Here is a 72,089-nt window from a genome sequence, read left to right on the forward strand (position 1 = left end):
TAAACTCCACCCATTTAAATGTGACATTTTTAGAGAAAATGCATAAATTTCATGAAAAATAGAAACGATTACAACTCCCCCAAAAAGAAATAGGTAATTTTGAATGGTCCTACATCTATTGAGGAAATTTAATTCAGAATATTAAAAACATCTGAAAAAAAACATTTAGCACCAAATAGTTGCACTGAAAAATTTTACCTAATATTTAAAGAAATAACAACAGTCTACATAGTCTCTTTAGAAAATAAATAGGAAAGAAAAATCTGAATTAATTTCATAAAACTAGTGTTTCCCTGGTGTCAAAAAGAGTATTCAAAAAAATTGATAGTCCAATAACTCTCATGGACACAGATGTACTAATTGTTAACAAACATTGGCACTCAGAATTCAGAAAAAAAAATAATAAAAGAACTATATACCATGTCCAAATGGGTTTTTTCTAGTAATTTCACTCCTGGGCATTAATCTCAGTGATACTAAAATTTAATCCATGCAACAATTTGCACATGGTTGTTCACAGCAATTTTATTTGTAATAGCCTCAAAAAGGCAATAACCAAAATATTTCTGAATAAGTGAATATATAAACTAAGGTACATCAATACCATAGAATACTACTTAGTCTTAAAAAGGGATGAACTATTGATACATGTAAATATTTTAATGGACCTCAAAGAAATTATGCTGAGTAACAAACAACAACCTCAAAGTTGTCACAAACTATGCCTTTACACGATCATGTGCCACAGGACAACTTTTTAGTCAATAATCGACTGCATATATGATGATGGCCACCTTCTAAAACCCACAATCCAGTTGGGCTAGGGAAGTGGGACAGGTTTCCAAGTGTTCAAAAAAGATACCTCAGGGTGGGAAATGAGATATAAGGTTTGTTGAGAGATACTTATAGGGAAGCTCCAGGGGTAACATCTGACTCTTGAGATGCTTTGCCAACTAACACCTCAGATCCTCCCGATGTAATTCCAGAAAAAAAGCATCTCAGTCCCTCTTGAGTCTTTGTTCAATGGCAGCTGGCTGACCTAGTGGACTTTCCTCTCCACAGAGCCCTCAGTTCTGCATCACTTACCACATGGAGAGGGGTTTTGTAAGCCTGGCTACAGAAGCAGTGAGAGTACTAGTTTGTCTTGTGCAGTTGGGACAGGCATCACAAAGAGCATGGCATATACACAAGAAAGCAGCTTTCCACAGGTAACACTAAAGTGAGCACATTCTTGGGAAACCAAAGTAGAAATAAGCATTCTTTAATATAATGTGTACCCATGCTTACTCCCATTGTTTCCTTAACTTGGCCAAGATTTGGGGAATAGGGAAGGGTACTTCAGGAAATTGATGTTCTACCATCCTCCTTCTCTTCAAGAATAATACAAGTTGATGAAGGAAACATGAAGTTGGACACCGAGGAATTAGCAGGAAGAAAGTTAATTGGCTGCAGCCGGTCCAGAGCAGGACTTTCACGTAAATCAATTCATCCCTCTGAACCCCGAGTCCAGACATATTTAGAACTTTATACCCAGTGTGTAGAGGAATGGGGGTTCAGAGGCTCCCAATTTGCAGAAGTCTACATAATAGTAGTTTTTTTGTTTGTTTGTTTGTTTTCTTTTACAGTAGTGGGCAACAAACCCAGTCCTGAATACAAAAACAAACCAAGGACATTCTCTGAGAAAATTAGTGCTTGGGAAAGGGAGAGTCCTAGGTTCCCCCAGCCCTGGTTTTCAAGGAACCTAATTATCACCATTCACTCTTAACTTTTGGATTGTAAAGGACTTTCCCCAGGATCTAACTATTTTCCTTTAAATTTAAACACCCCTGTTAAGGCTTGGCCCAAGGCTAGAAGCCAATATCCCTTATTACACTCTGCTTTTGTAAACACACCTTCAGCCTGAAAATTCATACAAACAATCACATATCATTTTATGACTCTGTAGAACCTATAAATACTGTAAAAAACTAGAAAGGGGTGCTCGGAATCTGGAATGCTGGTCTCCTTCAGGCCCACTGTCAAATTAAGTTATTGCAACAGAGCAATAGGAAATAGAAAGCCTACTCACATTTGAATTCTTTTGCAGAAATCCTTGCTAATAGTCTAAAAACAATTATGATGAAAGTCTCTGGAGTAGCTTAATTAAGATTGTGTAGAGCGGCTGGAGATTTGGCTCAAGTGGTAGCGCGCTTGCCTGGCATGTGTGTGGCCCGGGTTTGATCCTCAGCACCACATACAAACAAAGATGTTGTGTCTGCCGAAAAACTAAAAAATAAATATTAAAATTCTCTCTTTCTTTAAAAAAAAAAAAAAAAAGATTGTGTAGAGGGGGTGCCTCTATATAGCCTAACTGTGGAGTTGTCTATAGCAGGTAGGTTTGAATTTACCCTGTGATGTTAGGGCAACAAATTTGCCTAATAAAGCATTTCTCAGAATGACCCATTTTATTAGGAAATACATGACTACATTACATTCTATTAATTAATTAATTGATTAATTAAAATTCTGATTTGTTATATATGACAGCAGAATGCATTACAACTCATATTACACATATAAAGCACAATTTTTCATATCTCTGGTTGTATCAAAGTATACAAAGTGAACAAATCCTAATAAATATTAATGCTAATATTGCTGAGTAAAAAATTAGCCAGATGACATTCATTATTACAACTTTCATAGAATCAAGAACAAACTAAATAAAATAATAATACAAATATTTTTTATGAAGAAAAACACAATTGGTTTTAATTCATGAATTCTAGGGTAGCTTAACAGCATTTCATTAATTATGTTACTTTGTATTATAATATTAGTTTAATATCTGTATTTTAAATATGATAATAAAATGTTAATATTTTCGTTATAGTACTATTTGTATTATAATACTTTAGCTTTTTGTAATGCATGCCAGATAAGGACTTTCCTACACCCCGCAATTTTATATATATATATATATATATATATATATATATATATGTATAATTTTTTTCAAATGCAAAATTTCTTTATTCTTAAAATGTGCACATTATAATTTCACTTAAATACAAAATGTTCACTTCTCTTGCAGGTAAGGAGTTTCACTGATATTTCCATGTCAACTGGCTTCTTTTAATTGAAATCCTTCCATTAAAAATAAATAAACATTTAAATTACTGAACTGTTACATTCATTAGTCTCAATACCTCTTACAATACTTAGAACTTTATAAAAGCATCTCACAACTTGCTGCACTGTCTGAGCTGGCCCCTCAGGGGTGAGGCTGCTAATGACAATAGACAGCATGGGAAAGGGTAAAGGAGGGTGCTTTGAACTGCAGTCCTGCTCTTCACTCTTCCTAGCTGCCTGCTTTCAGCTGTGCCTGTGACACAAAGAATGAGCAGAATGAGTTGTTTTATTCATTTGCTATTTCATTTTTACAGCAAACAAGACAATTGGGAATGTTTCACCGAAAAAAATATTAGAAGAGCTACAAATACCTTTAAGAAGTTTCCTTTGGGAATTTAAACTCAGGAAAAACAGTAGTGCTTATCAACTTGATAGGTAACAAACAGACTTAAGAGGTGGGTACATAAGGTTAAAGGGATAATTCTATAAGCAGGACCTCCTGTGTTAAACCCCATATGGTTTATTGCAGATAAAAAGCAATTTACCTGCAGATCTGTCTGGCTTAAGTGAATAGGACATGTTACAGTCTGGGGCAAACAACTGGTTACCTACTAGAGAAATGTAGGCCCAAAGAGAAGCTTCTTCTTGCCCAAAAGGTGAACACAAGTTACCCTGTGGTGGGATGGATATGAACTTCACACATACCAGATTCCACAGTTCAGGGAAATATGATAATTAGAACCAGTCAGGGTAGGTCAGAATGACCCAGATTTGCCTTGAATTGATTAGAAATCTCCCTTCCATGTACTGGTAAAACTATGTACAGTGGGGACTTGAAAGTCTGGTGTCATCCTGCATCATTCAAAAGTTAAGAGGTAGACCTAGCAGAACTCTCTGACAAATTCCCTGGGAACTCCAATGATACAGGAAGGTAGGAGGTACATACTGTCTGTCTCTTGTCTGAGAGGACCCACTCTCTCCTTTGAGAGTGCTGCCTTCCTTCCTTTTTCTTAGCTCTTCTAATAAACTCATGTCTGCTACTCTGACATTTCTGAAACCTTTTTGGGGTGATCACAAGAACCAGTAACCTAAGATAGCCTTGGCTGCCCTGTCTCCACAGTGGGCCCTTGGTCTATAACAACCTAATATTTTCACATTTTTGAAAATTTCCATAATACTGGTATCTAACTCAGTGCCTTCTACAGGCTGAGAAGGCTTTCTACCCCTGAGACACATCATGACCCTTCATTTTTTTTCTGTTGTTACGGTAACAAATTTATTTTCTAATAGATTTGTTTAGATGTAATTTACTAGCAATAAATTACATATTTTACAAGTGTATAATTCGAAAAATTTTTAAATAAATAGAATTGTTTGGGCACCCAAACCAGGGAACCTGCCTGGATCACTGCTGGTTGGATGTGGACCTCCTGCCCATATAAGAAATAAGCAAACAATATAAAAGGAAAGATGAATTCTATGCAGTTAGATGAATTCAGGGAAGCAGCTAGATTGTTTTTCTGCTGTTCACACAGAAGCTGTTACATTTTATAAGATCTAAAGCCAGGCAAGTGATGTATATGTGTAGACTGAGTGAGCTTTGTTTAGCCCACCCCTTGGTGCCTAGCCAGCACAGGGGTCAGGTAGTTTTGTTTTTTTTTTTTTTTTTTTTTTTTTTTTTTTCATTTTTATTCTCAGCATGAGCAAATTCGAGATGCAGAAAAGCAGTTTGCAGGAAGTTGCTATTAATTTTAAATGGGATCCGGTTCAGAATCACACAGTATGTATTATTATTTTAGTTAGATTTTCTTCATCCTGCATGATAATTCTGTGATTTTTCCCTGTTCTTGCACTCAATTCTAGTCCCCTGTATAGTAGTTAACAATTTTTAAATTTTAATTTAACTTTGCTAAGTTGCCCAGGCTGACCTCTTTTACTTGTTTCCAGTTCAGGGTTATTGCCAATAAACTCTTGCAATCATCACTCCTTTAAACCTCAGCAATTCTAGTAGGTGTGTAGTTGTATCCATTGTGCATTTTGTTTGCATTTTCCCCGTTGACTATGAAGCCAAGAATCTTTTTGATGTTGATAGGCATTTTCTTTTATTTTCTACTGTGAAGTGACTATTCAAATCCTAGTAGCTTTTTAAAATGTTTGTTTGATTCCTATTATTGGATTCTAAGAGTTCTTCGTATATTATTTTGTTATTGGCAAGTATTTTCTCTAATCATATCTACTATTTTTATTCTCTTAATCATAAATGCTCTGTGAAAGAGTAGAAATGTTAATTTTGGTAAATTCTAGTTTATGGATTTCCTTTCTTCTGTGTTTTATTATCTTGGAGTTCTATGCAAGAAATATTTGCTTACTTTAAGATCTCAAAAATTTTTCCTTGTTTCTTCTGGAAATAATATTATTTTATCTTTAATATTTAGACATATGATTCATTTCGAACCAATCTGGCAAACTCGTCCATCATGTTGACCGTGAAAAGCTCTTGGTACATATCCTGGATCTCTGCCCTCATCTGCGACTCCTGCTCTGCATCCTTCCGCAGCACTCTGGACTTCAAGGACAGAAGCAGGATCCAAAGGACACTGCAACCAAATAGGAAACAGAGCACTGGCAGCGACGCCCAGCGGTGGGCCTCAGTCAAGCTCATCGATTCTTCCCAGAGCACCCTGCAGCCCACGCACTTTTAGGAAAGCTGCAAGGGGACCTCGTGGGTAGGCGCGCCTGCACCTGCGCTGTGAGTCCCACCTGCCGTCTTTCATTGAATGCTGTTTGTAAAATTTATTCCTACACATTTTATATTGTTGATGCTTTCTTGAATTGTTATAACTCAACCTAGATTATGACTCAGCTCAGTAAGCACCCTATAAAATGTAGGAGGTTAATAGCTACGGCAAGGTAAGATCACAGGATAAGTAATGTTAAGTTATCCTGGCTGTATTTAACAGAAGTTATCCTTGGGCTGGGGTTCTGGTTCTGTGGTGGAGCGCTTACCTAGCATGTGTGAGACATAGAAATAAAGTCTACTGACAACTAAAACAAACAACAACAACAACAACAACAACAACAAAACCCAACAACAAAAGCCTAGACTGAGTGACTCCATTTTGAAGTTCCACCATAGTGACCTAGATGTAACCCTAGTTATATAACTTATTTTTTTGTACAAGTTATTTTTGTACTAGATGTATTCGGAATAAGAATGTAGTTATATGCGTTGGCTGGTTGATTGCTAACTTTAGCTTCTGTGTGCACGTACATTTTAGAGGATGTGATTTTTTCCCCTTATGAACCCCATAGAACTTGGACCAGGCGCTGTTCCTGGCAGATACAGTTTGGGTCCTGCAGGGAGCAGTTGCCAGGTAGCTAAATAAAGACTCTCCAGTTTGGACAAAAATCGGACTGAGAGTGTTTTCTGAGCGATTGGGTCACAACAGAATGACATCACTTTAAAATTTCTATTTATGAACGTTCATGTCTACTATATAAACAATTGATTTTTTATATGTATGTTCTAGAAGTTTTTAAAAGATTCAGTCTGATTTTTAATATAAGTGATCATATTTACTCCAAATAAAGTTAATTTTATTTTTTTCTTTTTCGTTAGTATGCTTTTTAATATTTTTTTTCTCCCTTCACTGAGTACATCCACTGAATCTTTAGTAGCAAACGGAAAGAAATGTTATGGACAAAACGCCTTTTGTTCCTGAGGATGTGGTTAAGTATTGTCACTAAGTATTATGTTTCTGGTAAGTTTTTAATAGATTCCCTTTGTCAGACTGAGGAACTTTTTCTGTTCCTAGTTTGCCAAAACTTTTAAACAGAAGTTAATATTGGGTTATGGGAAAAAATACTTTTATACATTTATTGAGGTGGTTTTATGAATATATGTGTATATGCATATTACATATATGTGTAATTTTAGGTTATTAATATGGGAAATTATATTGATCAATTTTGGAATGTTAAGTCAACATTGCATCAGTATGTAAAACTTTTGTATTTCATATGTTGTTGAATTTTCTTTGTCAAGTTTTGCTTAGAATTTGTGCATCCAAGATCATGGTGCACTGCTGGGGGTAGGGGGATCATTAGGGAATTAGTGATCTTAGTTTGTACTATTCTCTTGCAATGCTCTTTCCTGTTTGTTTTTAAAAAAATTTTTTATAAGAATAATGCTGGACTTATTAAATGAGTTGAAAAGCACTCCCTCTTCATCTTTCTTTATAGTTTTGTGTAAAATTGCATTACTTCTATTATAATTGGAATTCAATATTGTTGCCACCTGAGATTGGATTCTTTTTGGTAGAAGGGTTTTTAACTACAATTTCAATTTCTTTTATAGATAGAAGACTATTGACTAAATCTATTTCTTCTTGAGTTAAGTTTTGGTTTATTCTTAACTTTGAAAAAATTTATTCATTTTATCATAGTTGTCAAATTTATTGGCATAAAGTAATTCATAATATTTTCTGAGGTTTTTTTTACCCTTCTTTTTCTTTCTTTCTTCCTCCCTCCCTCCCTCCCTCCCTCCCTCCCTTCCTTCCTTCCTTTCTTTCTTTTGGCACAGGGTTAGGTGCTTGCCATTGAACCCAGAGGTGCTTAACCACTGATCCACATCCCTAGCTCTTTTCATTTTTTATTTTGAAACAGAGTCTCACTAAGTTGCTTAGGGTCTTATTAAGTTGTTGAGGCTGGCCTCAAACTTGTGATTCCCCTGTCTCAATCTCCTGAGCCACTGGGATCACAAGAATTTGCCACCAGGACCAGATGACTTTTCTTTAATATCCTTAGAATATTTAGTGATATAATGCCTCTCATTCCTAATATTGGTAACTTGTGTCTATTCTTAAATTTCCTTGTCATTCTTCTAGAGATTTATCAAGGTTATTTTGTTTCTTCTAGGACCAGCTTTTGTTTTTATAGATTACCCCAATTTTTAGAAGTGTTTTATTTAATTGATTTCTAAGCTGATATTTCTTTTTTCTCCAACTTCATTCATTTCTTATTTATTTTTATTTTCTGCTGTGTTAAGGTGAATGTCTTATCCATACAAACTAATCGGGCAGATAATACATGCAGTGACATGTATCTACACCATACCCACCCTTCTACCTCACATACTTTCCCCTAATTTCAATTTCTTTTATAGATACAGGACTGTTGCATTAGTGCGGTACCTATTCATTCTTCCTCTCTCTCCTCCTAAATTCCTGGTAACCATTGATTTTTCTAACTGTCTGTACAGATTTACCTTTTCCAAAATGTCATATAGTTGGAACTTTCAAGTATAGCCTTTTCAGACTACCATCTTTCATTTACCAGTATACACTTATGATTCCTTCATGTCTTTTTATGGACTGATACCTCATTAATTTTTATTGCTGAATAATATTCTGTTGTATGGATGAATTACCTTGTGTTCATCTATTAACCAGGACAGAGACATCTAGGTTGCTTCCCATTTTGTGCGATTATGAACAAACCTTCCAGGCTTTTGTGTGAACATAAATTTTTGTCTCATTAAGAGAAATACTTAGGCATAAAATTGCTGGATTGTAAAGTAAAACTATGTTTGTATGTTTGTCTCTTTTTTATGAAAATAGAATCTTTATTAAACGAGGAAGGCCTAGCAGTCGTGCACTCGTGAAACGCGATGTTTACTAAGACAGCAGGAACATCCAAGTCAATTACTTGAGGCGAGACCGCTGCCCCTGGGGGCCTGTCTGGAGAGGGGCAGGTGGCGAGGCCAGCTGCTGTGTGTGGCGCCCCCTGGTGGAGCACATGCCCCTGCGAGGCCCCTCACAGGACAGTCCTGCTCCTCAGCCGGAGACCTTATGTGCTCACCAGGGAGAAGTGGCCGCCCACGGGCAGTCCTGGCTTTGCGCGGCTCTGGGCCTCGGCCACGGCCGCAGCCCCTCCCCAGCCCTTGCCGCATCCCCTCCCAGCCCCGTTCTTTTTCAGCCGTTTTCTATTTTGGGCAGTGAGCGCTGGCTGGCCATTACTGGCAGCAACCGGAAGACAAATTTAAATTTAAAAAGTGAGTCTGTCTAAAGGAGAATATTTGCAACTTAAAATACAGGAAAGGAAAAAAAAAAAAAGAAGAAAGAGAAACAGCCAGCAAGGACAGGGCTGAGGACCCCTCTCCACGCCTGCGGCCTGCGGCCTGCGGTTCCCGGGAGGCAGGAGGAGGGCGACACCCGGGCCTTCCTAGCCCTGCAGCCAGCACTGTGCCGCCATCTCTCCCCATTCTTTAACAATTACTGAAAGGAAAAAAAGGGAGAAAAGAAAAGTCGAGAAAAATTCTAAAGAGTGAAGCAAGAGCATTTAACCCCTGCTCCAGCGCCTGGGCCGCGGGAAGAGCCTCTTCTCCTGGAGCGGTTCCCATGACCTGCTCCAAGGAGGAGGGACCGGCCCTTCTTTGAAGGCAGGGGAGAACCCAGCCTCGGGGACAGCCCAGCCCAGCCTGAGGGACAGCCCGGCCCAGCCTGGGGAAAGTCGGCAGGTCCTCCCCGCGCACACGCCAGGCTGCAGCCCAGGCTGCAGCCGGGGAGCTCCGGGCTCTTCCGCTGGCCTCCTTCCTTCCTAGCAGCAGTGAGGCGGCAGCGAGGGTTGCCATGGAAACCGGCAGTCCTCCCACAGGAGGCTGCCGGCTCTGATTTCCTGCAGAGTTAAGAAGCAGGCGGCGGTGGGTCACCCAGGCGTGGAGATGGGTCTCCCCGGGGATATCCAGCCTCCTGCCAATCACACCGTCTGTCTGGGAATCCCGGGCTGCCTGGCGACAGAGGGCTGGGGAAGCCCCACACCCCGCACTGCTCCAGGAAGGGACGGACCCCCGGGGCCTCTCCTGTCCACCTAAAGCCAGAGGACTAGCTCTGTGTCTGTGTCTACGGCTCAGGGTATGAATGCACACTCAAGCCTCTGGCTCTGGGCACTCCAAGGCCAGACAGAATGGCACCCCACCAGCCCTGGACCCCGAGAAACATGAGTCCATCCACCATTTGCTCCTAGAACAAGAAGTGTGGTCCCAGTTCGACCAGTTGATGAGCTGTGTGACTCCCAGGAAACCCACTGCACCTCTCTGAGCCTACTTTCCCATGTACAAAGAGGGCATCACCGTCCTCTCTTCACAGAGACATTGTAAGGAATAGAAATCCATGTCTCCTCGCGCGTCACAGCACTCCAGGGGCATCCGATAAGCAGAACCTGCTTTCAATAACACCTGCGGCCACCATCAGGGTTCGCAGGCTGTTTTTCTGACGTCGTTTTTCCTTAAAACTGAGGCAAGTGTTGGTTTCTTCACCGACCTGCTTGTTCAAAGGCTAGTGCAGGCAGGTCTGTCGGCTGGTTCCCACCAGCTCCGTGACGTCACTTCTGCTCCTGTGACGTCACTTCTAAGAGCCAGATGGCCTCAGACTTGGATGCCCTCGGGGCCAGAAGATACCAAGAGGCAGAGCCAACTGAGCCCGACGCTGGGGGAGCAGAGCCCAGGACCGGCCAGGCAGAGGGCTCGGCTCCTGCGCGATGCCATGCAGAGCGCCCGTGTGGCAAGAGCGCCCGGTTGTCAGGAGAGCTGTACGTCAGACTGCCTCTCCTGCAGACGGAGGGATTCAGACTAAAACCAAGTCCAGGTTCTCTGAAGTGTCAGCCAGGGAAACCGCCTGCGGTGGACTGTGCAGCAGCAGGGGTCGGCTCAGGAGCTCAGCCCCTCCCGTGCGCTGGCTCCTCAGCCACCTGGGGCCTGTCTCCTGGTCCCCAAGGCAGGGAAGCCCACATCAGAGGACTCTCCCAGAGCCCAGCGCTCCGCGGGGCCTAGGGACCACACCCGGCTGTCCGCTCTTCGGAGATCCTTCTGTCTCTCAGGTGTCCCGTGGACGGTGGGGGGACTCTGTCCAGTGAGTGGGGCACCCAGGGAGGGAGGAGTCCTGAGGGACGCCTTAGCAATCAGGACAGAGCCTGCGCTGTGGACACACTGCTGGGTCCAAGGTGCCTCTCCAGGCCAGCATCTGCTTTGACAGGCTTCGCCTGGACCACACTAGTTGTCAAGGACTGGGACAGGGACCACCGTGGAGCTGGGGGCCTGGCAGCAGGACTCATGGCCCTGCCCTGTCTGGATTAGCTTCAGGGGACATCACCAGGTGACAGGAGCAAGGTGAGCCAGGGAGGAGGAGTCCGGCTGCGGCTTGAGGTCTGCAGCGGTCCGAGCCTCTGCGGTCTTTCCTGCTGTGTCCTTCGCAGCTCCCGCCCTCGTCCCCTCAGTGGACACAGCCTCTGGAGCAGCAGGAGAGGGCGATGCCCTGCAGCAAGGCAGAGCCGCGCAGGTCAGGGCCGGACGCGGAATCGCACAGGCACGTCAAGTTCTGGCTGCATCAGGCCGAAGCCGTACCTGCTGAGGTCGAACTCGAGGACCTCCACGTCTGCCCGGATCAGCTCCAGGTCGCAGTGCGTCAGCACCAGGACCAGGAACTGCTTGATGCTGCTGACGGCGTAGCCCCTGCCCAGGCACTGGCTGTGGCCCGCCCCCCAGGGCATGCTGGGGTGCTTCAGCCGCTTCCCGTCCTTGTAGAAGTCTCTCTTCTCCGACCCGTCGGCGTTCAGGAACAGGTCGTATTTAAACGTCTCAGGATCCGAGTAGATGTCAGGGTCTCTCTGGGGACTCAGGAAGGGGAAGAGGAGGAGGCGGTCACCATGTCGCAGAGAGAATTCCCGCCCATCGGCCATGGGCATAGCCATGTCCACCACCACCTCCCGGGTGATGAAGGGTGCAGCTGTGAGCATGAGGGTCTCATCCAGCACGCTGTCGAGCACGGGCATGTTGTCTAGGACCTTCTGCGGGAGGGTGGTCATCTGTGAGCCGGGCTGCTCTGCTCTCCAGAGGACGCCCTCGAGTTCCCCGCGGACAGCAGCCAGGGCCTCGGGATTCTTGAGGAGGAAGAGGAGGAGCCAGAAGGCAGCAGGCCCCATGTTTCCCTGTGTAGCCCACAGCTGCAGCACCAAGGCCCGCGCCTGCATCTCCTCCGAAGCCCCCAGCTCCTCCAGGTGCCGCAGGTAGCTCTCCAGCCAGCTGCTCCGCTGGGCTCGCGTGGCCAGCCTGACGGGGGACAGCAGCTTCCACAGGTGGGCTTTGACGCTGCACACACGGTCATTATCCCCCACTGACAGGGAGCCTCGCGCCAGCTTGGGGAGCATCAGGTCCAGCTGGCGGAAGGTGTGGTAGACGTTGGCCGAGTGGGCTCTGTCCTGGGCCTGGCTCTCCTAGGTGCGTGGGGACGCCTCCACTCCATACAGGGTCAGGTAGCCGGCTCTGAGCAGAGAGCCATAGCAGAGGTCCAGGAGGTCCACCTCCCGCCATCTGCTGGCCCCTTCCGTGGCGTCGCCCAGGAAGACGGAGCGGAGGTTGGTGAACATGGCTTCCGTGAGTGCCTGCAGGTCTCTGTGGACGAGTGTCGGTCTCATCCGGGCCTTCTCCTCCGTGGGGCTGTAGTGCGGGAGCTGCACGTCGAAGATCCTCTCCATGAGGAAGGCGGCGTACGAGTGGAAGTCCAGCCGGGAGCGCGGCTCCCACGCCACCCTCTCAGAGGAGTGGGGGTCCAGGAGCACGGTCACGTGCCGGCCCCCCACCAGCACGGTAAAGATGTCCCTGTGCTTCTCCTTCATCCTAGCGAGGAAGCTGGAGGCGTCTCTCCCAAACTCCAAGGCGTGGCCCAACCAGAGGATGCTGCCCAGGTCCAGGGGAGGCTCGCCAGGTCGCCGCGTGCGCCAGCGGGTCAGCAGCAGCAGCAGCAGCAGCACGGCCAGGAGGCCGAGGAGCTCGGCCCAGGACATGGCAGCCGCGGGCGCGGTCCCTCCAGGTAGGCAGCACACCGCGGCCCCGCGGTCCCTAGACCTCACCGCTGCCCCGCCCCAGCGCCGCAGCCCCGCGGACGGCCCCGGCCTCCGCCCCCGCCCAGGGCCAAGTGGAGCGGACGAGGATATTTCAAGAAACTTCAGAGTGGTCTTCCAAAGTGAATGTACCATTTTTCATTCTGACCAAACACACATGAAAGTTCCTTTTACTTAATACTTGTACTTGATATTGTAATTTTTCAAAAAAAAAAAAATAGCCATTTTAATTGTGGCATAGTGGTATCATGTTGAAAATCCCTAATGACACATGGTATTATGTAGTTTTTCATAAGCTTTTGTTCTATGTGTAGATTTCCTTTGGTAAAATTGGTTTTCAGATTTTTTAAAGTCCATTTACTAATTGTGTTTTTTTCTTATTATTGTATTTTTGGAGTTACTTTTATATTTTGGATGCAGGTTTTAATAAGATATTTGTTGTGAAAATATATTTTCCCATTTTATGGTTTGTTTCTTTATTCTTTCAACATTTTTTTCAGAGCATTAGTTATTGATTGATTGATTAGTTTATTGATTCATGCATTATTTGTGATGGTATCTCACTATGTTGCCCAGGCTTGTCTTAAACTACTGGACTCATGCACTCCTACCACCTCAGCCTTCCAGGTTCTTAAAGTTTTTCATTTTATCAAAGTTCCAATTTACCAGTATTTTCTTTCATGGATTATATTTTGCTATTAAATTTTAAAAACCACTGTCAAATTCAAGGTCACCTAGACACTTTCTGATGTTATTTTATAAATGTCTTATGTTTAAATTTAAGTCTTCAAGTTTAATTCATAGAAGTAGAGAGTAAACTGATGATTGTTACCAGGTACTGGTATCAAAACAGACAAGCCCTCCAGTGAAATACCATAGAAGACACAGAGATAAATTTCCATATGTACAGTCATCTGATCCTTGACAAGATATCAGAAACATACATTGGAGAAAACACAGCCTTTTTAACAAGTGGTTTTGAGAAAACTGGATAACATATGTAGAAGAATGAAATGAGAAACTCATTTTATATTTCAAATATAAGTGTTTTGTGGTAAAACATTTTAAACTTATTTTTAGTTATTTTGAAATATAAAATGAGGTTCTCATTTCATTCATTTAATTTCTTTATTCCAAATTTGTATACCTTTTATTTATTTATTTTTAAATTTTGTTGTTTTACTGCATTAGCTAAGAATCCAGGAACAATAAGATGAGGCATTCATGCCATCTTCCTGATAATAGGAGCAATCACTCAGTTGTTCACATTATGTATAACATTACTGTTGGGTTCCTTGTTTTGTTTTTGATAGATTTTTAAATCAGGTTGAGGATTTTCCATGGTGTTCCTAGTTTCCTGAAAGTTTTAGTCATGAATGAGCATTGAAGTCTGTCAGATGCATTTTCTGGACCTGTTTATATGATCAAATGATTTTTCTTCTTTAGTTTGATTGATGAGTTAATTATTTTAACTATATTTTGAATGTTGAGCTAGCCTTGCACACCTGGAGTAAATATCACTTGGTCTTAGTGTAGAATTGTTATTATGTATTGCTAGATTCTGTTTGCTAATACTTTTGTTGAGAATTTTTAAAAATCTTATGTTCCTGAAAGATATTGGTCAGCACATATTTTTTCTACTTATGACTTTATCTTGTTTTGGCATACAGCCCCATGAAATGATTTGGGAAATGTTCTGTTCTTCTATTTCTGAGAGAGAATATAAATCATTGTCTTCATTTTTTTCCTTGAATTTTTGGTATAATTAATCAGTGAAATTTTCTGTACCTGGTGTTTTCTTTATTAGAAGGCTGTTGATTATTCCCTTTTTTTTTCTTTTTAGGTATAAACCAAACCTACTTAACATTATCTATATCTGCTTTTGTGAATGTTGTAGACTGAGTTAGTATCCCTTTAAAATGTATTAGTTAAAACATTGTCTCCTATATGATGGTATTAGGAGGTAGGACCTTTGAGAGGCAGTTAATTTCTGAGGGTAGACTCTCATGAATGGGATTAGTGCTTTGATAAAAGAGGCCTAGGGGTCCTCACCCCTTCTGCCATGTGAGAACACATTTGTACATATTCCAGGAGGTGGATACTTATCAGACAATGAAACTGCTGATGGCTTGCATTGATTTTTAACCCACTCATCCTCCAGTAAGATGAGAAATAAGTTTCTGCGTCAATTCAAAAGAATATCAATCCACCCAGTTTGTGCTTTTCTGTTATATAGCATCGTGAATATATGAAGACCCTGAGTTTTGGTATTGTGTGTCTTTCAAGAATCAGTGCATTTTAAAATTCATAAACATATATAATTTTCATAATATTCTTTTAACCTTTTAATGTCTATGACATCAGTGGTAATGAAATTCTTTTATTTCTGACATTAGAAGTTTTAAAATATTTTATGTCTGTTTTTTCTCCTCTTACCCTTCCTCCTCCTCTGCCTCCTTTTTCTTCTCTCTTTGCTGTTTCCCCTTCTCTTTCAGTTACCTTGGCTTGAGTTTGATCAATTTTATTGATCTTTTCAAAAATTAGCTTTGAATTTTGTTGGCCTTTAGATGTTGCTTTCCTTTTACAAAACTTCATTGATTCTTGTTCTTTTTTTTCTGCTTTATTTAGGCTCTTTCTCTATTTTTCTAAGGTGGAGGTTTAAACTATTAATGGTATATTTTTCCAGTGCTAAACTCTTTCTTCTAAGTACTGTTTTCTCTACATCACTCACTCAAATTTTAACCAAATGTTTTAATTTTCAAAATGCTTTCTAATTTCTCTTGAGACTTTGGCTCATGTGCTATTTAGAAGTCTATTGTTTGATCTTCAATATTTTAGGAATTTTGGTGTATTATTCTGTTATAGTTTTCTGCTTTGTTGTTGTTCAAGGACACGTTTTGTGTGATCATTATTCTTTTAATTTGTTCAGTTATGTTTTATATCCTAGCATGTGATCTATCTTATTTGGAGTTCTATGTGAGCTTGAGAAGAATGTGAATTGTGCTGTTGTTGGATGAAGTGTTCTATAGATATCAGTTATTTCCATTTAATGAGAAAGCATCACTCATCATACTTGGCCTCTTTAGACTGAAATATATGGAAATGTTATTCTCTTGAGAGTGGGAAACATAGGATAAACTAGCCAGGAAAGTGGGTGTGTAGCTCTCCTTCCCCAGCATTGCCAGTAGCCAGCCAGGTTTAAGATTTTCTGTCCCTGCCTGCACTTCCCTGTATTACCACCAGGGCAGCCTGGACCTAGGGGCTCTGCAGGTGTGTGGGGCAAGGAGTGCAAAATGGCAGATGAGTGGATGTGTCTGCAGGTTCCACCTTCACCCCACATCAGAGAGGAGAGAAAAGGCGGGGAGGATGTGCACCAAGAGACCTCTGCATCGAGTGAGATATTGGATGTGGGGTGGAGGAGCCTCGAGAATGTGGACGTGAACCCTGTCCCTGGAACCTTGCTCAGGATGCTCACTCTTTTGAATTCGAAGACCTGCAGCACAGGAGTGGCAGGAGTACTTGTGAGTACAGCAGATCTTTTTAAACTTATATTGAAAACTTAGAAATTGTGTTGTTATTGTTAATAAATATTGACCAATTTAATCTCTGGTTTGTCTCTGAAAATGAAGCTTTAAAAGTATCTCCAAATCCCACCACTAAAATAGTATGGATTAAAATTGTTTTTCCTCTTGTTGCATTTAAAACATAAGAAGCATGTTTTGACTTTTGTGAACCTAAATGTAGGCTGCTGTTTTTCATATTCTTTGAGTAAGTGCAAGAACCTAAAATTAGTGCTAGAATATTGACAGGTGAGATGAGGTGAGTGAACATAATAGGAGCTTGCAAGTGCCTTCACTTAACGTCATTTCATTACAAATGCATTTCATAGGAACTATGTAAGAAAAAGTAATAGCCATCAAACTGGCTCTGTTCTGCATAGTGTAGATCCTTGCATTTGGAACTCTGCAGAGTGAAGTGGACCAGAGAACTCTGGCATTGCACTGGCGGGCACAGCAGTAGGGTACAGGAATAAACCTGGATTTCCCTGGCATGTTCTGGGAGACTTCCAGCTTCTCTCTCGAGAGGGCTTTTGCTTAGAAGAAAAAATGGTTTGTCATTCAGGTTGTTTTAAATGTTCAAATGCTTGTGTTTTGTGATTTGTTCTGCTTCTGATTTTTGTGGGTTCAGGGTAGTCAGGCTGATTGCTCTGCTCTGGATTAACGCTATGATATGCTAGCCAAATGGTTTCAGCAGTCCTCAAGGTATTTTAATCTGACAATTAAAAAAAAAGTTTAAAAAATCTTGATCACAGGGCTTTTCTTTTTCTTGAGGAATTTTTAAAACATCTCTCATGTCCTTCACTCCCTCCCTCCATCCCTCATTAATTTTTTTTTTTAATTAGTTGTGACTGGGTGTGGTTGTGCACTCCTGTAATCCCAGTGGCTCAGGAGGTTGAAAGTCAAGAAGATCATGAATTCAAAGCCAGCTTCAGCAACAGTGAAGTGCTTAGCAACTCAGATGCTGTCTCTAAATAAAATACAAATGAAATACAAAATAGGGTTGGGGATGTGGCTCAATGGTTGAGTGTCCCTAAGTTTAATCCCCAGTACCATTTTCCTACCTTGCCCTCCCCCCAAAAAAAGAAGGCAAGTTGTGGGCAGGAGGACAAATTAATGTGACTTTCAAGAAATTCACTTTACTGCCATGTATCCAGATTAAGCTTTGTCATCATGGGAAAGTTTAACCTGAAGGAAAAAGCACTGCAAAGTTACTCTTCCACCATTCATCCCTCTGTGCCAACTGGCTTAATGATTTCATTTCACTCATTTAAGACCATAGTGTATGTGAGTCTCTGAAACAAATGAACATGCAATATCGACCTGCATTTCAGACACAATTTTAACTTAGCTTTGTGTAACCACCTCCATGAATTAATTAAAATGGGGCATTTACATGAAACCCAATCATTAAGTCCTGTAAGAAAGCATTGTCATTTTGCTAAGAGATTTAAAAATAATCAGACTAATTAATTTGCTTGTAGAAATGAATTACCAGATAATTCCTACACATAGTCACTGAAGTACAATTAAAAAACAAGTCACTGGAGGTCACTATAACTTGGAGTAAATGTAGCTTCAGAAACAATTGCCATGAGAGGAGCAGGGGGCTTTTTGCTGCCTCTCCCATTTCCTTAGTTTTAATTGCATGATTTTGATGTTGTAAGCAGTTTTACTCTTTGTTTTTCATTGGTATTGCATTCCCTGGAACCCAAGAGAATGCCCTCTCTGACCCTGAGCATTCTTGCTAAGAAGTCACAGTGCAGGTACTCTGTGGGGAGGGGCAGTACACCTGCCTGCAGTAGATGTGTTTCTAAGCCCAACTCCCTGTGGCTCTCTGGCTGACTCCGTAAATATCAACACTAGCTTTCATGTATCACCTCTTTTAATTTTGTTGTATTTAGTACTCAAATTAATGTTAAAAATAAATTTACATTGCCACAACCCTTTTAGATAATAAGGTCAATCTCCACAGGGAAGAGATGGCTGTGATGGTTCTTCAAATGTCAAGATTATATTTGAATGGCTTGTGGCTTTAAAGGTTCACAGAGACTAGGAAAAAATACATTTGATAATTCCTTAGGGCTCCCATTCTGATAGTATGACTTCTGGGAGTAGAAATAATGGTGAATAAATGTTATTAATCTCATTAGGTAAGATAGATAAGTTAATAGATAAGCTAATATTTGTTTTCTGAGTATTTGGGAAGTATTTGTGTGTATGTGTGTACAAGTAAGGTACTTAAAACTTGTATTTGAAATCTGTTATTACCAAGTCATAAAGAGTTTATTCTCATGTCTGTGCTATCCTGTCAGAAATTAAATTAGTTAATTAATTAATTAATTTTGCTGTATTTGGATTGAACCACAGGGCACTTTACCACTAAGCTATATCCCCTGCCCTTTTTATTTATTTATTTCTTAGATGGGGCCTCCCTAAGTTGATTAGTGCCTTGCTGATTTGCTGAGGTTGGCTTCAAACTTGCCATCCTCCTGCCTCAGCCTCCTGTTTGTGAGAAATTTTAAAGAGGAGTTTGCTGGCAGGGTAGAAAATTAGGTTCAATACAAAGCCATGGACCTCAGTGTTGCTAAATGCTTTTACTGGCTAACCTTCATTTCCTTAAGAAGTGCTTTAAGAACTTAAATAGTCCTTTCCTGTAGACTTTATGACTAAACTGAAATGTTCTTGAGCACCAACATGAAAGTCATGAGAAGTACAAAGATATCTAAAAAAATGCATAGATCTTCTTCCCATACAGACTGAATGCTGGTTCTCAGGAGGAAACCATTCTTCCTTATGGGTCAGCTCGCATGAGGTTTGGTCATGAGAGCAACTCTTCCAGAATAGGACTTGCTGGAAGTTGCACTCTCAGAGATCATGCACATTTTGACATGATCTTTTTAATCAGAAGGAGATTTTGAGTCAGGAGAATTTTTCACAGAGGGTAAGATGTTTCTAGATAGCCTGTACCAATGGCTTGTGCTTTACTTTTTCCTCCTCCCTTCCTCTTCACTCCTCCCCCTTTCTCTCTCTTTTTTTTTCCTCTCTACTCTCTCTGTCCCTGAGGTTAAACCAAGTTGAGTGGACTGCAACTATATATAGTCTATGACACAGGATCTATTATTTTGAAAATATGAGCAACTGCCTGGGCTGCCTTCTAAAACTCTTTTAGTCAAGATGAGAGTGTTTTATGTGGGAAATTCTTGATGGGAACTCTAGGGAAAATTTGAACACAGATTCTGAGTTAGAGTTCAGTTTTTTGTATGAGCAGTTGTCATTTCCTTTACTTCCTTTTAGGAGGCACAAGTGGAGGAAGAAGGTAAGTCTGTTTTATCATTTTCCCCGGGAATCTGCCATTTATTAATTTTTGGGTATTTGGAGGAAAAAGAGGGAGAATAATAAAATGTCCATGTTTTGTTTTTTTATCCAATGCTTTAAATCTGTCTCATGGATTGTCACTCTGAAGTATAGGGTTCACTCTTCTCCCATGTAGCAGCTACACAGTTGGAATCTAACAGCTGCATCATTCGCTCCATGTAGGTAAAGCACAAACTCTACCTGACAGCTTCTGTGCCCCCATTACTCTAAGGAGGATTGAAGTACATATTAGCAATTTCATTCCTTGATGGTGATATCTGAGGAGTGACCACACTTACAGATCCAGGGAGTCAATTCAGTGAGTAGATCTGACTTGGAATCTCTGCACGTGAAATTTTCTCCAGAAGCTTCCTTTTGCTTTCTTCCCCAGTCAAAAGTGCCCTTTATATTCCAAGAAAAAAAAAAACTCTGGGTCACTATAGGTAGAACATACACTTTGAGTCACTATTCTAAGAGTGATAATGTTTATTTTCATCCATTGATGTCTTCCTTCCTTTCCATTAAGTTCAAAAAATCACTCATGGAAATGTCCCTGCCCATGACTGGAGGTGCAGACCAAGTCTATTTTGTTGGCTTACATGGGAAGCAAATCCATGATGTTCAAGTAATATGCTTGACCTGAGGAGTCTCCATATTGACACCTTGATTTGAAGATTTATACACTGTCTTCATTGAAGCCTCGTGGAAAGCATTACTTTATATCATATTTGGTGATAGTGTATTAATCCTACAAGTTCCTGCACAGTATTACCAGTTTCAAGTATAAATATCCACAGTGTCATCTAATAGCAACACAACTGTAGTGTATATGTTATTCTTATCTGAGAACACAGTCAACCTTAAATACTTGGTATAAATCAGGGGCATGTAGAATGGAGGCTCTGAACAGTCTCCCATATAATGTCATGAACATTTATTAAAAAATCGTTCAGTAGTGTCTTTGTCAAATTCTCTAAGAGTTTTCTCTCAGTAGTCAAGTCATTTAGTGGACATGGAGTGTTTGTCCTTATTTGATAAGGGCTGTCAATACTCTTTATTGCTAAAGGAATATGTTCAATCTCAAGTAACGCTATGAGTGCTAAGAGGATCAAAATAGTCTATAAAGCCTTGGATAACAGGGTCTAAACTCCTGCTGATATTTTAACTGAGTCAGGCTTTTCTTTCCTCAGTAGCATGCTTGCTGTTTGCCTATAGTGAGTTGGATCTGCATCAACCTGGTATGTGTGGGAAGGCCCCCCTGTGAATGGGAAGCCATGCATTGATGTAGGCATTGGGGAAATAGCCCTGGAAACAGGGATCAGTGTCTTTATGGGCATTTGAACTTGGAGTTTTTTAAAAAGAACTTTTGACAAACTAGTAAAAAGATCGGTATTCATAGTATGTGAACACATTTCCCAGAAGTATGAAGACTAGGATGTGTTTGCGTACTTACAGAAAACAATAGCATTTTCTTTAATAAAAGTTCATGTGACTGCTAAGCCCAGAGTGCCAAATGAGGAGAGATCTAGGCTTGGTGGGGTCTGAAGCTTGTGGAATTGTAGGGGATTCTTTAAGCAAAAGCAAACTAAATGACCATAAGGACCCATTCTCAGTGCCCTTTCCAGGCCTGTAGGGTATTATGAGGAGAACTCAGGCCTCATGGGTCTCAAGGAAAATCATCTTCTCTGTGTGAGTTGTTTGGTAAAAGTGAGATCAAATCATTACAAAGTACCTGATAAAGGACAGGAAACTGTCCTTAAATAAGTAAATGTTAGAACTGGGGATGTGACTCAAGCGGTAGCGCGCTCGCCTGCGCCTGGCATGCTCGGGGTGCTGGGTTCGATCCTCAGCACAACAGAAAATTAAAATAAAGATGTTGGGTCCACTGAATACTGAAAAATAAATACTAAAAAAATAAATAGGGGCTGGGGATGTGGATCAAGTGGTAGTGCGCTTGCCTGGCAGGCATACGGCTCGGGTTTGATCCTCAGCACCACATACAAAGATGTTGTATCCACTGAAAACTAAAAAAAAAAAAATTATGTATATTAAAAAAATTCTCTCTCTCTCTCAAAAAAAGAAGGGAACAACTCATTGATGAGTTTATTTAAAAAAAATAAGTAAATGTTAAAAATGTGATTTTTTTATACAATGGAATTTTACTCAGCAATAAAAGAGAATAAAATCATGGCATTTTCAGGTAAATGGATGGAGTTTGAGAAAATGATGCTAAGTGAAGTTAGCCAATCCCAAAATAACAAATGCCAAATATTTTCTCTGATATAAGGAGGCTGACTCATAGTGGGGTACGGAGGGGGAGCATGGGAGGAATAGATGAACTCTAGATAGGACAGAGGGGTGGGAGAGAAAGGGAGGGGGCAAGGGGTTAGCAAGGATGGTGGAATGAGATGGGCATCATTATCTAAAGTACATGTATGAAGACACAAATTGGGTGTCAATCTATTTTATATACAAACAGAGATGAAAAATTGTGGTATATATGTGTAATAAAAATTGTAATGCATTCTGCTGCCATGTATTTAAAAAAATCAATAAAAAATAAGTATATGTTATGGTGAATTTTCCCTTTAAATCACAAAGGAAATATAAGATATAATATTCCTAGGTAATTGTGACTCAAAGTATATGTCCTACCTATAGTGATCCAGAATTTTTTTCTCGGAATATGAAGGGCACTTTTGACTGGGGAAGAAAGCAATATAATAGATACACTTTTGAATATAAAAGTGTAAAATAGCTTAAATGATTTGAAAGTATTTATCTAGGGTTTAGCTGTAGCCTCAGGTTTCTAAATAACAAGGATGAATTGAACTTTAGGATATTTTCCTCATTTATTTTTTTAGAACTTTTGAAGGGTTATTTCAACACACAAAGTTCTTTAGTGTGTCTTGTAAATTTTACACATTTCTACCTGCCTCTGGGACCCACTGATAATCCAGTTGCCTTAGGCCTGTGCTGTTAGTATTGAATAGCTTCTTAAAAACTGCATTATATATTTCTGTATATTTTTGAAAGGCATAAAACCAAATATAAAATGTTTCTTCAAAATATAGATATGTGTTTTTTTCTAGTTTCAATTCTAAAGCATAAAATTATGTGCTTTGAATGTTTTTTCAAATCACTACTTAAGAAAATTCTGCAAATTTCATGATTTTGTCATTTTTTAGTGCTGCGAAATACAGATTGGACACAATAATAAACTTTCAACAGACAAAAAAAATAGAAAAAAAAAAAAAAGAAAATTCTGTACCACTTTTAAATACTGCCAAAGAGTGTGATAGTATGACTTCTCAGTCTTCTACAAAGGCATTGATTAACAGGTGTTACCGCTATTTACGGCTTGCTTCTTGGAATGCTGAGGTATAACACCAGAGAAGCATGCTGAGGCAAGTGTAGAGTGGAAAGTAGAAGCTTTATTAAAGGACAGCAGAAAAGACTTCTCCCTGGAGGAAGAAGGGGACCCAAGAGGTGGAATCCATGGAAGGTGGAGGTCTTCCCTTTTTTATATAGTGCTAAGGTCTTCTTTTCAGCTTTCCCACATTCATGCCTTTTGTTTCCCTTTATCTTTCAGTGATATAATGCAGGTGGGAAGACCCAAAAGGTGGGGAATAGATGGGCTGGAGGAGTTATCTGGGCAGGAAAGGCCTGGGGCAGCTTTTGATTAGCATTTCCCTGTTTGCTGGGAGCTGTTTCATTAACTGTTCCTTAGAATGGGTTCCAGGCCTTGGGGACATTAACATTTCAATTTCCCCAAGTGTTGCTCTGGTTTCCTGGACTCCATTCTCAATAATGGCCTCCTTTTCATTTATCTTACTTGATTTTAGACTGGATTTATCTAACTACACTAACTACCTCTCTGTAAATCTGGCTTCACTGGTACCCATTATTTCTTAATTATCTAGGATAAAACTCCAATAGCTCTCTTACTTGTTTATTATTTGATTATAATTGAAACACTGAAATGTTATCTGCTAAATTGATGAGTGCAGTTTTGCAGATAGAAAAGATAAAGATATTAGTGTCCTCTAGGACATTAATTAGTTTTTATGTAATCTAGCCATCTCTTTCTCATGTCCTCTCAAAAATGCCTGTAAATTTCTACTTCCTCAAAAATGTACTTTCCCTGGATCATTTGTTGATGAGCTTACAAAACTTTCTGTATTTGCTTAAGAGTCAGACACTTCAATTCTTTTTAAGTGTTTGAAAATGGTGCTATGACATAGACATTGAACATATCATTGTGTGATCATAAGGCTGCTTAGTTCAGTTGTCCCTTTATACTGTATATCCTTTCTTATCCATTAGAAACTTTATTTATTTTTTTTCTTCTTTTTTTTATTGTTGGTCGTTCAAAACATTACACAGTTCTTAATACATCATCTTTCACAGTTTGATTCAAGTGGGTTATGAACTCCCAACTTTACCCCGTATACAGATTGCTGTATCACATCAGTTACCCTTCCATTGATTGACATATTGCTTTTCTAGTGTCTGATGTATTCTGCTGTCAGTCCTATTCTCTACTATCCCCCCTCCCCTCCCCTCCCCTCCCCTTTTTTCTCTCTACCCTATTAGAAACTTTAATCTTCAATAATGGAATAGAGAGCTAGCTTGGAAAACAGGTAAAAATATAATTAGATTAAAAATATTGGGTATTTTCAATATATTATAGTGAAAACTAATAGAAGCATAAAACATTTGACTTTCAAAAATTGTTATTATTTGTATACTATAATTATAATAGTGGAATTTATTATGCCATATTTATATATGCATATATCATAATTTGATTAGTCTCATTCATTCCCCAATACCTTTCCTTTTATTCCTTCCCTTCCTCTCCCATACACTTACTCTATTCTACTGATCTCTCTTCTATTATTATTATTTATTGTTAGTGCATTATAATTATACATGTCAGTGAGATTCACTTTGATTTATTCATGGAGGGACATAACTAATTTGGTAGATTTCATTACCCATGACTTCCCCATGCCCTTTTCTCCTCTCTTCCTCTCTATCCCTTTCTTCTACTCTATTGGTTCCTGTCTTCATGAGATTCTTTTTTTATTCTTTTTTTCCTTCTCTCTTGCTTCACATATGAGAGAGAACATTTTATCCTTGAACTGTGTGAATCTGGCTTCACATATTTTATTTAGCATGGTGTTCTTTAGTTCCATCCATTTAACTAACAAATGACATGATTTCATTCTTCTTTATGGCTGAATAAAAGTCTATTGTATTCATTTTTTCATCAGTTGAGCACTTGGGCTGATTCCACTGTAAAGGTAAAATTTCCAACCTGATTCTAAGCCGCAGAGCCTGAGTTAAAGTGTAAAAGACCAGGCATCCTAAAGTTTCCAAAGTGCAGAGATTGGGTTAAAAAGTAAAAGACTGGGTATTGTTAGAGTCCCTCTGCTACCCCCAAAACTTGTAATCCCTGTAGCTGTTAGGACAATACTGGAACTGCCCAGTAAATATTTCCACTGACTTTCTGGTTGTTTAATAGCTAAGGGTTTTGAGTTGCTTGGCATGTAGGCATTGCAGGACCTAAACCAATCAGTTTGAATGTGTACCCCACCTAGGAGCACCAATCACTCCTGCCCTGATTGTTCCCGCCAATGTATGCACTAATCCTGACTCAGGGTTGTTGTTCAATTTTCCCGCGCCTCATGATGATTTGTTGTTATGTATGCAAAGCCCCCCCCCCCTCCAGAAAGTGTACTTAAGCTCTGCTTGAACTCTGCTCTGGGCTCTGGGCTGCTCTCCATTCTTGAGTGAGCACAGAGTCCCAGCGCGCTGAAATGGATCCCCAATAAATATCCCCTTTTGCCAATTGCATGGAGTCAGTCTCTTGGGTGGTCTCTCCCTCCGACGTTTCGCCAGACCCTTACACCACAACTTGAACTAAATCAGTATACTATAGTGATACGTGAATACCAATGATTATAGCAGTGTAATTTACAAAACACTTAGCATTTTAATTAGATTAAAATTAGAAATCGCATTCTTATTATATGCTCATTAATATCACAGCAATAAAAAATTTCTTCCAAGATTATAAGTCGCAAAGTGGGGGAAAATATATACTATTTCTTATCTGTGCTGTAGCATTCATTAAATTTCTTCTGTATACACTTTAGGATAAGGTATACTTGCACATATAAGATGTGCATGGAGGCAGGGTCAATTATATCTAACCCATGAAAAAAAAAATTGGATAATGTTTGGTTTTTGACTAACAAACATAACATTTTTTTATTTCATTGGGAGGTTATTATGAATGTGTCTGATATTTAGAATTATGGAACTTTCTAAATATTTTTAGGATGTGGCTTTCAGAAACTGTATTGCTTGTGGTTCCATCACCTGATTTAGTGGTTTTATTCTCTGGAGAAGGAATTGTAATGCCACGTGATTTTTGGGACTGGTGGACATTGGACTCTGTTTCCATAGCCCTGGGTGGTTCCTGGAACTTTGGCTGAAGCTTCAGTCTTATTTGTAATGTCCTATTATTTGGGATATTCAAGACCCAACAGAAAATTTCTCTAATATGTGAGCAAGCAGTGGAACCACTGATTGGAGTCCTGCAGGTTCAATTTCTTGCCAGAAGACTTAGAGCAGGTGCTGCCTGAAGGACTCAGACTCTGTAAGTCCTTTGTTATGTTACCATCTAAATCCTTGGTTTGTCTGAGTGGTTGGTAAAGTTAAATTGAATACAGTGTTTCTAGGATTAGTGAACTGTTGGACAAAGTGGTGAAATTATCACTGCTGTCAACAGAAATTCACTAAGGGAGAATTCAAGATAAAAAGGAAGGCTCATAGCTTATTGGTTAGTCCAAGCAGCAAAAACAAAACACCCATGTCAGAGAGGGAGGAGCAGAGATTTATTCAGGAAAGCAAGGAATCCATCTTCAGGAAGAATGCGGCTGTCAAGGGAGTGAGATGCACCTTTTGGGAACTCAGGCTCTTAGAAAAAAATCTGGCTTGGGAAGTGACAGCCCTTGGAGAAAAACTGACTAGAGAGTGAAGGTATGAGGAATTTATCACAAGGCTTTGAGTTTAAAGTAGTCTCCCTTTTCTTCCTTTGTCTCCTTTCTACCTATCTTTTATTTATTCTATTTCAATATGATATTATTCAGAAATGCTACCTACTCACTATCCTATAAACTTAATGGAAAAGAAAAGGAAGGATGTACTTCACAAAGAAGAGAGAATGAATCCAAAGAAAATGAAGTGAAAAAAACTCTTATCAATAGTATGCAAAACAAATTAATAAAACAGGAAAATTTGATAAGATCTAAATTAGTAGATATTGAACAGCTATCTGAAAATCTCAATTGTTATAAAAATAGGGACTGAGATCACCAGGTGGGGAAGGTAAGGAAGGAGAATGTTCTTATTCATGTTCTTCAGGAACACAGTGGATTTTAACCTTAAACATTTATTTTTAAAAAAATGAGATTTGGTTTTGTGTCAAAGAGAAGAATGCTCAGTAGAAAGTAAATTGTGCATGCTGTCAATTGTGAGACTTGTTTCCTACTTAGGAAAAAAGTCATGTTTTGTTTCAATGAGTGCTTGTTGGTTCATTCACTGTTTTATATAAGAATATCTTCCCCTAAACCTGGAAATTGTGTTCATGGTGTAGAATGGGTGGATGAGATCATTCAAGCATGTGGTTTTCCTCAGTCTACTTTTTTTCTTTCATTTCTTAATTGGGGGTGGGTAACTACAGATTGAACCCAGGGATGCTTAACCACTGAGGTATATCCCCAGCCATTTTTATTTTTATTTTTTTGTTTTGCGGCAGAGTTATTGAGGCCCAGCCTCCCAGAGCTGCTGGGATTACAGCCCTGCACCACCATGCCTGGCCCATAATCCACTTGCTATGGGGCCTGCTGTAGCCAAGGAGGCTCACCTGTGGTGGCTAGGTGACCCCTGAATGTATCCACAGGGTGTATTTAATTCATGCTTCTACAGTCCTACCAGTGTATTTAAGAAGTTTTTACAATCATTATTGCTGGTAAATTATAGAACAAACACTTTTTTTCTGTGAGCAATTTAAATATTTAGTTAATTCTTATATTTTAAGCTTTCTTGCTTTAGTAATGCTTATAGGGTGTAGATTTAGATTTGGATTTATAAAAGAAAAGTCACTATCCACACATGGTGTTGCTCAGACAAAGGGACATTTCTATTGGGCCTTCTCAAGGTTCACTGGTTCACCCTGATGGAGATTAAATTGGAGAAGAGCTATACAAATTTATTAAGGTGGAAAAAGGGAAAACCCAGCAGGGGTGGGGGTGGGGAGAGATCATAAGAGGATTGGATATGCACAGCCAGCAAGGATATCTTGTGATGCAGAAGGGGTCTTCCAGGCAACAACCACCTGTGGCCAACTATCTGGGTCAGGTGTTAGAATCTCAATCTCTATTTGCTGTGTTTATAGCCCTCATAGGCAGAAAAGAGGTGGGGGATATAAAATGGACCTCCCACCCCAATGCACAGCTGCTATTTACTAATGTAGATAGATACTTTTCTTTTGGAAAAGAACCACCTTTCAGAACCATTCCTGTGTTCACAGAGCCTGAAGTTTCTCTGAATTATCCAATTTGAAATATGCCAAAGAAATGTGTCTGGGGTAGGATATTTTACTCTCCTACAGGGTCACTAAATAAAGTTTCTCTAAATTCTTCTCAACTGCGAATGTTCAAATTATCAGATTGTGTGTGTGTGTGTGTGTGTGTGTGTGTGTGTGTGTTTTCTAAGACAGTGAAAAAAATTCTCCTGCAGCCTAAGTCTTATCCTGAAAACCCAACATATTATTATATTTATGAATCCAATGTGACAGTACACTTGTTAAATTTTTGTAAGTTTTTAAAGTCTGTGGTATTTTCAGAAGAAACATTTCTCTAAGTAGAAATGACCATATGAAATTTTTCATATTATTTCTAGGGTTTAAAAAATTGTGCAGCAATTTTCAATTATTCCACAACAATATAACCCCACACCCACCTGGAAAATTTAGACCCTCTGGTTCTTATTATAATTTTTTTTTCTTTTTGTTACCAGAGATTAAATTCATAAGAATGAGTGTGTCTTAAGTTTTAAAATCAGAAGCTGAAATATTATTTTATTATTTCAGTCTAAGGTTGTTATTATGGCATGACAAACAACAGGCTATTGATTAAAGTGGCTTTTCAATATGGTTTAAATGTTTTATAAATATGAATTTGTTGCATCAGACAGCCGAGGAGGATAGCCCTAGCAATCTGACCTGAATCAGTGTCAATTGTGTACATTTGTGATGTGTTTAGTTTTTCTATAAAACATATCACAACTAAAAATTTTTCTTTTGTGGTGCTAGAGATGGAATCCATCCATCACCTTGCTCAGGCTGGATAAGCACTCTACCACTGACCTATGCCCCCACCCCAATTCTAAAGCTTCTTTTAGAAACACAACCTTGATTATGTTCATACTTATGAACGAATAAGTGCACTCAAAAGTTGAGATAATTTTGCAGAATCATTCTCATGTATATGAGTGGCTATTATACAGAGAAATAAATTTGCTTTGGCCTAACTACAGTATTTCCTTTTCTCTTCTGTTCATTCTTATAAGCTTATTATTTGTACTCAGCTTTCTTTTCTCCTAAGTTATAGTTCTTTACAATTGCTTTATCATCTCACCTGTTAAAAAATTTCTTTGAATAATTTTCATAGCTTTGAAGCCTTTCAAGTTTTATCTATTTTTTATGGACATATTATTTCTCAGATTATTTATAAGAATAATATTCAGTTAATGAAACTGCATATTTTATAATGATGTCATAGTATAAAAATGACATCTGATCCTACCAACTTTCACTCCAGGCATCATAGTATAAAAGAAAGAACAGTTCATATTGAAAACATCAAGGAGTGAAGATTTTTGAGGGTACCTGAAAGTTCACCTTGTGTGTATGTCAATTAGCTGGAAGATGCAGAAGTGCAGGAACTGTACTGTCCCAGTACACAGGTAGAGAGATTCTCCTGTGCCAGGGCCTCACAGGAGGAGGGCACTGTGGGAGATCACTCTGAATGATTCGTGTTCTCAGTCCCTGAGAGGAGAGGCTTTGACCATCACTACATCTCATAGTGACCTGGACATTGCCCAGTCCTGGAAGTTGTCTTCATACATAGGTGTGTTGCCCTGCAGCACCTTGGGTTGAATTACACACACCTTTTCTTTGTAACCTGCCCCTCTGACCTTTTTTTGGATGGAACTTTCTAAGAATGAAGGTCCCCCCAATAAAAGCCCACTTCCGAATGTGCTCCCTCTCATTGGCCAGCCTCTCCTGACTTTCCCTTGCTCTCCCATTTGGGGAGCTTGAGGCTGAAAGCCATGGAGCCTTCCTGAAGCTTGTTTAAAGGTGAAGTGTAAGTCTGTGTTTTATTTGGTGTCCCTGGAAATTCACATGAGTGACCTGAAGTTCAGCTGCCCACATGGGTCGGGGCAGCAGGGCACCTTGTTTTGATCACATGATTTCATAGGTGGCCTCAGGAATCAATTGGAATAGCTGATTCTAAGTCCTTCCAGTTAGGGTTATAAAGAAAATTATCATTTTTTTTTTTAAAAAAGTATCAAATTGTTTTTTCCAAGGAAAGATTATACTATAAAAGTTGTTTCTTTTTAAAAATATTACTGTTATTATTATTATTGGTACCATGGATTGAATCCAGGGGCACTTAACACTGAACCACATCCCCAGCCCTTTTTAATTTTTTTAATTTAGAGACAGGGTCTTGCTTAGTTGCTTAAGGGCTTGTTAAGTTGCTGAAGCTGGCTTTGAACTCGTGATCCTCCTGCCTCAGCCTGCTGAGCTGCTGGCATGCACTACTGTGACCAGTCTTTTTTTTTCTTTTTCTTTTTAATACTAAGCTTTGGGGAATGAATGAATGTTTTGTTTGGCACTGTGAATGCCTCCCCCCTACACTTGTATTTTAAATTAGATGTGGAGGTTACAACTGTCCTCCACAGGATTATTTGTAGGGTCTTAATATGTGATAACTGTCCTCACAGGATTATTTGTAGGGTCTTAATATGTGATAACTTATTTCACGATAAAGAAAATAATGCAAATGCTTTTCATCCTAGCAGCAACCCTATTGGTTGTGTGATCTCCATTGTGTAGATGAGAAAGCTGAGGCTGAGGAACATCCCAAGATTAGTCAACTGGTTCATTCTCTCTGACTTATACCCTGAATACTCTGCTTCTCAAATCTGTGCTTAGTTATCAGCAAGCTAAGGGATGTGGGTGTGTGTGTTTGGGGGTGGGGGAGACACCATAGTGGTGAGAAAAAAAAATGTGAGCAGAAGTGACTACAGGGGGAGCCATGGGCCATGGCTGTCAATGGACATTCATTAAGGAAGGCCTGCTGGGGCCCAGGCTGGGAAGGGGAGCAGGCCCTCATGTTAAACAGTTCATGGGTTAACCCTCATTTGCCCCCCCACCAATGGAGGAACCCCTTAGCCTACAATACGAATAACTCTGACTGGAGTTTTGTTGCATTGGAGAAATTGCCATGGTAACACTCCAGGTAGCAAAGCCTGAACAGAATTCATTGAAATGCCCATAATGCCCTAGTAACATAATGCTCCAGTAACATACCAACCACTTTGGGGCTTCTTAACCATTTGTGTGTGTGTGTGTGTGTGTGTGTGTGCCACGAACAAATCCATTCTGCAGTTTGCTGAAGCCAATGAGCCCCTTCTCAGAGTAATGCTAGTAGATGCAGAACATTTGCATCTGGAATTACAGAGAAAAGCAATTATTAAAGTGCAGTAATGAGGGTACTAGAAATGTTAATATAATAGCCATCCTTGGCTATTAATTAGCATGCAAAAGAACAAAATCTGGCAATGAACTTAATAACTACTGTTATTTTGAAGAAATGAGACACAAACTGTATTTCTAACCATGCAATGATTGCTATAAAAATATCTAATTTATATTGGTTAACCAAATGCACAGGGCATGCTGAACCTGTGTGGCCTGTCATGTTGAGTTGAGTTAGAGGTTAGTGAAAATAAAGATGTAATTGTCCTCTACTCAGGTTTACATAGCCCCTTCCCTTCATTCCCCTGGATTAAGAACCCTGAGCCATGTGAGTCACTTCTTCAAGTCTTATGAACAGCCTCCTGGGCTTGCTTTCTTTCTTTCTTTCTTTCTTTCTTTCTTTCTTTCTTTCTTTCTTTCTTTCTTTTATTTATTTTGAGAGAGATTTTTTTTAATATTTATTTTTAATTTTTTAATTTTTTTTATTTTTTTAGTTTTCGGTGGACACAACATCTTTTATTTTAGTTTTATGTGGTGCTGAGGATCAAACCCAGCACCCTGCTCATGCCAGGCAAGCATGCTACCTCTTGAGCCACATCCCCAGCTCCACCTCCTGGACTTTCAATTGGGCTTTTAGTGAACCTTTAGCTCAAGTTAGGGAAAATGATACCTTAAAAATATGGAGTCTTCCTGCTTGTAGTTCTTGCAGACTGCATTTAGGTAGTCCCCCTCTTCCCATTTCCCAACAGAGTTTTTATAATGATCCCCATAAATACTTGCATCATTTTGTAGGATGCATTCTTAGGAGCCAGTATATTTTGTTACCATTTGATATTCTCTCCTACTTTGTAAGTATAGCTAGTGTTCCAATATAGCGTTAGTTTTTGAATATTGAGCTAATAGCTAAGCAAACATTTTTTTAAAAAATTTCTATCTATACAGTCACATCATCTGCAAGTTCTAACAGTTGCTTTTTCTTCTTTCCAGTTTATATGCTCTTCATTTTAAATTTTCTTCTGTTTACTGAGAGGACTTTTGGTACAATGATAATAGAAGCAGTCGTCTTCCTGATTTTAAAGAAAATCCTTCTAATATGTCCCCATTGAGTCATGTGCTAATACAAATTTTCAGCAGCTATCAAGAGACAACCATGAACTTTTCATGAATTTTACAAGTCAGTGTCAAAATATACCATTATTTAAAATTAAATTATGACTCCAACAATTGCAGGCTGATGAGCGAGCTTGGTGCGCACGGTGTTTGCAGCAAGCGGACTTACCCCTGGAGCGCAAGCTCTGACTTATCTGGCTGGGGACCCGAGGTCCTGAGTTGGTGCTTCAGAGCGCCCCGGGGGAACCAAGCGCCCAGACCTTCGCTGCAGGGCTTGTAGCCACGGGAATCCACGCATCCCCCACCTAACCTCCGCTGGGCAGCATCTTTACAGTTCCGCACTGCTGCTGTCCCACACTGGAGTCCCTGAATACTAGCCGCCACCCTACTTTCCACCGCCCTTCCAGCAGCTGGTTTACACTCAGTTGGCCGATCCCTATTTGCATCTGAGCAAAGCCTATGCTGCAGCCATCAATCCCCTGCACCAGCCTGTGACCGCCAGCAACCAGCAGCAGTCCTGGCCTGGCCGCCAGAGCCAGGAGGGGGCCAGCCTGCCTTTGCACCTAGGGTGCCTGGCGGGCCTGCTCCCCCATCTCTCCGGGCAGGAGGGAGGCGCCATGGGCTACAGCTGCTTAGACCTGCTGTTCCCCAGTGTGCACGCCCTGGATGCCACCTGCTTGGCAGAGAACCTGGGGCTCCACGACATGGCTCACCAGATGGAAAAAGTGCAGAACGTCAACTCACACCAGCTTGGGCCTGATCAGACTGTAATCCGCAAAGGTCCCATTTTCCATGATTAAGAACCCCCTAGGTCTCCCCTGTCAGAAGGAGCTGGTGGGAGCCGTGCAGAATCCCATGAAGTCTTCTGTTTGGTTCTGGGAAGACTCTCTCCTCAGCTCCATGTCCAAATATAAAGTGACTGTGGCTGAAGTGCAGAGGCGATTGTCACCTTCTGAATGCTTAAATGCCTGGCTGCTGGGAGGTGTTTTCAGAAAATCCAAGTCCAAAAATGGAGGCCAATCGTTGTGGAGAAAAGTTGGACAAGACTGGGCTGAATCTTCTGGCTGGGAAACTTGGAAAGCTGCTCTTGAGACCCTCCTGACATCCTTGGTGGAAGGAAAAGCTGTTCACTTGGCTTGGGACTTTGTGTATGTCTGTGAAGTTGAGTTTCCTAGTAAGCCAGTGGACAAAATTTAACCAGGCCTCACCCAGGAGGGTAAACCGAGATTGCAAGGAAGAAGAATAAATACACTGGGGGCGGCACAGCAAGTGTGGAAAGAATTCATGGACCTCCTCAATCAAGACTGAACACCCAACTGCAGCAACAGGCCCTCCCTGATCTTGGAAAGGTACCTACAGAACCACCTGTCTCATTTCAGCCTGATTACCCACCCATAGGTTTGGCAGCCAGGCCATCTGCACCGCTGTGTCTGCAGTGTAGAAGCAGGTCAAAGAAGCCCTGATTGTCATAGACAAATCCTATATGAACCCCGGAGACCAGAGTCCAGCAGATTCTAATAAGACCCTGGAGAAAATGGAGAAGTACAAGAAGTAAAATGGGGGGAGGGAGCAAAGGGCAGGAAGGGAAAAGACTGAGGAACCCTTCTCCACTGGGACAGACTGGGGCACGCTCTTGCTAGGGGAGGAGCTTCCAACCTCCCCTACCCACCTATCCAAAGGCTTCTGTCACTTGAGGCTTGCAGGATCTTGACCTGCCCTCATGGATCCCTGTGGCTTTTCCAGCACTGCAGTGTCTGTCCTTGAACACAGGATCCAAGGTGACAAGTACTGGTTTTTGTTTTGTTTTTACTTGCTCAGCGTTATTTTTCGGAACCCCATCCCTCCTTCCTCTGACTTCCAGGGTTAACAAGAAGCCATGCGGTTGAGACGTCAGATTGATTATATTCAGATTAACGATAATTTATTTCCTTCAGTGTTAAGATATGGCTGGTTTTTATGTTCACTAAATATTTTTTTTTCCAAAAATTAGTCTTTATCTACCTACTTTAGCGACGGTTCCCTCCAGGAGGAGGCAAAGGTACCACGTGCTCTGCAGCCAGGGAGTAGGTGCTGGTGGGTGCAAACCCCATGCTCAGAGGGGCCTTCTGGTTGTAGAAAACTTGTAGAAACAATGCCTGCTGACGTTTCATTTTTCTTTTCTCTCTCTCTCTCTTTTTAACTTTGAAAGTTAACTCTTTAAGTGGGTGACTCTTTGGAACGACAGGTTCTTATAAGGAACTGAAGTTTTATTTGCATATTTATTTCAGATCTTGATTTTTCCAGTAAACTTGAAAAGGGTGGCACTAAGCTCTCCTGCTGCCTGTCACCCCCAAGCCCCTGTAGAGGCTCTGTATTTTGAGAAACAGTGTGTTGAGTGTACAGAATATATTTATGCATAATTTAATGGGATCTGTAAATATTGGTGCACTTCTTAAAAGTTTTTGAGAAATATGATTTGATTTTAATGTTAAGTTTTAATGGTGGTGGGGTAATTTATAACATGTCTTTAGATTTTATTCATCTGTACACAGGGTATGAAGAATTAAGAGGATACAGGGCTTTGTTCTTGGTTTGGAAGATTCTGTTTAATCAGAGCTCTGTGTTCAGAAAGCAATAACTTGGTATCTCATTCCTGTGAGGCTCATTCACTGTAAGGTAAATGTGCGTTAGAGTTGGTGTGGGTGAAATGGAGGTTTAAACTCCTTGCCTGTAAATGTTCCCCAATTTGCATGATACTTGTATAATAAAAGTATTCTGGATAGAATCTGTGGAAAAATAAAAAAGTAAAATTAAATTATGTAAGTGAAACTAAGCCAATCATATTGAAAATACAGGTATCAATTATCAAAACTCACCTCTTTTGCTTTTTTTGTAGTGTCTTGCTATGATCCCTGCTCTTCAGGCTGTTTATGTGTCTTCTATGTGTGTGCAAGATGGAAGTGTTTCGTGATGTGTGATTGCGTGCCTTCCAGTCACATCACACTGAGGGCTTTGACTTGGCCATGAGGGGAATAGTTACAATAGGATAATGACAAAGACTGGAAGCTAGGGCTTTTATTTTCCTTATTAGCCTGTTGTTAGGCATAGACTAATATGCTTATGACCAAGATGGTGCAAATTCTAACCTCTTAACTAAAAAAGAAAGGAGAGAAGGAAGGAAGAGGAGAAAGGAGAGCTTCTCCCAGTGTGCTAACCTTCATATGTTGCTTTTCTCTGCAGACATCTGTGATGCTCTGCTGGTCTCTGCCTTGCTCTGGGTGTCCTTCAGCAGCTCTTCAGAGCTGTCCAGTAGCCATGGCTTTGGCTTTGCAAGTCTAAATCAGAGAGATGGTGAGTCAGCTGTTGTTTCTGCTCCTTCCTCAGAGAGAGCTTGCATCTTTATTTTTGTTCCTGTAGCTCAAAAATTAATTATTTGCATTTTATGAAATTAAAGAAATTGGACTTTTCATGTTATCTTTCTTTTTATAATAGATTTATTTTTTTTTTTTTGGATAAATCTCTTCCTTATTGGTTGCCAGTAAATACTCATAAAGGAAATTAAGTCAGAATGGAATTATTGGGAGCTATTCGTTATTTCCAGTTATACCAAATCTTTTTAGTTTGACAATAGACTATGAGAAAATTATTATTCCAATGAGCTGATCATGAAAAACTGAAATATATAAATAAGTAAATGAGCCAACATCAGAGCCACTGGGGTTAGTCAGTAGGCCGCCACACAGGATCTCTGTGATGGAAAGAGAACAGGGCTGCCTGATGGGCAATGAGCACCATCCTGGGACATCATATGAGAGGAAGCCAGGGGAAGGCTGTGCTGATAGTAGGGATGGTCCCTTCCCAGGTAGTATGAAGGAAGCTGTGGACTTGCTTTTTGGAAATGTATCATTCCATCACAGGACTCCAGTGTCATTGAATAAATCATTTTTCTGTTGCACAAATAGTAGTTACAAATAGTAGTTCAGAGGATTAATTCAGTGAATACAATTAAAAATAAAACTCTCTACAAAATTCTAAAGAGGTAGACTGATTTTTCTGTGAAAGGTGAGCTAATTCATTCAGGAAGTACAATTTAAAATGAGCTCTTCCCCTTCTAAGTACATCCTTGTAAATATTGGTGATGTAGTCTTGGAGTTGAGTATTTACTCCCTTTATGTAATATTCCAAAGATCTGGGTTTAAGTATAGCTTGAGTTTCTTTATCCATTTAAAATCAAGCATGGTGCTTAGTTATCAGATACATTGATAGGAAAAAGTTGATACAAGAGGAAAACCCAGAAAGTGGTATTTAAATATAAAATATTTAAATTGCCCATGATTGTCCACTCTCATTTTTTTTCTTAAATGTGAAGGAGCATTCTGTGGCCTGAGAGTTAAACTTCAAATCTCATTCAAATATTTCCAGCATGACAGTAAAAATATATTGTCTTTGAAACCAGGGTTCATCTATTATTTACATTATCAAATTAACATTTTTTGTCTGGTGATTACTCTAATATAATGTTAACATCTAAACTTTTCAGTGGTTTCAAAGATTATAATAATAAGTAAACACTCAATTATTTTATTTTTAAATTTTTTTTAAATTTATTTTTTTAAAAAATAAATGATAGCAGAATGCATTACAATTCTTATTGAACATATACAGCACAATTTTTCATATATCAGGTTGAAAAATTAAAAGTATGTTCATAAAATTATAAAGTATGTTCATACCAATTTGTGTCTTCATACATGTACTTTGGATAATGATGTCCATCACATTCCACAATCCTTGCTAAGCCCCTGCCCGCTCCCTTCACTTCCTACCCCCCAGACCTATCTACAGTTTGTCTATTCCTCCCATGCTCCCCCTCCCTACCACACTATGAATCAGCCTCTTTATATCAGAGAAAATACTTGGCATTTGTTTTTTTGGGGATTGGATGACTTCACTTAGCATTATCTTCTCCAACACCATCCATTTACCTGCAAATGCTATAATTTCATTCTCTTATTGCTGAGTAATATTCCATTGTGTATATATGCCACATTTTTTTGTCCCTTAATTTACTGAAAGGGCAATTCAATTATTTTAAAGAAGCCCAGTGGGCTTGCATGTTGTGTTTCTGATCTGCAGAGACACAAACCATTATGATTCAGGCTTCCCTGCAGCAGGTACTTTTTCCTCTCTATATATATACATATAGAGGAAAAAGTCTCCTAGTTTCAAATCTACTTATTTCTATTATATTTAATTTAAAAAGTTAACAGCTCAGAATATGATAAGCAGTCATTATGAAATGGTAGTACTAATTTCACCATGTATATTCGGATTACTTTCACTGCATATTTAAGTTAATTTTTCCTAAGACAGTAGCATTCAGTGTTAGTGTTTATGGTTGCAACTCTGATTGCATGTAATGTGTGTTTCAATAAATATTCCTTGATATTGCTACCAAACTTCATGCTCATTTGTGAAGAGTGATTTATAAAGCTCAATGTATCAATACTTCTTCTGAAGGATTATTTATGTGTTTTCTGTTTTATGTGTATGATTTTCTTTATATACTCATGCATTTTATTTATTTCTGTATTTGTGTTGTTTTCTTTTGATTTATGAAAAGTAATAAAATACTTCTTAGCAACACTTTTGTGACAAATAAAGGAAAGGAGTCTTATGAACTGTTCTGGGAAGACTGAGTAGAGAAGTCTGGGCAGGTTCAGGTGTTTCCAGTGACCAAAGACAGAGAGGCAGTTCCCAAGGGGCTGAGCATCATGGCAAGTGATCTTGTTGCCACATTTGAGGTCAGTAATTTTTTGAGTTTCCTCTGGAAGAGAAAAGTTATTGTAGTGATAGTAATGGATTTGTATTATCATTCAACATAGAATTAAATGCTCTTAGAGTTCATTTTTTTTAAATTTATATATGACAGTAGAATTTATTTTGGAATATTATATAAACATGGAGTACAACTTCCCATTCTTTTGGTTGTACATGATGTGGAATTATATTGGTTGTGTATTCATCTTTGAACATAGGAAAGTGATGTCAGATTCATTCTTTCCTATCCCCATTCTTCCCTATTCCAATTCCCCCTCCCTTCCCTTCATTCCCCTTTATCTAATCCAAAGTACTTCTTTTCTCCCCCTACCCCATTGTGAGTTAGCATCCACATATCAGAGAGAATGTTTGGCCTTTAGTTTTTTGGGATTGGCTTGTTTTACTTAGCATAATATTCTCCAGTTCCATCCATATACTGGCAAATGCCATAATTTCATTTCTCTTTATGGGTGAGTAATATTCCCTTGTATATATATATACTATGTTTTAAGAGTTTATTTTTAAAAGCTCTGCTTATGATGGTTCTTTTGGAATTCTCATTTAAAGCTTGAGGATAGGTTCCAGGTATACATTTAACTGAGTGGCCCTGACATGATATGCCTTATCTTTTTATTTCACGAAACATAAACTGTTTAAAAGTTAACATCTCAAAATGCCTCCACTAAATTTTTATTAAATTGATAGATAGATTTTAAGAAGTAAAACTTATTCCCAATTAAGAAAATTCATGTCATTAAATACAGGTAAAATTTCTAACAAAATTGGATTTGACTGTTTACTTTGTGGCCATCAAAATTAAATTTGTATTTTCTAAAATTAAGAGTTAGTATGACTCATATAAAAGCAGATTGCTGAATATGCATTCTAAATAAGAACATGCTATAAATATTAATTTTCACTTTTTCTTCTCAAAAACTTTCTTAAGAAACTTTATATTCCATATTTATTCAGATAAATGTTAAAAAATAAAAAAAAATAAACAACAACACCCAAAAATCTATCTCCATGTGAGCTTTCACTCCACATTTTGCTTGTTCATGGGGTCTAGGGACTATAGTTAAAGCTGACTCATAGCATCAGATGCTGCTGCCTTCCAGCCTCATTGACAACCTTCTCATCCTGTCCGTCATGGGGGCTGTAGGTGCAGGATTGGAGACCAGAATCATGATCTTGGCAGAGGTGGTTGAAATTGACTAGGAAATCATATCAGTTTTTTTTTTCTTTTCTGCTTCCCCAAGTGCTTGCATAAATGCTCCTTTCTTGGAAAGGATTGTTCTTTTCATAACTCAGATGCTGAAATTGTGAGCTCTAAAGCTGAAAGTTGCCATCTACATGGGTGATCCCATTGGAGACAGTGGAAATTGTAAACTGCTTTGATTGCAACTGTATCAAAAGTGGCAGTAAGAATGCAGTATGAATTTTTTTTTTTGGGGGGTAACAAAAGTAGATGGAGACAAATGGAACTGATTTGACTTTTTCTTTTTTTCCTTGTAATTCTCAGCCTTACCAATGCTATTGAATATGTTTTTATAGAACATGGACTGCACTCATCTGCCTTCATTCCCCTTTATCTATTCCAAAGTACTTCTATTCGCTCCCTACCCCATTGTGAGTTAGCATGAGCTAATCTGTGATATGCATTCTGTAGAAACTGTACTTTGAATTTTGTATTTTAACATTTTTTTCCTCATCTGTTGGTGGAGCCAGGAAAATACTTGCCTAATACTTCCAATACTAGTCATTGCTGAGCATTTTAGAAACTCTTGGTAACATGAAGATACTTATTTCTCATTTCCATATAGTTAGTAGTATGTACATTTATGTTATGGGCATCAGGAAGATAAATAAGAAAATAAAAATTATTAGATCAGGGAAAATATTTAAATTTGTCCATAAGATACTAAATAGTTTCTTACAACATGAGGGTTGACTATTTGAATTCTAAAATTTCCCAAATAGCATATGATGTAAAATTTATTGGCTTTTAATCCGTGAAATGTTTTTTAAAAACTTGAAAGAGTAAATAATAATTTAAAATACCTTAAAGTATATCTACCCCTGATACAAATCAGAATATTACTAAATATTCAATGCGAATCTTACCCTCACATTTTTTTTTTCCATTGAACCCAGGTTTGTTTTTTGTTTTGCTTTGTTTTGTTTTTGTATTTTCATCATTATGCACAGGCAGGTGCCTAATGGAATTGGCCTGTGTTCCATCAAGCAGGTCAATTCAAATCACAGCAAAGGGACTTGCAAACTAGATTTCTATAAAGGTGAATGAAATACAGGGATGATTTTGCCTCTGCACATCAGATACTTAATTCTGTTTATTCTTTCTAAAAAATTTAGACCTATGATGGCCAAGAGATGTTCTGTTTTTAAGCTACCATTATTTTTTTCCTGATTTTTTTTTAAACCCTGCAAGATGCACTATGGGTGTGAAGTGGCTGTGGACAGGCCAAAGGTAAAAATGTCTCCATGTGCTAGTGCACAGCGCTGTCTTGGCAGCTACATAGCTTTATTTAGTCAGCTTTTATGAACTGCAAAATGGTAGCAAGGGGAAGCAAATTGAAACAACAAGGTTTGGAGAGAATCTGCCCTGGAGTCATCATATGGAGGGTAAACACCTGCTCTGTTTTTTTCCTGCTCCTCTCTAGTTTCAGAGCCTTCATATTTTCCATAAAGCTGAAGTTAACAGATGAGACAAACAGAATAAACTGGCCAGAGAGGCAGTGTTAGGTGTGACTTTGTCTCCAACTATGTCAAATTATAGAATTACCCTCAGAATCTGGGATCTGCTGGACTCAGTTGCCTGTTTTGGGTGGTTGAGCACTTTCCAGGAATGCTTAGATTTATTAGTGCTGTTCCTTCCTTGCAAGATGGTATTTAGATGCATAGGACAGTCTCCTGCCCTTGTGGAACTGTATGATAGGAGAAGACATCCTGGTATACATCAGCTCCTCATGCTGGTCTTTGCTCTTGCTGTGTGCTGAGGGAGTTTGCCTGGCCTTAACCCTGAAGACTGTTACATCTGCTCCTGAAGCCTGTGGTGGACTTTCTAATTGTTCCCGGGGAACAGTCATCATCTTGTGCTGAATGTGTCCCATGTCACTTGGGTTGTTGCTGATGGTGTGGCCTCCCTGAGGTCTGTGAGTCTCATTTTTGGCCTGAGCAGCAAGTCAGGGCCTTGATTATGTTTACTTTGCCCCTGTCAAGTTGACCTTCTCTTTAGATTCTGTTAGACTCAGCTTACTTCTTTGCCTCCTTTTGATGATCTTTTGATGGGATTCTCAGTCACTATGAGGAAGTGGAAAAAAGTATTGATGGGTTTTGTCCTGGCAGGTTAGGCTCAGAAATGACCTATCAGCTCAGCTGCAACAACTAGTCACTTTGCCCTATGAAACCACAGAGGGCATGGAAGATGAAGCTTTATGTGGCCAAGGAGTATAAAACCAGGAACTGCAGACTGTCTCTGACTTGGCATGATCCAACATGTGATTTTTCAAGTTTATCATGGTGTGATAGTGATATGCATTCTGTAGAAACTGTACTTTGAATTTTGTATTTTAACATTTCTTTGGCCACATGATCTAATATTAAGGTTGAAAAACCTGTACTCTATAGCATATTGTGATATTTGATAGGTTAGGTGTATTTAATGCATTTTTTCATTTACAATATTTTTAAATGATGGGTTTATTAGTTTGTATGCCATGTTAAGTCAAATAATATTAGTATTTGGCAAAGGGTGGTAATGGATGGTGATACTTTGCCCCTACAAGGTCATATCCCTAAATTCCACAGGGAAACAGAGCAAAAGCCTGCCTGTTCTTTTCACATATTCCTCTGACTTTTCTGATCCTCTGGGTCTTTGTTCCTGAGCAAGGATTGTGGATTACTAACCTACCACATATTAGGTAGTTCCTTCTCCTATGTAGCAGGAAGTTATCACATCCTACTTTCCTCTTTTCTGAATTGTTCTTATTCTCCCTGGTTTCTCTGGGACTTAAAAGTATAATGATCCCTGGCAAATAGCAATAACTAAAGGTGAGGGATGACAACTAGAGCAACTTATTTCAAAATTATTTCTGTGTATATGATCTGTCTGGTCAATATATCATGGTGACCACAATTTTGCTATGAAAGTTTTCCAATTATCTGAGAGTAAGTAGTACCTAAGGCTCACTTGGTACTTTACCAAATGGTGTTGGGAGGCCTTCTTGGGACCAACCAAATTCTAACCTAGTTGGGTAGCAAATTCTATTTCTTTTCCCTTTCAAAATAACTATTCTTATTTTTTAGCTTCTTATATTATTCATGATACACTGCAGTACATTGAGAATATTAGTGTGTCCTCTTCATATAACTAAGATGTCTTTGTTTACTTAACCTGTTTATGATTGAAATGCTTGTCCCCATGGAGGTGTATTTTGCCCATGGCTTGTCATGCTTTCCATGGCTTCTTACCCATGCACAAACAACTACATTGCCTCTTCTGGGAAATGAGAGATTCCCTTTTCCTCATTCAGGGATTCTGGTAAAAGGCCTACCAATGAAGGTGGCCTTCATTCCTGGCCAAAGGGTGTGGTTGAATTAGTGACCTTTCATGAGGTAGTTGGGATCATTAAGGTGCATGGATCCTTTTTAAATCAAAGCACATGGGATTCATAGATAGCAGGTCTAATTTGTAGCCCAGCAATTGCTCCAGACTATGGAATGTCTCATTTTGCTGAATGTTAGTGGAGACCTTCCTGAGTAGGAGTTGACTATAAGACCATTTCTGGGACTCCCTCATCTCTCTTCCCCATAATCCTTGAAGTTTGACTCCTATGATGTTGCTCCATGGAAATAATGTCAAATGTCACACTACAGGGACACATGCCCCCACTTGGAATGTTCTTTATCAGTGGAATTCACCATTTGTAAAGCTTGGACCTCCTCCATTTTGCATGTGTACTAGAGCAATATATATCCTATGACAGGGAATCTACTTGTGCCTCTTCTCTCCCAAGGCCCTCACAGCACATTTACAAATTGCAGTGAATTAACCTATCATAGTATCCTTAGGGAAAGTGCTTTTCCATTGATGGGATTTCTTTCCCAGAATCATTTGGCAGACTGTACCAATAAATAGAGGATTTTTGAGAGCCTCACTCTTGAATTTCCTGCTATGGTTGTATACTACATTTAATTTTTGAAAAAATAGTGACTAACTTCCTTAGGAACAGTAACAGAAAGCTCTCAACATTTGGGGTACCTGGCCTCCTGCTTTGCTGGGCAGACTCCCAATTGTTATGAGGACATCAAAGGGACATGCTACTGTTCTGACCTCCTGTGTGGCAATCTGAAATCTTATGTATTGAAGTAACTCAGGGGACCTCTGGAAGATGCACACAGATACTTTCATTGAGACTCATTAGATCTCTGTACAACACCTCATAAATGTGAGATCTTTACATGATAAAATCAGCTTGGTGGCATACCTTATTCATGCATAAATGAGATTCTGTATATATTCAGATTATCTATAGGCTTGCTAGGCAATTCTAGTTTTATTTTTAATGTGAGATGTTAGCAGAACTGTTTTAGAATTTGTCAGTAAAGAACTTCCAACAACTAAGACCTGAAAGCACCAGGTCAACACAGATCTTTAAGATGTCATGATGCCTCTCTGGCCTCTTCCTTTTCAACTTGTTCAGGAGACTGTGCACATGAAAAAACAGAGTAACACACAATAGTGGTAGATTTTTGTTTATGTAGGAAGAGCTACAGAAGTGTGTATCAAATGCCAAAATGCACTGAAATTTGTCCCTGAGGATGGTATGCACAAAACTTCAGGAAGCTAGTGGTGACCTCTCATGATGTGTTCCCAAACCAGGCTCCTTTTGCCCACCAAACAGCATGCCAGTCACTGAAATGAGTTTTGTAAAGGAGCAAGAGTTTATCCACAAGGTAGCCAAGCATGAAGATGGGAGGCCTAAGTCTCATATTGACTTCCTGAGAATAGGGTTTGGGGACATTTATGGGATATGGAAACAGGGTATTTAAGGTGTGGGCATGATTGGAGGTGAGGTAATCAGCCCAAGATCAGAGCACCAGCAGACTCAGTGCCTGGTGAAACCCTATTACTCAGTACAATGTGGTCTCCTGCAGAGTTGGAAGGGAAAGTGCCCAGGGAGGTCCCTCCAGCTCATTTATAAGGTATTTATCCTACCTGAGGATGAAGCCATCATGACTTAATCACCTAACGTCCCCACCTAATTGGGTTTGGGGATCAAGAATGATAGATTTCACTCATCTGTTAATTATGCTAACATTACATTACCAAGCATCATGCAGTGATAGGGATGCACCAAGCACAGCCAGCTTCTGACACCACTGTGCAGCACAGCCTAAATACACAGTTCTGGCCAAGGATACACTGTCCTCACCACATCATCAAGGGTTAGTAAGCCCCCATATTTATTTTTTAAAAATAATTTAATAGTAAGTATTTGAAAATTAAAATATTTTCATGTGCTTGCTATCTCAATATCAACTTTTCATAATTTTAAGAACATACATTAGAAAAGGAAAACAAATGCAGGGTACTTGGTCAATATATCATCACCTAAAATTATTTAAATTTTCTGATTTATTTTCATTATATCTGGTAATTGAATTTCACATATTGTACTGCAAATAACATCCAAATTACTTTTCTTGGCATATAAAGACTCTTAGATGCAGATTCCATTTTCAGTTTTATTTCTTTAAATTCCACTTGCAATGTTATTCATTATTCATTTTAACATTGTATATTTTCAGGGTTTCCTAGCTTGGCATGTGCTTCTCCTACCTCAAAGGCCCTTCTACCATTTTAAAAACAAGGATGAGGTCGGGAGGGGTGGCAGTGCTGTCTAATTTCTCTCCGGCAGCCTCTCTGGCAGCTCTATCAGTATAATTTCAGCACTCCCTGCAGACTTGTCCTCAGCCTTGTATTTCATTCTAAAATGTTCTGTATTTCATTTGTCATCCACTTTCATAAGGTTTTAATAGCATTAATGTATTGTCTGAGAACTTCAAATTCACATTCTCTATCTGCTGGTTTTGAAGACCCGCCCTCCCAAGCCTGTCCATCATTCCTTTAGCTAGTTTGATCATCTTTTCCATCTCTTCTGCCCCTTCTTTTCTGCCTTCTCCTTTGACATCCAGGGTTCCTGTGCAATGTCATTCTCTAGTAATCCTGCAGCAACACATTCTTTTCCCATCAGTTGTATTGAATTGGCTCCATTTTACTGTAGTTTTATGTGTATTAATGTGCTTATTCTTTGAATAAGGCCAGGAAGGAAGGAATCAGCATTGAGTGAATTGCTGGGAATGTGGAATTGGTAGATGCAGAGGTCGTGAGTGTTCAGTTGTTTGTGATTCCATCATTCATATATTGGCACATTCTCCGTGTTTCAAGCCAGGTGTTAAGAATAAAATGAATGCCTATAATCCCAGTGGCTCAGGAGTAAGGCAGGAGGATTGTGAATTTACAGCCGGCCTCAGCAACTTGGCACAGCCCTATCTCAAAATAAAATAAAAACAGGGCTGGGGATGTGGCTCACTGGTTAAGTACACCTAGGTTCAATCCTTAATACAATAGAAAAAAGAAGAAGAGAAAAGAATAAAATAAATGAGTGAAATGTGTAATTGACTGCTTTCAAATTTTAAGTTATTGACTGTTACAGGGAAAAAAATAGGTGTTATATAATAGTGTCCATATATGTTAAAATTTGTAAGCCAGTTGTTTTTATTCCATAAAAATAAGAAATGTTTATTTGAAAAGTTTGGTTGTCAGGTTGGTGTCCCTGCCTCATTTTTTGTGTTAAAGTATTGCTGAAGTTTGAGCATAGTTATGTGTGGAACAAGGTGCACAATATTCTAGCTGGATTGGGGGTAACTCAGCAGCAGAGAATATGCTCCATTAATTTGAAGGGTTGCATTCAATACTCAGCAACTACAGAAAAGGGGAAATAAAACAACAGCAACAATAAAGAGTGAACAATCTGTAACATTCAAATAAATACCAGGTGTCAATTTTGACATCTACGATACTGATAATCACAAAAGGAGAAATGATGGTGTCCTAAATTAAAACAGAAAAAACAGTGAATTAGATTTAGCATTAAAGTAAACACTAATGTCAGCTGCAACACCCATGGTACTAATAATTGCAAAAACATGAATGGTGGGAGCAAAAATTACATTATCTAAATAGTTTTAAAATATGGCAAAAATACAGTTCATTAAGAAGGAAGAAAATAGGAAAGGAAGGCAAAAAAAAGGTTAGAATATTCCAAAGGTGAAAAAGATAAAGTAGAAGAGAGGTAAAAAGTGAAGGCCATAATGAAATGGTTGTGGTGGGGGAGGTGGGGGGAAAACAAGAGTTTTAAAATGAAACAAAATACACTGACAGATTGATAGAGAGAGAACAAGAGAATTTGACTATTAGAGGGAGAAGCTAAGAAATTTAACCAAAAACCAAAATAAAACAAAAACAAAAAACCCTGAAAAACTCACTAACCTTCAAAAAACAAACAAACAGACAAAAAACAAAAAAAAATTAGTAAAAGGACAATAAAAAGAGAAAAAATGATAAGAAAGGCAAAAGTCTCTTTACATATGCATAGGTGAATCAATCAACATATACAACAAAAACAAAAAATTATTAATGAAAACTGAAAGGATTGTTTCTATTGACATAGCTAAAACTCTGGACAAGGACTGATATCTACTACTTATGTCACACTGTCCTTCTTTCCATTTTTGTCTTGAGCTCTGTACCCCTTAAAGAGAGCAAGGGCTGGGGGTGATTTAATCCTTACTCTTGTGTTGCTCAGGAGACTTCTGGCTGGAGACTGATAGAGAGAGAACATAGGTTCCAAACTGGTTTAATGGCTCTTAGCTTATCTACTCACCTAGAGTGGAAAGTACTGTCTGCTAGAATTTGGTTGGCACAGACTAATGCCTTCTTTATTAACATCTCCTGTTGTGATGTTGGTTAAATGGGAAGCATTTGAAAGTTGTCAGATCATTAATGCAGATATAAACATATGACATTCACAACTCTGAACTATTTGGGTCTTTTCTGAATATCACCCCTCAGCATCATCCTGTGTTCATGCCACCCTGCATCAACCTGGCTCCCTGGATCTTTGGCAATAGATCTTACCCAATGGGAGACATATCTGGGGAGAGGAGGGCTGGAGGGGAAAGAGGCCAGGGTGATCATTCCCTGACCTCTATGGTTTTCCTTGGAGAAAGCTCTGGCAGAGGCTGAGTTCTGAACTCATGGCTGAAGTGGCAGCAGTTCTTCCATGACAGCCTCAGGCCAAAGTCCAGAAGCATGTCTCTCTCTGTCACTTACACCTGGATGTGCGGCCTCCTTCCAGGTGTTGCTGGTCCATCAATGTACTCCTCCTCTTTATCCACACCTCTGTGAGATGTCCCTGCTCCCAAAGCCCTTCATCAACACCTCTGTGTGTGGCATCCCTTCCCAAGGCAAAGGGATTCTGACTTAAAATTTGAATACAGACTTCTTTCTTTTCATATGAAACTTGTCAGGACAACAAACAGTCTCTGAGAAGGCACTCGCCATTCATGGGCCAGTTATAAAAATGGCCCATGAAAAGACTATTTCCATTCAGAAAAGTGTTCTTCATGGGTCATTCTACATTTTCTTAGAATGTTCAAGTTACATGGAGATAAAAATGTTTTCTATAGTTCAGTTAGAGCATCAGCATTTATTGATCACCCTAGAAGTCAAAATACTGAGCCCTACTATAAGAATGTAAAGGCATATATTATGTGCACTTAACCTCAAGGATGCCTTATTTGTACTGGGGCCAGACATTTATTCATATATAAACATCACCAGCAATGGAGTGTCTGATTCCACCTGTACTAATAGGCTGGTGTTTCATGGCTTAAACCAGTGTGGTTGTATGGATCATTACAGTATTGAAATACTTTGATACTGGTTGATGAAGAGTCCTGAATGGCCCCCTGCTGCCAATCTGTCTCTGCCTTTCCTTTGATATTATCTACACTTCCCTGTACTCTTGGGAGCTGAAGCCCTCTGGGTCAACTCCAGCCCTACGGACAGGGGGTCCATTCTTATTGGCTGCAGTCTGTGCTATTTTTATGGTTAAGTTTTTTTTTTTTGGGGGGGGGTACAAGGGATTAAACTCAGGGGCACTTAACCCCTGAGCCCCAGGCCCATCCCTAGCCCTATTTCTTGTGTTTTATTTAGATATAATGCCTCACTTACTTTCTTAGCACTTTGCTTTTGCTGAGTCTGACTTTGAACTCAGGATCCTCCTGCCTCACCCTTCTGAGTGGCTGGTATTACAGGCATGAGCCACCATGCCTGGCTGTGTTTAAGGTTTTGAATATCATCCAGTGCATCCTGCTCTGATTTAAGTTTTTGACATTTTGGAGTTCATCATAGAGTTTTTGCATTAATTTGGATTTTGGAAAATTGTGCATTCATCATCTTGACTATTACATTTGGGCATCCCTTACGTTTTCCATTCCATCTTCATTTTCTTCAATCTGGAACTGGCCCATCTGTACTCATTCTGTCATTCAGTTTTCAAATTGTTAGAGCTGTTATGTCATCAAAAACATTAAAATAATGAGAATGATGTCAGGTGCTGCTGGACTGTGATGGACTTATGTGAGGGCCCCATATTCCAGGGACATAGGGTCAAGGGTTGCCATGGGAGAAGGCAGAGTCCACCTTCTCTTCCTCTCTGTAGAAAGGGGTATGTAATAACTTGAGCTGCCATAACAATATGCCATGACAGAGTTGATTGAACAATAGAAATTATTGACTCAAAGTTCTGGAGGTTGTAAGGCTGAGATCCAGATGTTGTTAGGATGTTTGCTTCTCAGAATTCTCTCATGGAATTGTTTATGCCATCACCTCCCTATGTCCTCACCTGGTCTTCCCTATTGTGTGTCTTTGTCCTAGTCTCCTCTTTTTTTGTATGTACATATGTTAATATATTTATTTATTATTATCGCATGCTAGCTGTATAAATTAATGTGTTTCGTTGTGTCATTTCCATACATGTACATATCATGCATTGATCTTTTTTTCTACCCTTGCTCATTCTCCCCTCTCCCTTCTGCCTTCTTTCTGGACCCAAATGATCCTTCTTTCTAAATATCTTTTTTGGTTTTTAATTTCCACATATGAGAGAAAACATGCAATAGTTGCCTTACTGTATCTGAATTATTTCATTTAACAAGATCCTCTTCTATCTGTTTTCCTACAAATGATAGGATTTCATATTTCTTTGGCTGAATAATACTCTATTATGTATGTATATATATACATACATAATAGAGTATTATTATGTGTATATATATATATATATATATATATATATATATATATATATATACACACTATATTTGTTTTATTCATGCATCTGTAGATGGGCACCTTGGCTGAGTCCATGTCTTACCTATTGTGAATAGTGTCACTATAAACATGATCATTTAGGTGTCTTTTTTCATTTGCTGGTTTCATTTCCTTTAAATAAATACCCAGCAGTGCTATAGATGGGTCACATGGTAATTCTATTTTGATTTTCTAAAGAACATCCATACTGTTTTCTATAGATATTGTACTAATTTACATTCTTACCAACATTGTATATGGTTCCGTTTATTCCACATCCTTACCTTCTAGTGTGTTCTTCAATCACTTTCTTTGTTACTGTTTTTTTTTATTTTAAATAATAACTATTCCAACTGAAATAACCATCTTACCAAACTGGTTTGGTAGGTTTGATTTGCATTTCTGTAATAGCTAAAGATGTTTAGCTTTTTCACATATATTTATTGGTAATTTGCATTTCTTCTTTTGAGAAGTGTCTATTCAGTCACTTGTCCATTTTTATTATATTACTTGCTTTTTGATTGTTAAGTTTTTCCTATATTCATCCTGTCAGATGAATAGCTACCAAAGATTGTCTCTTATTCTCTTTTTTGTCTTTCACTGTGCTGATTGTAGTCTTAGCCGTGCAGAAGTTTTTTAATTCTATGCAATCCTGTTTGTTCATTCTTATTCTGATTTCCTGTGCTGTTAGAGTCGTAACTTGGAAATCTTTGCTTATGCCATAATCTTGAAGTGCTTCCTCCATGTTCTTTCTAGTAGTTTTGAAGGATTCATCTTACATTAAGGTCTTTAATCCTTAGTTGATTTTTGTACAGGGTGAGAGAAAAATCTAGTTTCAGTGTTCTACATGTGAATAGCCAGTTTCCCCAGCACCATTTATTGAAGAAGTCTGTTCTTTCTGGAATGTTTTGGCACCTTTGTTGATAATCAGTTGCAATGTGTATTCATTTCTGAGTTCTCTGTCCTGTTCCATTACTCTACCTGCCTCTTTTTATGCCAATACTATACTGTTTTTGTTACTATGGCTCTCAGGTATAATTTGAATTTAGGTATTGTGGTGCATCTAATATTGCTCTTTTTGCTAAAAATTGTTATAACTATTCTTGGTCTTTATTGCTTACATATGAATTTTTGATTTTTTGTTTCTAGTTCTAAGAAGAATGTCATTGGTATTTTGTTGAGGATTGCAGTGAATTGTAGATTGCTTTGGGTAGTATGGCCATTTTAACAATACTGATTCTTCCGATTCATGAACATAATAGGTGTTTTTAACTTCTAGTGGTTCTTCAATCTTTTTCTTCAGTATTTTGTAATTTGGATTGTAAAAACTTTTCACATTCTTAGATTTATTCGTCAGTATTTCTTATGCTTCTTCTTTTCCTCCTCTTCCTCTTCCCTTTTTCCTCCTCCTCCTCCTTCATTTTTTTTTTTTGAATGAGATTGTTTTCCTGATTTCTTTCGCAGATAATTCATTATTGGTACATGCAGAAGCAACTGATTTTTTTAAATGCATGCTAATATTGAATCCTACTTCATTGAATTTATCAGTTTTACTTTTGATGTTTTTTTCCCCCAGATTTCTAGGTATTCAATCATCATCAACAAACAGGGCTAATTTGATTTGCTACTTTATCTTTTTCCTGATCTTATAGGAAGCACTTTAGGCTTTTCTCAGTTAAGCATAATATATAGCCTTCACTGTATTGAGACATGATCTCACTATGTTTATTCAGGGTTTTCATCATAAAGAGTTGCTGAATTTTATCAAAGGATTTTTTTGCATCAATTAAGACAATCATGTGATTTTTATACTTGATTTTACTTAGTGCTATATTACATTTATTGAATTGTGTGTTGAACCATTCCTGTATCATTGGAATGATACAAACTTGGTCATGGCATACTGTCTTTTTAATGCACTAGTAAATTTAATCTGAAAGTACTTTATCAAAGATTTTTATATCTATGTTTATCAGAGATATTTGTCTCTAGTTGTCTTGTACTGTTGTGTCCTTTACAGGTTTTGTTAGCAAGATAAAACTGGCTTCATAAAATGAGTTTGAAAGCTTTCTTTTCCTGTTTTATGAATTAGTTTGTGTAGCATTGGATTCTTTAAAAATTAGGTAAAATTCAGCAATGATTCCATCTGGTTCTAGGATCATTCTTTTTTTTTTTTGTTCCTCTTCTTTTAAACAAAACATTTTATTACTGGTTCAATCTTAATACCTGTCATTAATTTATTTGGGTATTTTATATCCTCTTGGTTCCATTTTGGCAAGTCATATGTGTCCAGAAATTTTTCCATTTCTTCTAGATTTTCTAATTTATTAGGCATAGTCCCACCCTCCCACCCCCGTCCCCACCCCCACCCCCCAAAAAACTTTCATACTGATCTTTTGAATTTCACTGTACCTGTTAATATTAGTTTTTTGGGGGGTCTAATTTTGTTTATTTTGGCCTTCTTTCTTTTTGTCAGTTTAGCTAAGGGTTTGTCAATATTATTATTTCAGCAAACCAACTGTTTCATTGATGCTATCTATTATTCTTTTAGTCTCTAATTCATTTATTTCTTTTCTGATTCTTATTGAGTCTTTCCTTCTATGGATTTTGGATTTGGTTTGTTCTTGTTTTTGTAACATTTTGTATTATGATTAATCACAATGTTATTGATTTTTTTATTTAAAAAAAATTTTATGGGGCTGGGGATGTGGCTCAAGCGGTAGCGCGCTCGCTTGGCATGCGTGCGGCCCGAGTTCGATCCTCAGCACCACATACCAACAAAGATGTTGTGTCTGCCGAGAACTAAAAAATAAATATTAAAATTCTCTCTCTCTCTCTCTCTCTCTCTCTCTCTCTCTCTCTCTCTCTCTCCTCTCTCACTCTCTCTTTAAAAAAAAAATTTATGTAGGCATTCATTCCTATAAACATGTGTGTTAGTACGATTGTTTCCTGTTCTGGTAGTTATGGTTCTATATCATTTGATACAAGGAATTTTAAAATTTCCCCTCTGATTTCTTCTATGGTCTACTATTCATTTAGTAGTGTGTTGCTCAATCTCCATGTGTTTGTGTAATTTCTGCAGTTATTTCTAGTTTCTTTTCATTGTGATCAGATAAAATATAAAAATTAATTTCATTAAAAAAAATTTGTACATCTTGCTCCATGGCCTAATATATAGTCTATTTTGGAAAACTTTTTTGTGTATGCTGAATAAAATAATGTATATTTTGCAACTGTTGCATGGAATATTTTGTAGATGTTTGTTAAATCCATTCAGTCTATAGTAAAATGTAAGTCTGATGTTTCTTTGCTGATTTTTTAAAAAATCTGGATAATGTATTTATTGTGGCCTGTTTCTATTTCTCTCTAATTATGTTGATTTTAAAAATTGGTTGCTCCAAGACATTGCTTATGTATTTATAATAATTATGTCTTTGTGATGAATTGTTCCCTTGATAAATACATAGTGATCTTTTTTCTCTTCTAATTTTATTTTAAAGTCTGTTTTGTCAATTATAAATGTAGCCACTCCCTTTTTTGCTTTGGATTTCCTTTGTTCAGAACATCATTTTCCATTCTTTCACTCTTGGTGTGTGTATATCTTTGTACCTCATGTACAAAGATATACACACACCAAGAATGTATATATGGTCTTATTTTTTTAATCCATTCAGCCAATCTGTATCTTTTATATGGAAAATTAAAAACATTTATATTCAGGGTGATTATGAAAAAGTATATATATTTTTTTCCTGTCATTTGTTCTTTTTTCTTCTGGTGGTTTTTAATATTCTTTGTTTTTTTTCCTCCTAGAAGTTTGATTGTCTGTTATATTGTTAATGTATGATACTTTACTATTTATCATTTGCATGTCAACTCCTCTTGTGGGATTTAATTTTTCACATTTACTGATAATTTTATCTTCCTATTCTGGGTATATATTATTCCCTTTTATATTATCTTAGCTTTTCATTACTTTGACAAAATATCTGAGAAAATATCTTATTTTGCTTCCTAGTTTCAGAGGTATTATTCTGTGGTTGGCCAGCTCCATTCCTTATGCCTAAGGTAGAGGCAGAACATCATGGCAGAAGTGCTTGGCGGAGGAAATCTGCTCACCTCCAGGCAGCTGGGAAGCAGAGAAAGTGACAGTAAGAGGCTGGTGACAAGATATAATTCCCAAGGGCCCGCCCCAAAAGACCCACTCCCTTAACTAGATCCCACTTCTTACAGTTTCTACCACCTCCCAGTAATTAATTCATATTATGAAGCCATCAATGGATGAATCCACTTACGAAGTCAAAGTCCTCTTGATTCTATTATTTTCTAACAGCACCACCCTAAATATTACTACATTGGAGATCAAGCCTTCAGAGTATGCGCTTTTTAGGGGACATTCTGAATTCAAACAATAATGAGTGTCTGCAGTGATGCTGATCTAGTGGTCATACCTTTATTCATTCTTAATCAAAGCTCTTTATCTTTCCTTTTTTTCTTGAAGACTAACACTGCTAGGCATATCAGTCTTTTTTTGGCATTCCACCTCTTACACAGACTATATTTTTTTTCAAAGATCACCAGTAAGAATGGATTATAGTTAATCATAATAAGGACCTTATTACCTTAATTACTACTTTAATGGACCTATTGCCAAATCAAGTCACATTCTGAAGTATTGGTGGTTAAGACCACATATGAATTTGGGGGCACATAACTCAACTATAATAGGCAGGTATGGAGAGTTTGGTTGTCTGTGGTGAGCATCAGGGACCTCAGGGTCACCATAGTGTTTATAGCAGGGATGCTCATAGGGCCTGTAGATGAGGGTGGGGCGGCATGGCTGGAGAATTTATGCCTTTGTTTCCCCAGCAAGAGACAATAAGTGACCTCATGCATGAGTCAGTAAACAGCCAAAGGACAACCAGGGTCTCTGAGACTTGTTAATTAGTTGGTTGATTGACAAAAATGAATGATGTTATGTATATTATTAGTAGTCAGACATAATGATGATTTAAATCTAAAGTGGATGTGCAGAATATTATGAATTTTGGGTCCATGTGACATAGAAGACAGAACTAGTGTGATGTCACTCATTGAAAGTAAAAACTGATTTAATTCATCCTTGGGTTTAATCTGATGTTTATAGTGATATTGTGAGAGTAATCAATATTTTAAATATGTAACCAGTTTAAAGACATGGCTAGAAGCTTAAGTACACATTGATTTTCTTCTCTTTACATTAGGCCATCTTCACCAACATCAGTCATTTCAAAAGGATGTGATGAAGTCTCAGTGTGTCTTGTCAACACTGTGAATAAAATAGGGTCATTTTGCATTTTCCTATCAGTTGGCCAAGACAGAATCCAAGGTTAGCCTGGGTCCGGGTCTATGGGGAATGAGAGAAGTAAGAATGATTTGATAGGTTTCTCTGAAGTAAAATGTGCTGTCCTCAATTCTGAGATTATGCCCTTCTTAAATTATGCATTAAGTTTTACTCACTTTTAAGAAATTGAAGTCATAAAATCAGTTTGAAGTTTTTAAAATATATTTTTATTACTTGTTGATGGATCTTTATTTTATTTATTTATACATGGTGCTGAGAATCAAACCCAGTGTCTCTCACATGCCAGGCAAGTGTGGTACCACTGAGCCCCAGCCCCAGCCCTGAGTTTGAGGTTTTAACTTTTTATTTTATTTTAAATGTTTTTACATCTTTACTTGGCCATGGGAAAATATATATATATATATATATATATATATATATATATATATATATATATATATATATATCATACCTTGATTTGGAAATATCAAGTGTTTTCTTTACTTAGAGCCTTCATAAATGTATAAAGTTTAACATTATTCTTGTAATGCAGCATCTCCTGGGCCCCAGGTCAGCTGCAGGAGCTGTGCAGTCAATCACAGGCAGCTTGGATGAGGAAGAAAGTGTTGGAAACTGGGTGTGCATATCAGGCAGAAGGGGTATCCTTGTCTTTCTCATTGTTAGTGAGCAGGTGGTAGGGTACCTCCCTGGCCTGTGCCACTCCAGGTCCCTGTTGATCCTGGGGTTGGCAGTGAAGAGGAATATTCTCCATGCACAAGGTCTGAAGGGTGGTCTCTGTCAATTACTCCTCTAAGCGGAGTATGATGACCCCAGCTGTGGGTATCCCTCTGCAGGATTTGCAGATGACATTTTCTAGTTATAATTAAAGAACCCAGAATGGCCTTGTGGCTTAAGAACATTCTTGCCAAGAACTTACAGACTATAATGGGAACAAGCTTCATCTGCCAATTGACTAGTGAAACCTATGATAAACTAGTCACAACTGCAAGAAATGAGAACTTTTGAAATGCATTTATTATCCTGCCAGTGGCAAATAACTTTCCCTGAGGGTCATAGCAGAGTCATTAGAAATAGAGGCTTTTATTAGTTATATTAAATACTGAGCAGTCCCTTTTGTAATGTGCTGTGGGTTATATAGTATATACTGTTAACCACCTTTTTTTGAATATATAAATTTTTAGTTGTAGATGGACACAATATCTTTATTCTATTTATTTTTATGTGGTGCTGAGGATCAATCCAAGTGCCTCACACATGTGAGGCAAGTACTCTACCACTGAGTTATGGCCCCAACCCCTGCCCTGTTAACCTTCTTTATCTGCAGTCCTCATCCATGGATTCAACTAACCTCAAATCAAAAATATTGACAAAGAAAAATTTATCTGTATTGAACACATACAGACTTTTTTCTCCTTGCTATTTTTTTCTTAAACAATACTGTAAAACAACTATTTATCTGGGCTCCTAGCCCATGAGAGACATGAGGGGGCAGGGCACAAGGCCTCCCAGAACACACTGGGAATACTCCTGCTGTGTACTGTGACTGTAACACTTTGGGCTGGGGAGCATCCTGATTTGGGGTTTCTTGAGGCAGTGATTGAGACTAAAATTCTGACCTGTGTGGAGGTGCCCTCTTTCTCAGGTGGGGTGCACAGGGTGCATTGGAATATACCTGGGAGAGGGGGCCTGTCACTGATTCACTGATAATGATCCAGGGGCTGGGGTGACAATGATGGCCCACTGGTATCACTAACCAGATACAGTTTCCGTCATTTTGCATGAATTAAGTAAATTACCATGTTCTTAGAATTTAGGTGTGGAAATAAGAGGCTTGCCCTGTATCACACAGTGGGTGTGGGGGGAAGTGCTCAAACTTGCCAGGGTGGCCTCTTCTCCAGAATCACTATGGATTTATGGACCCTTTTGGAGTGTGACCAGGACTCCTGATCTTACAAATATGCTTAGGAGGCCCTTGGCAGGGTCTACCATTTCCCTACTGACTCTAAATGCAAACAACACTTATGCCCCTTTGCTCACCCAAGGAGCAGACCCTGGGTAAGGTAGTTGTTAGTTGTTCTCCACCTTCCATGGAATAATCCAGAGTTCCCTGTGGAAAGGACAAGCCTCCTGATTATAGAGGCACATCCACTGTAAAGTTGAGAGATTCCTGATTTTCTATTTAGCAAAGCATAAGAAGTCTCTAGTTGTCCTTGTGAACAAAGTATTAATGAACAAAGAGAAGTAGACACTTCAAGAGCGCTCTTGATGACTTTAACATCTTAACATGAAAAGCCCCTCATGCAAAGGGGTATACTATGAAAGGAGTACTGTTGCCTTTGGGTAATGTTGAGTGTGTCACACACACCCAGGGAGGTGCCAGCACTACAGGTATCCTGAGTGCATCTGATTGCAGAGGACAGAAGGGAGAAACTGATGTGTCACTGGTCTGTGGGATTGAACTATCCTTTCTTGTAAAGGAAAAATAAATATTTTTCAATAAACCTGAAATCTATGGCACAACTAAAAGAGGAGGGAGAGCTCAGGGCAGATAAATTTTTAGCAAGAAAATATGCCTTACATCTGCATAATTTGGATTATGAATATTTTTGGTTAGAGAACCTAAGCACACAATGCATTATTGGAAGAAAATTCTAAGAAAATCATCTTCATTACACATAAAAGTTTAGTAATGAGTTATTAATATTATTTCAGGGAATATTTTGTTGAAATATTCAATAAAATGGAATCAAGAGTTGAATCCCATTGGCATTATTAAGTAAACATTAATGAAGTGGGATAAGATATATTTACATTGATTGCATTTTCCCATTATAATTTTATTCATATTTTAGTAAGGTTAACAAGATAAAGACATCAGAATGTTCACCTTGCTCACACTCATGATCACTACCACAACTTATTCAGTCATGCAAATTTAATATTATTTTGATTTATGACCATAACAACTTTATTTAGGTTACAGTGGGCCATGAGATGGTGATGGGCTTGGGGAAGGCAGTGGGACAGGAGATGGCATTGGGTCAGGAGATGACATTGGTACAGGAAAAGGCAATCAACATCTTAATAATATTTAGTTTTTCTATCCATATTATCATCAAATAACTTCTCACTCATTTAGATCTTTTTTGATTTAGTCCATCACAGTTTTAAAGTTTTCCTCATATAGATCCCTGCTCCTTTACCAGTGGGTGCCTGCCCCTACTGCCCCACACTCCCTGCAGGAAGGGGTTCCTGTGGCACACCTTCTCCTGCACACACTTAGCTCACTGGCAGCCATCTGCCCCAAGACAAATGGGGACATGCTGCGCTTGCAATTGGCAGCTTCCTGGAATCCCTATCCCCTACCCCAGAAGTGTCATATGTCAGTGTCATGAAAAGACATGAGGCTGGGGGGGTTGGCAAGTGGCAGCTGCCAGTCACTTTCTGAGTAGACCAGAGTGGTGGCATCTACTGCACCAGAGGGCATGCTGGGGCTCTACCATGAGCAAAGCCAGGAGTAGGGCATATGAGGGTATATTCACTGTTCCTCATCTGGGGGACTCATCCAGCAGAGGCACCCAGAGCATATGAGTGTTGCTGGCCCAAGGGGACAGGGCTGAGCCTGACACTTGGTCTCTGCCCACCAAGTGCCAGCTGACCAGCCCACATTACCTCCTCCAGGACACTACCCCAGGAATGTACCCTGGACCCTGGTTCTGACCTGAGAATGTTCCACTGGGCTTCACCAGGGTTGTGCCCAAGCCACACCTGTGGGAGGTGTAGAGGGAACCAAGTTCAGTAAGTTCCTGCTGGGGGACCCTGTTCATGTTCACAGCACTCCTGGGAACTGGGCTTAGCATCCCCAACCTAAGAGGAGAAAAGGAAGCTCTTAAAGGTTTTCAAAGGCTGCTTCAGTCTTATAGCTTTCCAGCAGTAGGGGACAAATCCTGCTCTGGTCTGCCAGTATGTGACACCTGGTTCAGGCACAGTGCCCAGGGCAGCCTGTCTCTGAGCCAAGCCAGGGCTGCTCTGCATCTCATGGCCTACCCATCCCCATGCCACCCTTGTTCCTGGGCCCAGCCCCTTCTTTCCTCCTGCTCTGTCATGTACTCCTGCCCTTCCCTCCTCCCTGCCCCGAAGATGCTGTTTGTCATCTTTTTTTTTTTTTTTAAAGAGAGAGTGAGAGAGGAGAGAGAGAGAGAGAGAGAGAGAGAGAGAGAGAGAGTTTCTTTAATATTTATTATTTTTTAGTTCTCGGCGGACACAACATCTTTGTTGGTATGTGGTCCTGAGGATCGAACCCGGGCCGCACGCATGCCAGGCGAGCGCGCTACCGCTTGAGCCACATCCCCAGCCCTGTTTGTCATCTTTGATTCTCATAGAGCTGCAAACGCCACCTGCCTGCACAGCTGTCTCTCCCCAGCACTTCCCTGTCCCCTGTCAGTCCCCTCTCTTGAACACTACTCATTTTGGCAGGTGACTGAGAAATGAATGAAGAGACTGAGGCAGCAGAAACCAGAGTGTATGCCCAGTGTATGGTGGCAGTGGTAGAGGAGGAGGAGTGAGGCCCAGCCCCACTGGGCCCTGCAGGTCCTTTCCTCTTCCTCTTTCCTGCTAGAGGCTGAATCCAAATTTAACTGATGCTCCAGGTTGATTGGCTCTCTCTCCCTTCTAGCAGGAAAGATTCTGCCTCACGTTTACCCATATAGTTAATTGATACCCAAGTAATGTGTCATGGAGACCTCATTATATACCAAGTGGATCCCCTAAGCCATTTCAGTGCCTCAGAAACAAGATCAGCAAGTTAATAATGGGCCCTTAGTCACACTCTTCCCTGCTGGCATTGAAAGAGAATTACTGGGAGATGGGACAGGGCACTATTGGGAAGAGATGTGTCTTCCTAGGGCCTTGGGGTGAATGAAACTCTATGAGTCCCTGGAGCTTCTACACTTCTACAGAAGGCCTCAGCCTCAGTTTCCCCACCTGGTGTTTTCCCTCTGTACAACAGTGCCTTGACTTTCCACTGAGAAACCCCATTTCCATATGTGGGAGGAGTCTGGCTTTGCCCCTGGCTCTGGCCACCCTCAGCCACAGTGACATGCTCAGGGAAAGGCCTGTGACAGGCTGGGCCAGTGAAGGTGCACCACCTGGGGTATCTCCTGGAGCCATTCAGCTAGAATACCCCATGCATGGGGTCACTAGATACAGGAGTGAGGAAACCTGGGGCTGATTCTGAGCCTGCACAGGGTAGGGCTGATGAAGAGCCAGGAGGCAGCCAGGCCGTGCAGTGTTGGCTCTCCTTGGACCCAGTTTTGCTTCAGGTGGTTTCTGTCACACATGACCTATAAGTTCTGATTACACACAGGGCAATGTGGCTAGTACACCTGCACGCTCTTACTCCAGGATTCGCCCACCTGAGAGCCTGTGAGGAGTCCCCAGGGAGGATGAAAGCCTGGTAAAAGTCCAGGCCTGGAGCAGGGTATGCTTGAGGATAGCTACACTCTTCCATCAGGGGTCTGCTGCCCATGCTGGGAGCCATGGACAGGAGAAACTAACAGAAGCTGATAAGCAGTGAAGCTGGAGGAGGGTCCCTAGTACCTCGAAGCCAAGGCAGACAGCCCAGCCCAGTGGTGCCATTGTTTGGACTTTGAGTGTCCCTGAGAGGCCCATGTGTTAGGCTTGGTACCCAGCCCATGGCCCTATCCAGAGGTGGTGGAACCTGTAGAAGGTGGGCCTAGTGGGCAGTTTTAGGTTTCTAGGGGTGTGGTCTCCAGGAGAGAGTGGACCTCTGGTTTCTTCCTGTTTTCTCCCTGGCTTCCATGAAGTGAGTAACTTCATTCCTGCCATGATATGCTGCCCTGCCACAGGTCCAAAAGTAACGGGACCAGGTGACCATGAACTGAAACCTGGAAATATGAACGTTCCTGTTTTTTAAGGTGATTTTCTTAAGTATTTTATCACAATAACAGAAAGCTGGCTAGCACAGGTAGGCTCAACCCACACAAAACTGTGGGCCCAGAGGAGAAGCCAGCAGGCCCTCAAGGCAGATGGGCTTCAACATGGTGACATTCTTCAGGGCAGTTCATATCCAGGCTGTTGACAGATACCTGAAATCTTATGCAAGTTAACAAAAAAAAAAGCTTCACTCCTAGGTCTTCCAGCTGGAAGATCAGGGCTGGGGTGCTGTCTCTGAGGCAGGGGCAGGTTGGGCTGGTACTTTTGCCTCTCAGTATTAAACCAGGGAATTGTACAAAACATAGGGCTGTGTGGGATGTGGGAACCAGAAGCAGACAGAAGAACTTCCCAGGCTAGAGTAAAGGGAAGTCCCTGATGGTAAATGGTGCACAGGTGTGAAGATGACCTTGACAGATGCATGCCTGAGGAAGAATGGCTCTGTGTTGCTTATCTTTTGCTGTTTAACAAGTAATCCCAGAACAAATATTTACTACCACACAGTTTCTAGGGGACAGGAATCTGGAAGCAGAATGGTGGAAGACTCAGGCTGTAGGTGTCATGAAGTTGCTTGAAGTCAAGAGGACAGCTGGGGCACCATCCTCCGAAGTCTGAGGGCTGGAGGACCACATCCAAAATGGTGTCCTTGCATGGCTAATGGCAAGAGGCTTGCACTCCTAGCCAAGTGGACCCATTCACAGAGTGGCTTTTGATGGGGCAGGGGACCTCTCTCAAAGCAAATGCCAAAAGGAGGAGGCAGAGAGGAAGAGAAAGAGGGGGACAGACAGAAAGAAAGGGAGAGGTAGAGAAAGACAGGGAGAATGAAAGAAAAAGAGGGAGAGAAAAACAGGAAGAAAAAGAAATAGAGAGCAAAGCAGAGAGGAAGAGGAAAGGGGTGGGGGAGAAATGGAAACAGGGAGAGTGGAAGGGGTGATAAAGAGCAGTGGGAAGGGGAGACCACATCCAAGACAAGAGCCACAGTGTGTTCTGTAACCTAAACTGGAGCCCGGGAGAGAGCCATTGCTTCTGCCATCCTCTGTTTGTCATACAGACCAACTTGTGCCATGCAGCAGGACAGGGACATCAATTCCAGGAGGGCAGACCACTGGGCTGTCTTGGAGGCCAGCTACCACAGGCTCTAGGAAAAATTAAGCATGTAGATTGCCTGATGTTTTCAGTACCAAAAAGAGATTCATATTCCATTTCATTCCATGGCAGGATTTGAGGATAAGTAATGGGCACATAGAAAATACCCACCCCCCAAATGAGGCAATTATTAAATCCAGGAAAAACAAGAGTTTATATAGAGATGTAAGTACAACACGTTACTCAGCGGTAACCAGTGTATGCAAAGAAACATGTTGTACATAGTGAACACTTATTAATGGAAATGGGAGGAAGCAGGACGAGTGTGCTGTGTGTGCACACACGTGTGCATGTGTGCATCTGGGCTCTATGAAAGAACTTTGACTCCCCACAGTGGGATGTCAATGGATAATTTCTAAGTCTGAAAAGAAAAGGAAAAAGCAGCAGTAACATTGCTATTTAGAAGTAAATACCGAGAGACCAGCCTAAAAGAGGATGGGAAAAGCAGGGGTGGCATGCAAGAGGCACTGGGTTCTATTCCAAGCCCCACAGAACTATCTGATCATCCAGACTATGCACATTTATGGCTTTGTTTAGGGAAACACACACACATACACACATACATACAAATGAAATTTAAATCACTAAAAACAAAACCCAAAGCACCCAAGCTGCCTCTTCCTGGGTCTAGGACTCTCAGTGTCCTCCTCCTCTTCCTCCTCTTCCATAGGTGCCCTAGGTCTTTCCACTCTGTTCTGGCCCTCACCTTGAGCATCTGCCTGCCATCACCTCTGATTGCCCTCTGCAGGGCCTCATCATTTTCCTGTATTGGCCTCTGATGTCAGAGGCTGAAGGGCTTAGTTGCCTGGCTGGAGTTGGGCAGAGCAGGCTGTGCTCCTTGCCCACCGCTTACCTGCCACTCACTGGCATGAGGTGGGACAGGCCGGTGAGCCCCCACCCCACACAGGCCCCTAGTGGCACCCCAAGTTCCTCACTTCTCTGAGGGACCTGAGATTGGGCTGCCTTGGGCAAGAGAGAGATGTCTGCAGCTGGGGCACTGTGCCTGGAGGGGAGCGTGCAGACACCTCCTCTTTCCCCCCAAATACACAGATTATTCTGGAGACACTGGAGTAGCCCTGCTGGGGACAGGACTTGGGCCAGATGTTTCTAGAGAGTTCCCACCTAGCCAGGAGTCCATCTCACTCTCCTCCCCCTTTGGGACCTCTCCTATGTTCCCTACCAGTCATGAGCCACAACATCGCAGCAGGACTAGCCTGGACCTCTGAAAGCAGCCACCTGTGCGCAGCTTAAGTCTTTCCTGGTACTTACCTCTCCTGGCCTGGTACAAATGACTTGGAGTGCCCCAGAGTCCTGTAAATGTTCTTGAGAACAGATGTCAGACTAGAGGAGACAGAACTTGGGAATGTGCTGGCTGATTCTGAGCCAGACACTGGACACACCCTACCTGCCCAACAACCTGGGATTGCCCTCACACCTCCCACAGAAAGTCCTCCTCAGGCCCAGACTTCTGGATATCAGGAACAGCCACCACTGGTGTGTGGGTGACAGGAATGCCAAGAACCTCAGTGTTGAGGTCCTGATATGAGGACGAGGGTCTTTGGTCCTCCCAATATGAGTAGCTCTACCTCGCTTTACTGGAGACTTCATTCAACTCTCTTCTGAGAATTCCCAGCAGAGCTAGTCTGTCCTTCAAACTAGTGTCACCTGTGCCTCCTGCCATCTCTAGAAAGTTCAGCAAGGTTACCTTTTACCAGAGTAAAAGAGGGCTTGTGGGTTGCAGGTGGAGATTGGGACAACCCAGGTGGGAAGGAATATGAAACAGGGCTCAGTCCCAAGTGGGACCCTGGCCTCAAGAAGCTCCTCAATCCTGGCTCAGATGGGTTTAGCTGACATCTGGGGCCTCATGACTCATGGGCAGGAACAGCTAATCACCAGATGGCTCCTGCTTCAGTTAGTGGGGAAGTAGGTGAGGTGGGTGGTGGCTGTCTGGCAGGCAGCAGCCCAGCATGGCAGGAGCATTTGCACCTGGCACTGGCAGTGCAGCAGCATCTATGACCAGGGGCTCACCAGAGCAGCAGGAGGGAGACCCAACTCCAAGACCCTCTCTCACACTATCTAGGAGGGCTGAGAGGCCAGTGGGCCCAGGAAGAAAATAGTGAGCCTGCAGCATCCTCACCCATTCCAGCAGGTGGCTTGTCTCTGAAGTGTGGGTTCAGGACTTGGTGGGCTCTTCTCCAACTCAAGGCACATGATCCTGCCTATTTTTGGTGGTCAAAGTACTTTTCAGGTGGCTGACCTCTCACCTGCAAGAACAGGGGGCCCACTCTCTGGTAAGCTGAGAAGAGGACAGAGGCCTGCCCAGCAGGTCTGGGATAGCACAAACCAGAGTTCTCTCAGGTTGAGGGCCTCAGAGAATCTCCTGGATTTTTTTTTCTCATTATGCCACTGGGAAAGAATGGACGAGAGAAGGCCTCTTAGGGCTGAAGACACACACAGGTTTGACAGCCCATGTGCTTAAGACTCCAGCAACACCCTGGATGGGGAGAGAGCAAGGCTTTTGCTGGTGGATGCTCACAAGCCCACTCATTCACCCACATCTGCCCCAGGAGCCTGGCCCTGGTGGTATGCAGGCTGCTGCTGCCACCTGGACGCCATTCTGCATGCCAGAAACCAGGCCAAGGCAGGACAGAGGCCCACTCTTTTAACAGTGTGTGTAGCCAGTCTCCTAGATGGTTGCCGGTAACCTCTATTACAGGTTAGGGGCACACAGGAAGCAGTAGACTGGAGGGAGGCTTCTGGGCCCTCTCCCTCAACCCTCAGCAGTCTCTAGGGCTGGGCTGTGGAAGGCAGAACCTCAGGTGCAGACCATGCCCCCAGCTCCTCCCAAAGGCCCAAGGGCCTGGTAGCACACAGAGAGCTGCTGCCTGAAAAAGGCAGATCTGAAAGTCCTGCACACTGGCTGCTGAGTCCCTGCAGAGAGGTCTGCAATCTGAAAGCTTGAGACACAAACTGGCTCCAGGTTGCTTTACACCTCCCTGCTCTGGCTGAGCTGCCTGAGCACATCAAACTTCTCCCTGCTCCGATCTTTTTCAAATACTGTTCCTGAATCAGGATTTCTCTCTTCCTTAGGATGGCTTCTCTTGGATTTTCACCTTATAGCTTCTGTGGAACACGTACTAGTATGTGACTCGTGTCCCCTCACCATGACTGCGAAGGTGAGCTGTGGGCATCATGTGCTCAGCTGCAGGCTGAGTTCCTTCTCATCTGAGCCAAGTGGCTCATCAGAGAGCTGATCCCCTGACCCCTGAACACCAGTTTAGGTGCTGGGTACCTGGCATAGCCACACCCTGGAGTTCCTGATGCTGTCATAAGCCTTCCTCAGCACTCGCCCCCAGTGTTTCTGCAAGGGCCTCTGGCTGAGGGCTGCTCCCGGTGGGCTCCTGACTGGGGACTGGTGGAGTACTGTGCCATTAGAGCTGACATCAAATTATCCTCCAGACAACCTGGTACCCAGGTACAGGAGGTCTGAGTGAGGGAGAAGCTGAGTGTTGGGCACAGTGGCTTATGAGGCACAGGCAGGATATCTCAGGTAGAATTCCTGGAAACTCTGCATCCTCCTTTCTACCCTTCTGCCTCCAGGGCCCAATATGTCCACACCAGGTTCCTCAGCAAGGGGCTCATGGACTTGCCCTCATCCCAGGGCCATCTTGTCCTCAAACCATTGCTCTGTGACCCCAGCATAGTTGACAAGTGGTGAGAATTAGAGGAGCATGTGCTGAACCCCCACTGGCACAAGAGCTCTGGGATCCAGAATCTGTAGCAGCATCAGATCAGGCACATGGCTGCCTCCAGGCTCATTTTGTGGCCCATGGATACATAGAGAGGCTTGTTGCTGTGGCTATAGATCTTCAGGGCCCACAGCATGGAAAGGAGATCAGATGCAGGAACACATGCCCCTAGTTCCAGGCCAGCCGCAGGGACTAGAGTTTCTGATGAGGTCCTTGGTAGTAGCAGGGAGTTCTCACCATCAGAATCTCACCATCTGCAGACCAGCAGAGCACTTAGGGCCCAGAATCCAAGACCCTCTGTGCCCTGACTTCATGGGTGAGGTTGGGGCAGGCCCAGCAGCCTAATCAGCACAGTCACACTATGTCACCCTGTTCTTTCTTTCATTTTCTGGCAACTTCCTTCTTCCTCTTCACTTTTCTGCTACTCTCAGGCCTCTGCATATGTTCCCATGGCCTGGGTGCCCATGCCCAGGAGTGGCCTGCTAGTTCCAGCACTAGAATCCAGGTTAGAGTGAATTTACCTTTTGGCTTGGGGTCCAAGGGCAGTGGCCAGGATGGCCATCAACCTCAGAGCCCTCCTGGGCCAAGGTCCCTGCATATGCAGGAAATGGTGCTCCTGTCTGATTATGGACAGAGGACAGACTGTCCACCTCAAGGATGGTGGTGAGGGTGGAGCTCCCTGAGCTCAGGCCCTGTAACTTTTCACAGTGTCCAGGTTGGCACTGGACCATGGTCCTGGAGATGGGCCAGTGTAAGTGCTTTGGAAAGAGGAAGGTAGGTAGTAAAGGTGGCGTGAAGGGTGGGGTGCATTCTTCTCTAGGTGGGGGATCATCTTCCTTTTTCTCAAGACCTTGTCTTTGTTATTGGATTGACATTGAGGATGAGGACTGAGCTTCCAGTTATAATTTCAAAGGTGCCCACCTGGGATCTGGTGTGTGAGGGCTCCCAACCACCCTTCCCAGGAGTTATTCTAAGGGTGGTGGTGTTACTGAGGAGTAATATGGGCAGGAAGGCCCTGGGGCCAGCTTTTGATTAGCACCTCCTTGTTTGCTGGGAGCTGCTTCATTAACATTTCTTTAGAATGGGCTCAGGGCCTTGGGAACATTAACATTTCAATTTCCCCTAGTGCTGCTCTGCTTTCCTGGGCTCCATTCTCAACAAGGCCTTCATTTTTTATTTTACTCAATATTAGACCCGATTTACCTAGCTACACTAACTACCTATCTTTAATGGCTAGCCTCACCCCTGTTTGCCCCTTGCCCTTCTGGGCCTCCGTGTAAGTCAACCCTGACTCCTCCACCACCTGCATGGGCTGCTGAAGGCTCCAAGACAAGGCACAGGAAGGCACTAGCACGAAGGCAGCATCCTGTGGATGCTGGGAGGGATGGAGGAAGCCAGGTCTCCTAGAGGCTGTAACAGTGAGGCATCAACACTTGCTTTATGAAAAGACTTCTAGAAAGGTGGGTGTGCTGTCACAGATAGGAAATCAGAGAAAATAGGGGTTTCCAGGAACAGGAGAACTTAGACACACTGAGGGAGGTGGGGAATGCACACTGGTGTGGCGCTGAGGGGACAGAAGATGAACTGACTGAAGGTCCTTGCACATGCTGCCAGGAGGTGAGGAGGACCGAGGACCCAGAGGTCCCAGGCTTTCTGGAATGTCTGGCAACTACCCAGAGAGCTTTTAAAGTTCACCTCCCTTTCTTAGGGCTTCTCTGGCAAAGAGACTGTTTTAAAACCCAAAAGACCCCTCCCCACAGTGGAAAAGGATGGCTGGTTATATCCTGTAAAACATATAGGTCAACCTCTGCCTAGAGCACATGAGGGCGGGGCTCTTAACTCTCTTCATTAGTCTTACTGGCCTGAGCACTTTGCACCCTAGCCTGTTTCATTCCCCACCAGGTGGCATAGTGACATCTGTATTAGGCTCCTCTTATGTCATGGGCATAGGAAATGTGAAGGGGATTTTTCTTTCTTGCTCACTGGTTTTTGGAGATTGTGTGGAGAAATTATAATTAAGCAGCCACCATCACCCTATGGGGACACAGGATACCCCTTGTGTCCCTGTAGAAAGTCATACGTAGGCTTCAGCAGACCTGCCTGCTTAGATTCACTAAGAATCAGTTTCACTTGTCTACCATTAGAGAGGACCCTCCCCACTTTGGGTCATTTGCAGGTAAGTTCCTTACCATGTTACTGATAAAATGGGCAAGAGATAAATCCTAGCCCTCTAGGCTAACACAGAAGAATCAGTTCTCTTAGGTGTGTTCAGTTGCTAATCCAGCCTCAAAAGAGAAGTAGAAACTGTGATTTAGGAGCAATCACCAAGAGATCCAGAGGATTTAATAACAAAAATGGGGGTGGAGGTAGAGGGTTCTAGAGAATGTATGTGTAGTAGGACCCTAGGACTTCCAGCCTCCAGAACTGAAAGCAGAGAACAGATCAAAAAGGGCCTTCAAGCTACTGTCAACTTGAATTGCCTTTAGGTCACAAAAACAACACTGAAGTCCTGTTAAGAGGACTCATGATGACATGATCTCATTTTTTTTTTTTTTTAAGGCAATCACTCTCCTAGCCCTGGCACCAAGAAGAAAGACTTGGGATGGGGAGCCCATTCGGCTTAGTAACCTACAGAAGCAGAGATGGCGACACAAACAGGAAAGGGGCTGAAGAGAGGCAGACAAGAGGGCAGATTCCAGCAAGATTTAAGAAGCTGAAAATATGGAGCTGACATCAGACAGGATGTGAGGGGAAGGGGAGAATCCAGGAAGTGACAAGAGATTTCCAGCTTGGGCAGCTCTGGGTGTGCTGCCCATCACTGAAGTGAGCACCAGAAGCTGACAACCAGGCTTGGAGGTAAACATCAAAGTTGGTTCTTACCAGTCACATAATTCCCTTAGTCTTTATATATATATATATTTTTTTTTTTTCTCCCTTCACACTTCTCACTTCTTAATGAAATTCTACAAAAGGTGGGCTGGGGATGTGGCTTAGTAGTACAGCGCTTGCCTGACACTGTTCCAGGTCCTGGGTTCCGAGGAGCACCGCAAAAAAGGAGAAAAGGAAAAAAAGAAAAGTCTACAACTTTGCTCCAGGTCTTCAGCCTCTGCCTGTCCCTTGGGTTACCTAGCGCTCTGGGAGCCCTCTAGGAGGCACAGGTGTTTACACTGTCCCCTTTCAGGAAGGATATCTCAACGCTCCCGATCCTCTGCAGACCCAAGAAGGCAGGGTTCCGCTGCGACTCGACGATGTCGCGGTCCACCAGGAGGGCCTTCAGCCGGACTTGCCTCCTGGGAGGACAGAGGCGTCAGCCCCGTCAGGGCCCTGCACGGGCTCCGCCTCCCACTGCGCCCTCCCTTGTGCCCAGAACCTGGCCTCCCGCTGGCTCCGTCGTCTCCCTGCGGCTGGCAGGGCAGGACGGCTTCCAGGCTTGGACGCGTGGTAGCCCCGCCCCTTCCCCATGGCCTCCGGAGGCCTCCCCCTGCTGCCGCCTGAGTTGGCTTGGGTCCCACTCCTAAGCTGTGCAGCAAGGTGCTGCAGAACCGCGTTTCCCAGCACACAGTCTTGCTGGCTGCACAGCCTCACCCAGCCAGGTAGAACGTGTGTGCAGCTGTAGTCTTGGACATCCAGGTCAGTATTGTCTCTTACCCCGTGCTCCTCAAAGTAATGGACATTTACTTGGTGCTCTCTATGTCTGGTGCTGTGGTTGCAGCTTCCTCGGTAGCTTCACCAGGGGCAGTGAGAGGAGGTGAATAGACAGTGCAGCTGCAACTAGTGCTGAGTGAAAATAATACCCCGGGGAGCTGGCTTTTATTTGATGGTTGGGAAGGGCCTTTTATGGAGATGACATTTAAAGGCGACCTGAAGGGTGAATTTGAGACAGCATGCCAGGCAGAGGAAACAGTGGGTTCTGAGATAGGAAAGAGGCTGATGTATTTGAGTCACTGAAAGGCAGCCAGTGAGGCTGAAGTATAGCAATTTAGCCCATAGCAATTTAACTTATATTCTGAGAAATCAGAAAAGTATATGCATAAGTCATGTAGTCTGAATATAGATTTCAAGAGGACGAAACAGAACACTGCATTAGATTGGACTAATTAGTTTCAAGTTTGGGAAAGACTTCCTATAGCACCAACAACCAGCAGCGTCTTGAAAGCAGGGCAAGTTCTCAGCTTGGGGAGAGGGCATGTCCCATTTCTTGAGCACCTACCCCATGCCAGGCACTGTGCTGCTGTTTACCTACTCTAATTTCTCACTACATAACTGGGAGGCATTTAGCACATGAGAAAATGGAGGCTAAAAGTGATCAAGTGGCTTTTCTAAGGTCGGTGAGCAGGCAAACCAGAGAGCCAAGACCTATCTATGCTTAGCTCCATCTGGGCTGTGGTATATCAGCCTGATTGTGTTAGAGCTAGGGTTCTGAGGAAGAAGCTGTCCCTGCTGAGGTTCCATTGTGTCTCAAGGTACATGTAGTGATTGGGAAGGAATACTGACCTTGGTGGGTCCATGTGAAGGGAAAGGCAGCACACTGCAGACTGTGGAGCCCCCATACAAAAGCAGCCCCAAGAGCAGTGGGGGCTACTTCATGCACAGAACCCTCCTCATTGACTCTCTGAAGCACTCCACCAGCTGAGAAGGTAACAAGCTCAATGTCCCTACAGGGAAGGTCTAAGTTTTGCTAGCATTTTCTCTTAGAAGAAAGCATTCGTGCTTGTTTTTCCAACTGGACCTAGGATTCTGAATGCTTGAGCATATGCTTAGTGAACTTGAAGGGGTCAGAACATTGCAGAATACAATGTGAGTGCCAATTGCTGATGCCCAGCTACAAGCCTCAGGGCTTCTGTCCCATCGAGCACTCTGCAGGCACTTTGACACTCACTCGGTGCTTCTGGCATCACATCAGAGATGCTTTCCATATGCACACGGGGGCAAGTGGGCATGTCAGAACCTGGGTAAATTGGCTGGGCCCTTTGAATTGATATTTTGCTCACAGTGATTATCAGTGGAAGTTTGTCTTTAAGTTGGTATTGCCTTAACATTTAGGAACAGCTGAAAGATCCTATGACTATCTGCCTTAACAAGTGGAAAAATCTCGCAAGTGTTAAGGATGGAAAGGACTTGAGGGCAATGACTTGAAGTTCTATTTCTTTCACTGCCTTTATTTCCTGTTACCAGGAAGTCTTCTCCATCTTACAGCCTCAGTCACTGAGTTAGGTAGTTTTCATTCTTACTCCTTGGTAGCTGAAGCTCTGCTGTTTCAGTGGTGTCCCTTTAAGCAGAAGACACCCCTCCCCTGGCTGAGACTTAAGCTTTTTCTACTGTGAACAAACTGTTCTGCTGTTGTTCTGTCCAGTAGCAGTTTATCATCTCACATTCTAGAGTGTGCTCTTCACTTCTGAACCATCCACTTCATGAATACTTCTGCAAGGACATTTCTACAAAACCCCACAACCATTCCCACAGCCTAGCTGAGGTCTTCATGCCTTGCACAGTAGCATGGCCCCCAAAGAGAGGGATCCTATAGCAGCAGAACTCATGTTTATCAAAACAGCATTACAAGTATAATGAAATTTACCTGTGCTAGCCTGGTGTATTTTTGTATAAATCATGCTAGATACAAAAGTTAAGGCTTTGAAAGCATAGCATAAAACATCTTAATTAAAAACAACTCATATAATAGTAAGAAAAAAAATGCCCAGGCCAAAGGGAGGAAGAAAAGGCTTCACATAAAGGATTTGACATCTGATTCCATCTATGAAGGTGTGGC

General features: G+C 41.1%; 2 pseudogenes; one reads left to right on the forward strand and one right to left on the reverse strand.

The window, feature by feature from the left end:
- Positions 1–8,720: 8,720 nt before the first annotated feature.
- LOC144365505 (prostacyclin synthase pseudogene) lies at positions 8,721–12,992 on the reverse strand (annotated as a pseudogene).
- Positions 12,993–16,298: 3,306 nt separating this feature from the next.
- LOC144365712 (transcription factor AP-2 gamma pseudogene) lies at positions 16,299–35,692 on the forward strand (annotated as a pseudogene).
- The last annotated feature ends 36,397 nt before the right edge of the window (positions 35,693–72,089 follow it).

Source organism: Ictidomys tridecemlineatus, chromosome 7 (genome assembly GCF_052094955.1).
Source record: "Ictidomys tridecemlineatus isolate mIctTri1 chromosome 7, mIctTri1.hap1, whole genome shotgun sequence".
Classification (NCBI taxonomy): domain Eukaryota; kingdom Metazoa; phylum Chordata; class Mammalia; order Rodentia; family Sciuridae; genus Ictidomys; species Ictidomys tridecemlineatus.